The 72,089-nt window shown below is 32.6% G+C and overlaps 1 protein-coding gene across 1 annotated transcript; it reads right to left on the bottom strand.

Moving 5' to 3' along the window:
* Nucleotides 1-13,921: 13,921 nt before the first annotated feature.
* LOC131053237 (uncharacterized) lies at nucleotides 13,922-54,154 on the bottom strand. Its single transcript, XM_059209120.1, has 8 exons — nucleotides 53,933-54,154; nucleotides 53,739-53,834; nucleotides 53,028-53,324; nucleotides 51,963-52,099; nucleotides 14,667-14,763; nucleotides 14,465-14,533; nucleotides 14,319-14,368; nucleotides 13,922-14,195 (listed from the first exon to the last, which is right to left on the bottom strand). Exons 3-8 carry the CDS (start codon nucleotides 53,051-53,053, stop codon nucleotides 14,191-14,193), a joined length of 384 nt encoding a protein of 127 aa, XP_059065103.1. The 5' UTR covers nucleotides 53,054-53,324; nucleotides 53,739-53,834; nucleotides 53,933-54,154; the 3' UTR covers nucleotides 13,922-14,190.
* Between the last annotated feature and the right edge of the window lie 17,935 nt (nucleotides 54,155-72,089).

Here is a 72,089-nt window from a genome sequence, read left to right on the forward strand (position 1 = left end):
GGTGACTACTTCTATTGGGGAAAGCTTTTTACTCATCTTGGTTGTTTCTTTGTTTGATGCTATTTTTGCTTATGCTTGGTGGGATCTCCTATGTTGTTTCCCTATTTTCCTATATTCCTTCTACGCTAGCTTCTTTTGGCTACGAGATGTGGGTGCTTATTGGTTTCCTCATTTTTGGAGGAATTTTGTGATGGGTGTCCCCCTTTCCTATTTAAGGGCCTTAGTTTCATTACTAGGGATATGGCATCATATCCATCTTTGATAGGGATCTTTGTGTTTACACACCAGTCCTCCCTTTTGGGTATATTTTTAAGGTGGAGACTTCTCTATTAGGGAATGGTTAATTTTGTGGGGGTTTTCGTGGTGGTACATTATCTAGTGGAAGATGAAATTATTTTTGGAGTTGAATTCTTCTCTATTAGTTGAGGGCTAGCTATGGATGTGAGTTGAGAGCTAGGTACCCTAAGGGTGAATAACCAGTTAAGGCTATGCCTCCTTCTTGGCTACTCCTACGATGGTTTTTCACTTCTACTAGTGGATTCCATTTTTTCCTTAGGCATATGTATCTACCCCTACCTCCCCTTGTCGTCATGTGTGTCCTTTTGAGGTGTTATCCTCTCGGTCTAACTTTTGCAAGTCCATTAGGGATTTCCTTTGTGCTAAGATTCTAGAATAGATTTCCTTGAAGCAAGGTAGAGGTCCTAATCAAGGATAACATCCCTGTGCATGACAAACACTTGTACGCAAAAAAGGGTATCCAGTTACAAAAGAAAGTACTCAACAAGGGGAAAGGGGATCCTTAAGAAGGAGAAATGATTGAAAAATTATTATTGACCCCCAACATAGAGACACACCTAATTAGGCTATTTTGTTTCTAGCCAAGTGTGATTGCACATGCAATTATTTCTCCATGAATGAGGCTGAGCCCCCAAAAGGATAAGATGCTAGTGTTACATAGTAAGGAGCAACATAATAGGACTAAGGAGTGCTAAGGCCCTACATTCATATTTGGATTTAATTAGGGATTAATACCAAATGTTTTAGGAATTATCTAGCCTTATCATATAATTCGTGAACAAATTCCTTAAATATTATATAATAAGAAAGACATGGAGTATAAATACGATGAAAAAGACAAAAAGAGTTGTCATCTCTTGATTTATAGTTATACCTTGTTTTATAAAACAAGAAGTAACCTTTGAGTCATATTTAAGTCTCCAAAATATTATTTCTACTAGACAAGAAGATCTTTGTGGGAGGGGAAGGTTAGGCTTTTATGGAGGTATTAGTAAGGAAGGAGTAGGAAATCCTATGCCTTCTCTAGTTTATTGGGATAAGTATTCCATAAGGATTTGGATTCCTTGCTCCATACATCTAATATCACGTCCCTTATATCCTTGTTTATAAAACATGTCAAAGCTATATTTGTAGTTTGTTTGCAAATGTTGCATGGATGGACTTTCATTATAGACCTCATTTAGTTTTTTGTGTAAATACACATTGGAGAACCAATAGGATAAATAGATGGAGGAGTATATATCCTTGAAGGATAATTCTTATCTTTATTAGCATCATTCATGTTCACTTGAAAGGTAAGAGATTCCTTTTTATTTCAATGGTTGGGTTGGCAATAAGTATTTTCATCATCTAATGTTTCATTTCTTCATAATGTCATTTGGGTGACATATGATTAAGGAATTGTATAACATCAACTTTTCTCAAAATATGTTGATGTCTAAGATAAGCTCTAGGGAAATAATGAGGATCTGAGGTGATAGATGTGTTCAGATTTTTATTGTCCGTGTTTGAAGAGTGTCCCTCTTGCATTAAAGGAAACTTATGAGAAGAGGACTCATCATTACTCTTTATTTCTACATCTTGATTGGAGAAATCATTGATAGAAGTATTAATTATTTCTTCATGGATAAGGGAGACTCTAGAATAAGTACATGCATGATTCATTTCAACGTCGTTTATAGGAGGATTATCTAAGTTACCATCCACTAAAATTTTAATGTAATCCTAAATTTCAATAAAAACATTTAAGAATAACATCATATAAATATCCACAATAGAAATCAAATCTAAAAAATTCCAATAAAAATTATGAAAAGTGTGAGAAGCATTAGGTTCATCAAGATGAAATGTTGGGCAATGGGGTTTCACTAGCTTAAACATGCAATCTAAGAATCTTTCCTAAGATTACATTCATTGGAGTATAGTAAAGTAGGCCCAACTTCAATCTCTTAGGAGAGAAATTGGATCAACTATTTTATTTTTGAGTGAATGTAACTTGAAATGATTCAAGAATTACGTAGAATTCTGCGAAATTGATCATATTTAAGATAAACAGGAAGATGCAAAAAAAATCAACTCAAAAACATAGATCTATAAATGAGATGCAATGAGGAACCTATCAATAAAATATAGAACTAAAAGTGCTAGTCATATGTACGAGGTGTCCTTGACTAAGGATTTTTGTCTTTTCAAAGTTTGGAACTCTATGTATTTCTCTACACTTTAGAACTCTAGAACTCTCAACTATTAAATTTATAACTTGCCTATAGAAAAGAGGAGAAAAATGTTGTTCTCTATAGGAGTTTTCCAAAGTCAAACTCTAGGTAATAATTATATTTCACTACAATTATGGCTGACTAGATAAGAGATCTTTCTACTAGTAAGGTAGATTCCAAATCTAATCTGAAATGTTAAATTAGCAAGATCATACCTTAAGATTGATAGTGGTGGTGATGTAGTGCTCTTTAGATAAGCCCTCTAGGTGTTGATGCAATACATGATAAATCATAACAAAGGATAACATACTTGAAGATTGATTCTTATAGCTTGATGATCTTTGTACTCAAATCTACTCTTGAATGATGGAATTGAGTACTCGAATATGACTAAAGGATTGTGAAAAATGATCAAATGAATTATAAATGATACATTTATATAAGGTTGCAAGGGTATTTTCACTTTGAGGCCAACTTTGATAGGGATATGAATACATTTGGGATCATATCACAAATTTTGGGAGCCGACATTACAACACATTTGAAATTGAGCCCCTTTTGTAGGGGCTTTGGTGCTAGGTTTGCTAGTCCACCTATAAAAGAGAAAACTAGGGGTGTTTCAAAATTTCATATGGCCAAAATATTAGATCAGGCCACCTCATGAATTTATGATAACAATTTTTATGTGATAAGACCAAGATAGGATCAAAAAGACCATGAATGGGGCACACTAATGGAAGGTCTACAAAAGGAGTGTGAAATTGTAAGAGATACAATTTACAACACTATAAATATTTAATCTAATGATACCACAACTGTTGATGTTATAAAGATTGTGTCTTTCAAAGAAATAACAGGAAAACTAGGGGTTTCTCAACTCTTTATTAACTATCTAATAGACTATTTAAATATAAATTTGGTAAGATAAAATTGGCTAGACATTGAAGAAGTATGTCAAGTCCTACTTTCCCTATAAAGGATATGTTTTTATGTGAAGTGTAGTGGTTAAATAGTGTAGGATGTAAGAGCCCTTGCTTCCATAGAGTTTCTATTTGATAAGAAACTAGAGAGGTCCCAAGAATTCATGGACTAATTGACTAAGAAAAAAAAAATGAAAGTAATAATACAAAAGGATATGGTAGAGGTTGACTTCCATTTTAATAATACCACTCCTAGAGAGGCAAGGAAGATATTTGAAGAGAGTAGATGCCTATTTCAAAAAGGATTGTATATTTCCTTAGTGGTCACATTAGATACCATTAGAAGGCAATACATTGATGAAGATGTGCTAGCATTTGAGGAGGAATATAAATATTTATAGCTTGGATCTAGAATTAGCAAACAAATCAAAACATGATAAATATAGGAAAATACCTTTAGAACCAAGAAATCTTAGGCTACAAGGGGTAGTAATAAGCTTACATGAAACCTCATTTTAAGGATATTTGGTGATACCAACACCTTCAAGTTGCATCCATATTGGCAAGTACCACACTATTTAATAAAGATGCAACCATGAACCCACAAGTACATTTTTAGAATATTAAAAAACCATATAAAATTATTGTGTGAATGCAACAACAACATACATTCTCTACTTCCTACACCATAAAAATCATTATTGAATCTACTATCCCTAATCTAACCTGTTTTACACATAATTCCAAGATAGGGAAACATTCCTGATGAGAATTAAGGAGTTGATTGTTTTTTTTAAAGTAGGGAAGCTGGTAGGAATGCTAAGTAGCCTATCTTAGCCAATTTTCATGCTATATAGTTTGTAGTTTTTTATCATCATTTTATATATATTTTTGTACATATGTTAAAGACTTTGAGCTATGCACTTTGTAGGATGTAGTTTGTTATCTATTTAGAGTAGTGAAAATTGTGGCATATGCTAAAGACTTTGAGCTATGTGCATATAATAATTTATTTCAAGAATCAATTAGAGAGACTGTTCAAGACTTTGGTCTTACAAAGGTTTCCTAGTTATCATAAGTTTGTTGATACATCTTTGAGTCATCTTTTTGTTTGGCTAGAAATTATATTGATTATTATGGTTTAAATTAGTATATCATAATTTATGACTTGTGAAAGAGAAAATCCACTCTAATGTAAGAGAGTTGGATAAAAACTTATTGTAACACCTTGGAAAATAGTTGAGAAAGTAGAAGTTAGGAAGATACTACTTGTTAGATTGCAATAAGAAGGCAACCTCCCCTTTGCGGGTAGATATTTAATCTCATCACACTATGGTTGAAAGGAACATTTTATAATCATCGTCTAATTGTAAAAATTTTAACCAAAAGGAAGATGTTACCAAAGGAGTATTTATTTCATTTGTTCACATTACTTTTTATTATCTTTAATTTGTGGGAAATTTTATACATGGGGGTACCTTAAATAGTGAAGTTCCACTAGTCAAAAACTCAATTTTTGAAATCTGGGTGAGAAGAATACACTATTTTAAATATGAATGGATAATATCCTTTTCCAGAGAGGGCTTCCTATTTTAACAAGAGGAAATTATGATTAGATACAACTATAGGGAGAAATTGAGGTTTAAGTTAGGGATGATATTTCATCCTCTAGATACCAAAAATCATTTAATTTTTATTTGAATAAGATTAGTCTTGATACATCTATTGGACTAATTAAATTGAGACTCTTTCAAGTCCATATACATTGATCTAATTCTATTTAGAAAATTTGCAAAGTCTCTCATGTTATATATGTAGTCTTAGAAGACACTAGGCTTATCTACATAAAATAAAAGGGGTGTTGAAGTCCCCAACAAGCATCCAATGCCTATCTAGGTGGGACTCAATCAAGTGGGATATTTTTTCCCACATAAATTTTCTTGTTAATTTTTAGTTTGGAGCATAGATATTGAGCATACCCCAACTTACATTGGAGGAAAGAGTAGGGAAATAAATAGAAATGTTTTTATTACGTTAATCCATTCTAATACTCTTAAAAGATAGAGGGTTTCACATGACTTAACAACTCCCCCAAAGGGACCATCAATAGTGGTTTTACCAAATTTAGTTGAAGACCATAACTTTATCCAAAATTGATTCAACCAATTTAAATTCTTAAATAAGAGTAATAGTATGTTTATTATCTAAAGTACTACATTTGAGAAGGTTTTATTTGTGAGGGTTGTTTATCCCTCTTATATTGCATGATAAAAATTTCACTTTTTGATATTTTCGGTCCTAATATGTTATCAACGGTCTCCTCTGTGTTTCTCTATGTGACAACTAACCTTGCCTTGAGTCCTTTCCCACATCTACCCTTTTTTGTAGAACATTTTTCTGGTTTTTTCTCTATTGGCATCTTTTTGAACTATTCGATAATGGGGTGTCTTAGAGGAATTACCCAAATGTAGTATGATTTTCACTAAGTTTTGTGAGTAAAGAGGGATCTATTTTGCTTCCAAATTTAAACTACAATACTTCACTAATGTCATCTCTTTCTCAATATCCATGTTATTTTTAGCCTAGTCCTTACATATAGAGTATAGTTTCTTAGTAGTATTTTCCTTCCTCACTTGAGCTTTCAAAGTCTAAAATATACTTCGTTGGGTTATCTTTAGGAGTGTCCACAAACAATCTTATTAACCTATTTATTTTAATTTCATAATTGGATTTCACCATCTTCTAGTTTTATACAAAAGGGGACCTTACTAGTCCTAATATTCATAGCCATAGAGTTAGTCTTCTCATTATCATTTTTACTTAAATGTTTTAACACAAGAGGGGGCAAGAGAATATTGAATTCCTTCCCTTAAATGGAAATAAGCTAGAATTTCCCATTTCTTCTCTAAATTTAAGACTCTAGAGAGGATCATTTATATCCTCTTTATCCTTCTTATCTATGTTTATAGCTCCTTGGATTTTATATTTATCAACTAAGTGACCAAATTTGTTACAATTTTGGGAGAAGAAACCAAAGTTTTCATAAATGATGGATTGGCACCATTTCTCAAACATGTAGTTTAGGGCATTTTTTTGGGCTAATGGCTTATTCATTTTCATATTAATAAAGAGCCTTGCAAATATTTACCATGATTTTTTGAGGGTTTCCTTGCTAATACTAACTAAGACTCTAAAATATTTAGCAATAATTTAAAAAATATTAGGAATCCGATATTATATAGGGACCTTGGAGAGAAAAACCCATGTCACAATAATTCTTCCTAAGTCTGGAACTAGGTCAAACCCAAGTTTCCATTTACAAATGGAGGTATCATTATGGTTTCCTTTGTCAAAAACCCAAGGGCCTTCTAAGGGAACTTTAACTATATCTTCTTTAATATAAAATATGAATAAGAAAAGGACATCTACGAAGCAACTAAGAAATGTACTTCCTTTTAGTTTCCAAACACTAGAAGCCTTTATGAGTAACACACACACACCCTCTCACAAACATGAATTTCAAACCAATACTAACTATCTAAGGGATAACTAGAGAAATAATGATTAAGAAATTCTAAAACCATGGGAAAACCATCACAATGACAAAATAGATATAACAATGGTTAAATGAGCCTTTAACTATGACAACAACTACTAATGGTAAAAATAATTTCATGACATTAATAGAGAATTAAATACTTGATCATATATAGCATGGAACATAACTTATCATTTATTTATTTATATGGTATAAGGAAAGCTACATTACAATGAAATGATTACAACTCCATAATCAATCAACACAAACAAATTCCCAGTTACACATTCAAGAAAAGGGGTTTGATCTGCTATATTTATAAAGGATAAAATAACCTCTTTTATTCTACCAATGATAGTAGCTTCTTTCCTCTTTTATCAAATTTTTCTCCCTAGAAAATTGATTCCCTCTCAACATCATTCTACTCAAACTACCTTCCTTGAAACTAATTAGTTTGTCATTTGTCATATGTCTAACTTTTTTACTTTGCATTGTCTAGGCTGTGACCATGACCTCCTTCCACTCTCTTGAGCTATCTTCTAAAAATCAATCGTTCCTTGTATTTTTTATTTCCCGAGTCCCATCACCACTGTCCTCTAATCATTTTATTCCCCTCTTATCAAAACTCTCTATCACATCTATAACTCCCCTATCTTTGCTAAATACCCCACACTATTTTAATAAGTATCCCCAAAAAGTCAAACCAAGCGAAACTTGACCAAAATAGAATAAGAAAACAAGAAAATGAAAAAAGGTCTAACTAATGATCCTATATCAAGCCCATTAACATACTAAGTCAAAATTAGGTTGAAAAGAGAAGAACTTAATAATAAGGGTAATAGACTTACCCAAAGTACCTCGATCCATGAAGGAATTAGGAATACTGATGTCAATGGCTTATTTTAATACATTTACAAAATAGTACATAGAACTATTAATAAATATTATGATTTTACCAATAAGTTTGTCACCCCATGAGGTAGGGGCCACTCCATCAAAGAATGGTTTAGAACTAGACAAGTCCCCATGTTCCACTACAAAATCCTTTGACAGCTTTTCAGAAGGAACATTGAAGGACATTTTAACTTTGGGAACAACTTTGAAAACTATGGATTTTGAAGGAGTCATAACATCATAGTCTTTCTAGGTTAGGCTCATGTCCTAGGAAATATCCAAAGGCCCTTGCCTATGAGTACCATACTTTAAACTTTCCTTTGTCATATAAAATTTCAAAATTTATAGAACATAAAAAATTTCTATGTCTAATAGTATATCAGTGTTCATTCCTATTTAATTAATGAGTTTTAGTGCTTTTAATTTATCTATATTTAGTCATGAACACTACATTAATAAACTAACCAAAATACAAAGGCTATTTAGAACAAGAATAGATAAATATTGGAAAGTGAAAATGTTTAAAACTAATACCAATAGAGTAAATCACATGTTGGGTTGTGGAAACTTTTAAAATTCACTAATGAAAGAAAGAAAAGTGTATGGCTTTCAATAATGATTTGGTCACCTTGTTTACTAAAACAAGAAATAAATGACCAAGCTTCGCTTTCTAGGTTCATCCAAATGCTTGGAAACTTAAACAGATATTCTATATAATAATATAAAATTAGATATGTAGGGAATTCCATGAGACTAGATAAGGTTGTTATAATATACACACAACACAATTTTTATTTTTTTTAAATCTATAAACAAAAAAAATTAATATGAGAGAAATATTTGTTAACAGCCGTGGAAAAATAAATGAAGTAATCATGCTTGTTTATAGTAGACAAAATCAGTTGTATATTTTTCACTTGCACAATCTAAATTTGTTTTATTTTATTTCTTTTCTTGCAAATCTTACAACATGAACTCATTGTATATGCACAAGCACCTAGTTTAATTCAATTATTATTTTTTGATCTAGAAGTAATATTTGTATTGATTTATAATAATGTTTGTACATTCTCAAATAACACAAAATTTTCTTAAGATTAATATGGATGAACCGAAAACCTTACATAATCCTGAAATGAGCAGACAAGACTAAACATTGCATTTGGTTAAAAAAAATTCTGAACTAAGCCTAAGACAAAAAATAAAAAAAATACATACAAAATAAGATGATCAGTTCACCAATGGAAGGGTTTGATCCTCTTCTTATCATTCCTTTGTCACTAGATGCATAAAATTATGCATCCATTTTTTTTCATGGTGGGTTTGATATTAGTGGTTGTCTAAAAAAATGAGCAGCCTTGTACTAGGTGATGGTTTTGTAGGATTTTTAATGGACTTGAAGTTGGCTAGGATTGGGAACCAAACAATCAGCATGCCAATGTTGAGGAAACAAGGTATTTTAGTAAGGATGGGAATAGCCACACCTAGATGAGCCACCACTACCACCTCCTCAAAATAAACTAGGAAGTTAGACTTCACCATTTCTTGAACTAGCAGCAACAAGTTACTATATCGTTTGAATCTCCCAAGTCTAAGAATAAGATAATAAACCCTGGTAAAATATTTATTTTAACCTACCAAACAACCTTTTAAAGTATGAGATTAAAAGCCTCAACCCAAACAAAGAGCCCTTTCTTCTAAGATTGAAGACTTACATGTGATAGAGGATATGGGAAAGAAATTGAAGGTTACTATTGAGTCCAAATGTGCCCTTTGGAATGAAGATGAGAATAAAATGATGGCAAATTTTTTAATCAAGAATGTGGAAGCAATTGAAAAGTTGAAAGATAGGTATGATAAAAAGCTTAGGGAAGCAGAATAGAGGATCAATAAATGTGAGACCATCTTGTGCAATATTATGGAGTATATTCACAAAATTGTTAAATCCTGGACTGAAAATATGAGTACTATGGTCGCCAAGCTTGAAAAAATTTGCCAGGATAGGGTTTTTGTCAACCCGGACTAGGATAAATATTTGGGTACTAAGGATACTTTGGTTTTGAGCAAGAGAACTAGGGAAAGTGCATAGAAGAAGATTGCTAATCTGCCTTAGGACATATTAGAGTTGAAGGAAGTGGCCCAGAAGATGAAACTTTAACGAACTGGGGTTAGTGTTCTCCTGTTGGCATTTTACTGGCTTTTTAATGGGTTTGAGATGGGTTTATCTCTATTTTTCTACCAATCTTGTTGTCTTTCTGGTCTATTTTGTTTTGTTGTGATTTAATGATACATTATATGTAATTTTCTTTTAAAGTGTTTCAAGTTCCTTCAAAACCTATTTTTGCCTTAATCAAAAACATCCTTTTCAAGTTTGAATTCCTCATAAGCATCAAGTTAATGGCTTCCAATGTTAATTCGTTAGGTTCTAGGAACACTACTTTCAAGCATTGATCCATAATATGGTTGAGAAAAAATATTTGATGATAGGGAGTCACAAGATGGATAGTTTTATCCATATCTACTCTAGGACTTATCTTATGTAAGGCTAAAATATGAATTCCAAGAAACTTGTTACCTATTTTATTTATAACTATATTAGACTACATTTTTCATGAGCTAAGTTGAGCCATATTTTCCCATCAAGGTGAGTGCAATGTCAAGTATAAATGGAGATTGAGGTTATATAAAGACTCTACACATTTTTTATAGGTAAAAATCTTTGACATGTGATTGGACAGATAGTTAAACTATAGTGACAAGAAATGAGTCAATTGAGAGTCTTACATGAGCTACCACTTGGTCAATTTAGATGATGACCATTGCAAAAAGGAAAAATAAATATGAGGTAGAAGAAATTAATTTTGAAGGAAAAATAAGGGAAATGTGCACCTATCCACTTGATGGCGAAAAATACAAATAGTGTTCGTACATTCATAGCTCTACAAGTCAACCTTATTCAAGATGGGTTCATCTCCAGAGATTCCACCCCATTATAAACTTAGTTGGAGATAAGGTAAACCTCCAAGTTGTCTTCTTGAAATATATTGTTGGCAATGTTATTGTTTATCCTCTTAATGATTTATACAAATTTATCAAGCAGCACCTGAATCTGGCAACTAGGAGTGGATCTACAATGTATTGCATTTATCCCTATTATGGATTTCCCTTCAAATTTTGTGTCTATTATATACCTTTCTTCACAAAGTTTTAGGCCATGAAGAAAAGGATGGAACTCAGCCTCATTGTTGATGCTATTAACTAGAGGAAGAGAGAATGTGAAGAGTATATGTCCCTGCGAATCACACACAATACAACTAACTTTGAAAGGGCCTAGATTGCCTTGGGAAGACCTATCAAAATTTAGATAATTAACTAGTTATGGGAGGTTTCTAGGTTGCCCAAGAGTGCAAAGTACAAGAATCAATTCCACAAACCCATTAATAGGGAGTTTAGCTCAAATATTACATTCATAAAAATTTAGTTCATTTACACCTACAGACAAAGGCATTTCTTGTTAGATTTTCTTAAGACTTAACTATTAAGATGAAATTATTTTTCAAATTTTGACTACATGAAAACATATCTTAATAGAATCATCTAGAATTAAGTAAATATTATCGATATTATAAATAATAAACACTAATTAGAAATTTGGAAACAAATGTGTTGAATATATATGATTATTTATTTGGAGGGTATAAAATATTTGTTCCTACATTTTAATGTAATTTTATGAAGGGTATATTAAATTTAATTCTTGTATTTTTTTATTCAATTATTTAAAATAGAAAACTTATTATATGTTGCATTCCTTCATGCTTATAACCAAGGTGATTAACTTATGATAGCTATGATTATTTTTGGTACTAGATAAAGCTTTAGACATTGATCAAATTTATTAACATGCAGTTTGTAACCCTTAAACTTTTTGCAAAGTTGAATTCCTTCCATGTATTTCATAATAATTGTTGAGCTTACTACATGGTAAGATTTATTTTTACATAGTGTAGAACCCTATCAAACTTCTACTATAAGATTAATATTATCTTACATGTGAGAATTATAACTAGATTAATAGAATCTTATGTGAAAATTACGATACTAGTCAATTTATGAGAGACTAACCATCACATACCCTTAAATTTATAAAATAAAGAATGAAACAAACATAATAGAAATACAAAGAACACTCAAGATCCAACATAGAAAGATTAGACACATATATAGTGCATAAGATAGAAAATGCCAACCAGCAGTGAGAGTGAGAATCGAAGCTTATGGGTGAGAATAGAAACTAACCATAAGGAAACTTATCTATTAAAATAAAAATATATTTAATAAGAGAATGAGGATCTGTTTTAAAAAAAAGGAATATTTACACAAACACCTACTAGGTTAGAGTCCTCTTATTACAATCCTTTAACATTTTAACCTATTTAGAGCCATAAAAATTTTCACTTAGTTAGAATTTCTTATTTAATTTTATTTTTATAAGTTTTGTTTGTAGATGATTTTAGTATTTTCAATTGTGTTCATTTTTTTATTTTTTATAGATGATGTCTATTGAATCTTTTTCTTATGATCTTGTATGATCTTGAGATGTAGCACCCAAGCAAAGGAGAGTACATGTTGTCAACATATATATTATATCTAAGTTATTATAAGTGTGAAAAAAATACATCTTCATATGTACTACTTTATTTACTTCAAAATGTATCCTCATAGTAGCTCACATGCAAGAAAATAACCCCCTTTTGGTTTGCAACCAAATTGAGTATGTTACCCTTTAAGTATTGACTAATCTATAAGTTTTCTTAAATGCATGGAGGTTGATGGAAAATATTATCTTATTCAATAACATTCCTTCCTAACACCCTGAATATAGATTCAAACTTCCATTAAGACATTTATTACCCTGGCTCAAATTAGTTGGAAAAAAAATCACAAAAAACATTTAATATCAAATAGATCACTTTCCCAAACTTTTAAATCTGAATTTTAGAATACAGTTCTAGGTGACATTCTCTTTACTAACCATTATGAATTGACTAAAGGGTGTATTATTTAAAACTTCATGCTATATATCTATTTATAGAAATAATAAATCAAATTAATTGAATCATCAAGGTAAATATATGAATCTTGTACTTTCTTGCATCTTTTATAAATCAAAGCAATATTTTTTGCCATGTCCGCATTTAATCAATTAGCTTAGGATTATAGTGCATTATTGCATGCTATCTTTAGTTATTGCTCATCATCAATAAATTGGCCTAGAACCTACGATAGAAGTCATACCAAAAAATTTATAAGTGTGCTTTATTTTGAGAACTAATCTATAGATAAACATAAGAATTTGGTTTGTAATGTATAGGAATATTTATATATGGGAATAAAATATGATAATAGACATGGGATCATATATAATCAAGAACCAAATAAATATGCTCAATTTTACACAAGATTGTCTTTTCAAACCATATAATTGCATCAAACCAATTCTTCAAAATATACATAAAACTAAATTAAAAATAACATCAAAAAACTATTTTTAGCATTACAATACTAAACTTAATTACCTAAATTAATCATGTCTTGTAACACATTTATAATATCTTCATTTTTCCTTTTTAGAAGTACGAAAGGTTCAACCTAAAAACTATTGTACTTTTTTCATCCAAACTTTTAATCGTAAATCTAATAAGATATTTACATAATATAAAATTTAAAAAAACTAAAACATCAAGCAATGCCATTTGCAATCCTAGACTTAAATCTATACTTAAGAATTATTTTAATTTAATAATTTGAAATTCAATAAATAATGAGACAATACTCAAAAGGAGCAATGAACAACATATTAATATCCAAATCAAAAAACAAATAGGAATTTGCATTAATGCTTTCATGAGAACACAAATTTTCATAGTAGCATGCACCGTTAAGTTTCATTATATGTTTGGTCTACAAATGCAATATTCAAACGATCATGTCTTGAAAAAACATGGTAAGATTTCCCAATGATTTGACCATTCTAAACAAGTTTGTAAAATTAATAAACGAGTCATCTAATAGATTATTCTATATTATTAAGCAATACTAAATATCATTCCAATAATGTGATGAAATATGGAGAATCATCTAATCAATCACACTTGTTTACAGCATCGTGAACAATAAATCTAAGCATAACTGTGTAATAAACTATACCATAAAAGCTTCCTATATATAATTAATATGGAGCATTTATTCAGTGTGAACTTGCCACAGATGACCAAAGTCAAATAAAGGCGACGCTCCCTAGATGACTGGTATTTGTTTACCTTCATTCTACAGGCAACAGAATTACATTAGTAAATGCAAAAATCAAGTGAACAAAAGCAATTAGCTATTTGTCATCAAGGAAATATGTTTTAAAAGTAAAATTCAGAGAGGGGTCTTTTTTTAATGTACTTGTGTTCCCCTCAATGCCGGTTCTTGAGTCGTAAACTTTCTCCCGCTTGCTTTTGAAGATTAAAAACGTCAAAGATTTTAGTTGCGATTTTTTAAGCTTCATAACACTTGAATGAAATTTATTCATTTTGCAAAGTATGTTATACCTTGGAGTTACAGGAGGATAGGAAGGTTCAGTCCAATCTTGACTGCGACGTCTTTTTTTGGAATCATCTCTGAAAAAAATTGGAAATGAGTTCTTATGAATGTCACGTGTTATGCTACAAACACTATATATTTCAATTGTGACAATTTAGAAATTTTCAGAACAATATATAAAGGGTATTTTCTTTGCAAAACATCTTATACCTTGGAGTTTGGTCCGTAACAGTAGATGTACCATTTCCTGGAGGTTTTCCATCTAGAACTTCTTCATTTTGGTCGCTTGTTACAGATTGTTTCGTCCCTGCATATCAATAAAGATTTTTGTCTCAAATGCATACCTTTTATAAGCATATCTATCGCACCAGACTTTGTTCACCTTCTTCTGCTTACATAGTTAAAATCTAAACTTTTCATATGGAATGACTTAAATCACACACACTAAGCTTACATTTATAAGCTTAAAAGTGTTAAACACTTAGAATTGACTGACATTTGCTAGACTTAATATGTTGCTTAAGGTGTGTGGTCACACTAAGAATACACTTCTAGGTTTAAAAGTGTCAAACACTCAGAATTGACTAACATTCTCTAGATTTAATCTGTTGCTTAATATGTATTGTTGAAGACTGGCTATGCACAAACAATACATTAAATTCAAATATTACATTTATTTGAACAAGTATTAATGTTTAGTTCACTTGTGCCTTCGGACAAAGGCATTTGCTATATGGTTTCCCTAAGACTAAAATATTCAATTAGAAATTAGTTTCAATAAATTTCCATTTTCATTTTATATCAAACTACCAACAAACTATTAGTATATTGTTTCACTAACCAATGGTAAACAATTTTGGTTGAGATTTTGATTCCAACTTCCATGCACGTAGATGCAGGATTATATTCTATCACTCAAAGTTTTGCTAAATGAGATTTGGTATACTTACTTTATGACTAGTTTTCCAAAATTCAACACCTAAATAATATCGAATTAAGCGTACATCTATCATTTCAAAAGTATATCATATATCACGTTCCTTCTGCTGATGGCAACATCATCAAAATAGATAATTAGTATCACTATGTCGTGGCGATATTGAGGGTGGGTTTAGAATACATTTTCTAAAACCAAAATTAATAAGCAACATTTTTCTAGAAATCTTATCTATAGGAAACACCAAATACTTTGTAATGGACACTGTAGGTGTCTTGGTAGGACCATGCAATTCAATGCGTAGAAAATCTAAAATCCCTTTCTCCATCTAACACCCTATACCTACAATCTAATTTTTCCAAATGTAGGAAATTCCTTCCACCATAAAAGCCTTACTAAGAATAGATAACTATTAATAATTCAAGTGACCGTAACTTGCATTCCAGAATTTACTTAATACTCTTAGCTATTGTAGGTGCATGTACTTTTGTTGTTTAGGGATCGAACAACTTATACAATTCTTTTTTCGCCAATCCTAATGGTAATCACATACCTTGAAGATTACTTACCATACATTTGTTTCCTTAATAATTTAGAGAAATATTAGGATTGTTAGTTATGTCTCTTGTAGATAGTAGGTTTTATTCATGTAAAGTATATACTGAATATATTCAAATCTATAACTTAATCCATTGTTCAATGTAATTTAAATATTTTCATTTCTGTTTACGAAGTGAATAGTAAAATCATCAATTAAACAAATTTATTACTATTCTTTCTTTACAAAAAAATTCATTCTAATCTATGAGATTCATATAGTGTTGAAATACAATAGAGTCAAAATACCAAGTTATAGACTGAATAGAATGATTTTGTAATAGTAAAAAAGAAAAGTAATATTTTACTCTAAATAGACCGATTTCGTAATGACCCAATAGTAAAGTAATATTTTACTCCTTTCTCATCCTCCCCAGTGTCATTTTCATGAATCATGAACTATTTTGGTTACTTGAAATATTTGAATTTCACTTCTGACAAGCTTTCTTGGAGTGTCTTGTATCTTCACAATAGTAGCATATCTACTTGCATCTTTGCATTGGCTTATTTTCCTCTAAACATTCATTGAATGAACTAGAATACTTATTTTATTTTTCTCTTTTCTTAATTTATACAATCAATGCAATCTTTGTGATATTTGAAGTTGTTTCTAATTGTTATTTCCTTCAATCCTTTTATAAAAGAATTGGTGGCAAATTCTTAAAATCAATTTCTTGAGTCTATACAATTAGGTGTAAGAACTCACCCAAAAAAAATCAAATGATGGTGGAAAATTATTCATTATCAACATAACAAGATCTTGATTATCCACTAGCTTTTCAATGGCTATCAATTGATTGATAAAGGAATTTAAAGAAGATGGATATAATAGACCCTCATTCATACAACTTAGTGGAAAACAAAATATTTTTTTAGATACAAATATATGTTGAGTTGAAATACTTAATATTTTGTTTTGAGTTTCTTCAATAATGCTAGATCTATTTTGTCAAAGCCATGAAAACTAAACATGAGTCAAGGATTGCTCATCTGGAGAAAATTATGGAAGAACTTAAGGGAAACCTGAGGAACCTGATGGAAATAAGCAAAGAAGCCATGAGCAGAAGTGCAAAACGTCTGAAAAAGGTGAATGAGATAAACGTTGTTGTCCAAAAATCTCTAGCAATTAAGAAGGTTCCAGCCTCAACTGCCAAGCCAAAAAAGAAGAATCAAGATCCAAGTTCTCAGAGGGAAAACATCCAGGTCACAACTAGACCCTCTACAAGAACGAGAAGCAGAAACTAGGAAAGGAGTGCCACGAGATTCATAATGGAAGAGCTCGAGGAAATCAATAAGAATATTATACAGAAGAACTCAAAATTCATGCATTCTCTTGGTCAATTTTTTGTTGTTTGTGTTGCTGGTATCCCTATTAGGTTTGGTGTTGTGGGGTGATTCCCCTATTTTTTTGGCCATTTGGTTGTTTGTTTAGGATTGGTTCACTACTATTTGAATCTTTATTGTATGTATTTTGGTTTCGGGTCCTTGTAAAACCAATTTATCTTAATAAAAAATAATAGACAATTTTAGAAGCATTTAAAGCTTCTTAATACCTTTTGTCATATAACTCTAGATAACCTTTAGATTTTGGCACCCCTTTCACACAATTTTATCAAGATCATGATACACATAGATGGTGACTATTTTGTGACTTCATAGTCCATAAATGCATTCAAGCAGCATCAAAGCGTCATGCAAATGTTTTAGCATAAATCACTAGATTTAATAGATCAATCAAACTAATTAAATCCAAAGATCTATTGATTTTCGAACAAAAATAGTTTGCATAGATGTTTGAGGCTCCTAGATATAATGTCGCAGGTTTTAAAGAGAAAACACCTCACAATTTTAAAGAAATTAAATTCTAGTTAATTTATCTATGAGAGCTGCAATAAAATCATTCATTGGTACAATTTCTTACTCAGACATGTACACAATTAGATAAGATCAATCCCCTTTTTTCATATGATTTTACCAAAAATATGTATTACCATAAATTATTTGCATACCATTTTCTTACTCCATAGTTTTTTAACATTAGAAGGCCACATAAAAACTGAGAGCTTCCCTATACAATAAGAGTAGATGGACAAGTCACTAGTTAAAGATAAAGCTTCAAATATGAGCTAAATATAGAAAAGATAGTTACTAAAATCTCAAATAGTGTGGTAGCAATATCACGAAGCCTATCCTCATTGCCTCAACACATTTTATTGTTGACAATTGATGCATGAGCCTTACCACCATGCAAATCATTCACTCCAGTTTTGCATACTATTGGGAGCTCCTCATCTATCTATGCATGCTATTCACTATGTGTAGATTTATTTAACAATTAGTTTGCATGTAGTTGATTCTTAAATGCATGTATCGATTTCGTATTTCAAATGTATGAAGAAAAATATCCCATTTTATTATCTAGATTTACATAATGTAATGTCAATAAATGATAGCCCTTGTGCTGTTAAAAGAAACCTACAACAAATGGGAAATACCTCTACAACAAGCCATGATGTAATCTATTAGGAGAAGTTTGAGTGAACAAAATTATACTGATTGTTTGTGTTAAATATTTCTATGTGTTTCTATTTTTACCTCTTTTTTAGAAATAGCAATTAGTATTATAATTGGTATTTTATTTTGGGTTAAATATTTAGTTGGTGGAATTACAAAAAAATAAATCATGTCAAAATTCTAACTTTATGCTCATAACAAAGTTTGATGGAAATGAGTATGACTATTGGTGCATCAAAATGTGATATTTTTTAGAGGAAAAGATTTGTGGGAGATTATTGCATTAGGTTTTGTAGGGCTAGCTAATTGGAATTCTCTCCTAACCAATGATATATTAGGCAAGAAGAAATTCAAGAATAATAATTCCCAAGCCTTGTGTCATATTAAATTATCTCTTGATAAGATCTTAATTCCAAGAATTGTAGATGCATAGACAACTAAGGATGCCTAGAAGACTCTAAAAGATGCTTACTACGGTAGTGATAAAGTTAAAGTTTTCAAGATACAAACATTAAAGAGAGGTTTCAATATTTTGAAGATGCAAGAAGGTGAAAGAATAAATACCTATTGTGTTAGAATAAAATATGTGGTGAATAAGATGAATATAGTTGGGGAAATTATGAACAATGAGGTTTTGTTAAAAAAAAGGTGTTGAGAAATCCCATACTAAGGTTGAACTATGTTTCTATAATCATAGAAGAAAGTAAGAACTTTTATACCCTTCAGTTTGATCATCTAGTTGGATCTTGGATGTCTCGTGAAGAAAGATTGATATATTCATTAGGAGAATGTGATGACAAATATTTTTCCTACAAATTATAAATTATAAAGAATTAGAATTAATCAAGGCCAAGGTAGAGGTGAAAATTAGAATTATTCAACACACAATAGAGGATTAGGTGGTTCAAGAGGAATGGGTGGTTCTAGAGGAAAATGTAGACGCATATTTGATAAGAGAAATAACTAGTGTTAACATTGTAATAGGTATAGCAATTTTGGAAGAGATTGAAGATTAAAAGATGGTATTTAAGTACTCACTATAATCAAGAAGGTGATGAAAAACCTCTAGAACATTTATTTTTATCTTGTGATAGAGTTGAAAATAATATTAAAGATGTTTGGTATTTAGATTTTGGATGTTCTAACCCTATGCGAGGAAATGAGAAATTGTTCTAAAACATGGGGATAATTTCAAATCTAAGATCCAATTTCGTGATGACAAATCGTTGGAGGTTTCTACAAAAGGAGCTATAGAAGTACATGTAAAAGAAAGTATGAATACTATTAAATATTTATTATTAAATTAAGGTTGTAAACTTAGCTTTGTAGTCAATCTACCAGTTTGAAATAGTTTTGTGATCCATTTATGCAATAGGATACAAAATCTATTTGTATTAAGGCTTTGCATTTTTTTTGTTTATGTTGTAGTATAATTATTGTATATCATAATATAGTTCAATAATCAAAATAGGGTACTTTTCCTTCTTTCAATTTAATCTATGATTTATTTTTGCCATGTCTATTGATATTTAATAAGGGGTAGAAATCATTCATTTATGTTCTTGTTGTCATTCATTTTCTCAAACATGATTATTTGAGATTATCAGTTGGATAAAAGAACTATGGATTCATATTTGAATATTTAATTAGTATCAAATCTTGTTTGAAAAGTCAAATTGGGTTCAAGAATTTTTAGATCGAAAGGACTTGCGGCTACCAAAATGATATTAGGCTAAAAGGGAAGGAAAACATCAAAGTTATTACTTAATCTCCAATAAAAGAGTTGGATTTCCCGATTTGGATTTCTCGATTTAAATGAGATATTAACTCTTGAGATTTAAGATCATTGTAAAAAAATATTATAATAGGGTATTAGGAGAGTTGAAGATTCTAGCAAAGATTGTCGGAGAGCTGGTCATTGAGAATTCAAGGAGATTAAAAATAAAAATATTGTCAATTTATTATCATTTGAAAAAGGTAGATCATAGATGATAATCAAGCTCATTGGTTTTAAGAAGAATGATGATTGGACAAAGTTTTTAAGAAAATTGCTAAAAAGAGGTGAAGGGATCATAGACTTAAAGAAATATTGTTGGGAACAATTGTTGCAGCAAAAGAAGAGTCAACCACTTCTCCAAAAAAAAGTGCAAAGTACAAGATTTGTGATTTATAAATCAAAAAAGTAATGTCACAAACCAAGAAGATTATAGGATATGATACCTTGAAGCAAGAGACGAGAAAAAAAAGGCCTCCTAGTAAAAATTTTACCACTAGAGGAGACTGCAATCAAATAAAGGTGGAGATCTCCTAGTAGTTAAACAAAAGTTTAGTTAAAAAGAAGCCCTTGTTGATTTAAATAAACTAGCATAGAAGAAGGTCAAAGGAGGCTATTGAAGAAGGTAAATTAATAAAAAAATTTAAATGGCGTTCACTATTTATAAAAGAGATATGTGAGGACAAAAGGTGAGATTTATAATGTCACAACAAAATTCTCTGAGAGGTTTATGAAAGTTGCCAAGATACATTCACTTGGAGGAGATTGAAAGTTTGTTTGATTTCAAGAAAATAAAAAGTATTGCATATTTGTTATGACACAAGAATCACCAATCAAGGAAACCACCAAGTCATAAAAAGGATTGTGAGTTTGAATGAGTGTGAAGAATTTTCCTAATGACAATTAAGAATTTTATAGGTTTGAAGATATTAAATAAAAGTAGGAGAGGCATGCAAATTTATCAGAAGAAGCTAGATTGATGCAAAAGAGTTAAAAGGTCTATAAACAAAGTAATTTTTTCTCATTTATACTGTCAATGGAAAAAATATGTAAAAAACGTGAAGAAAGAAAATGCAAGTTTAATGTGTGAGAAATATTTTTTAAAAGATGAATTTGTGAAATTTTAAAGGGTCCAATTTAGAATTGATAGAAATTATAAAGAATTTGGGAAAGGATATCTATGAAAAATTCATGTGAAAATCATATTCTTCAAAAATAATTGAATAAAGTTAAAAAATTAAAGTGGATAATTAAAGGAAAATTTAAAGTTTTTTGATGAAGTAAAAAAGAAGAATGGAGATTTTCAAAAAAAAAAATGAAGTTCTTTAGGAAAGAAAATGATAGTATAAAGTTGAAGTCTTCAGTATGTGATATCCCATGTGGTACAAGTGATTTGTGTCCTCTATTTAATATGGATGATGTACCTAAAGTTTATTGAAGTGAATATGGTGAAGTTGAAGGCAAGGATATATGTGTATATCCAAATTTTGTAGTTGTGAGTTGTGATGTTTAAAACAAAGGATGTTTTTAAAATAACATTTGTTTGAAGATCACATATGAAATGGGATATAAAGGAAGGGGACTAGGAAATTATGTGAAAGGAATAAGAGTTCTCATTTAACCAATTATGAGACCAAAAAATGAAGTCCTTGGATATGGTAAGAGAAATTCTAATGGTGGTGCAATTTTTACAAGTTCACACAAATCAATAGAAAGAATATAGTGTATGCAATATTTGCATTGACATAGAGAAAGAAATAATGAAACTAAGTGTTGGGATCTTCATTGATGTTCAATTTGTGAGTTGAATAATTTTTGTGAAGAAAATGTTGAAATAGAGAGAGGAATGGATAATATATGAAAGGTTGTATTCAGATTGATTATAGATTGATTGATGGATCTAGTTGGAGAAAGGTAATAAATATGATTAAAAAATTATTTAACGCTAAGTGTTGGAATGTAAAAAGAGGTAGTGATAAATCAAGGTTTGGATGTTCGATTGAAGGCATTGATGATTTCTTGCTATGATTGACACAGTGAAAGGTGACATGAGTCTTCTCTCTGTTAAGAAAGGAAGAGAAAGACTTGTGATTGCTGAAGAAAGGAGACGATGAGTAAATAGATACTTTACATCTACAAGAATTGTCATGTGGTGAGTTGTATGGAAATGTTGCATAATGATCTAAAAAGCTTTTGATTTTATAAAATTAAGTTATCTTGTACAACAAGGTCATATCGAGTTGAAAAGATCGAGTTATCTTGTCGAAGAAGGTCAAATTATGAGTCTCAACATCAAAGAGGAGTAAATTAAGAAGTGATGCATGATCCTCACCACCATCCATTCCATTCATTCTAGTTTTGCATGTCATTGGGAGATACTCAACCAGTTGTACATGTCATTCAACAGGTGAAATTTTATTTCATAGTTAGTTTGCATGTAGTTGATTCTAAGATACACACATTGATTTTACATGTCAAATCTAGGAGTTTAAATACTCTAGTTTACTGCCTATAATTATAAAATTCAATCTTTACAAATGACATCCCTTGTGCTATTTAAAGAAGCCATAATGAATGAGAAATATCCCTATATCAAGGCATAATGTAATCTATTTAGAGAATTTTAAGTGAACAAAAAGAGATTTTGTGTTTTTCTTAAAATATTTCTTTGTTTTTATATTTTTTCCTCTATTTTCAAAAACAATATCTATTTCACCATGCATAAACACTCCTTGATTTAAATCAGTTGGTGCTAATAAAATAATATAATTTTTTTGAATTGAACAGTCATCTTGGACACTCTATGTAGTATGAGTTTCCATCACTTTTACAATGGACATCACATATGAATTGACTAGATAATAGATAAAATATTTGCATTAGACCTTCAAATCATCTTCTTTTGGAATATGGATTGTGCAATAAGCTAAAACTTTATCTTTGAGTCACATATCTTATTTGAATACACACTCTATGAGGTTATAAGAATTTGGTAGTTGTAAAACTAGCATAATGGAAGAAGGATAATTGTCAAATATAATAGTTGATAATTCTCTTATTGACATATATGGAAAATTTGGAAGCATAAAATACTAAAAATTGTTGAACAAAAATAAATGTTGTTTCATGGAATGAGATGTTTGCAAGATATGCAAAAACTAGATTTTGGAAAGATGCTCTCTAAATTTTTGAATTTATGAAAAATTTAAGAAAATATCCAAACATTATAACCTTTTCTTGTGTTCTAGGTGAAACCATTCATGTTTAGTGGATGAGGGTTCTACATATTTAAATCAAATGAGTAACCCTTATTTAATTATAGCTACAATTGACCACTATGTGCAAGGATGAGTTTCTACCCTAAACATTATCATTAAGATCCTAATTAAACTTGTGCTTGTGTGGATATTTTTCTTGGTGTGTGAGATCACATATCGATATAGGCTTTAGAGTATTTATCATGAGAATTTTTATTTGGATCCTAAAGATGTTGTGAGTTATGTTGCTCTCTCAAATATCTATACAGTAAATGTGGGAAGATGGTGTGAGGTTCAAATGTAAGGAGATTGATAAATGATAAATTAATTATAAGTGTTCTTGCATGTAGTTGGATTAAATGCCATAATTGGTGTGATTTTTATGAAGGGGTGGATCATATTCATAGACATGATATATCTTTGCAAATTTGAAGAAATTAGATTGGAAAATGAAGGCAATATTGTATTCCACATACTGAAGACATTTTTTTTGTGATGTGGAAAAGAAGGAAAAAGTGTTATTTTTTTGCCAGCATATTGAAAAGTTGGCAATTTCTTTTGGTTTATTAGTTGCGCAAGTAGGAAAACTTTAATAGTTTGTAAGAAACTTCAATATGTGTTGATTTCCACATTGCATTGTAAAATTTATCTCAAATATTGTTGAAAGGTAAATTGTTGAAAAGATGTAAATTGTTTCGATCAATTTAAATAGGAAAAATGTTCATATGGAGGTTATTGGCGATGCTAAATGTATTGATTAAAAAAAAGGACTCATACTATAAATGTGCATTATATCATACATATAGTAATAATGTAGGAAAAAGTTTTTATTTTGGATCTACAAAGAAAAAAACTATTTTTTTGGTTTTGGAAAAATGGTAATCTAGACTATAATTTTGTCTTCATAAAATTAGATGCATAGAGTATATATGCTAGGGTACTTTACGAAGACATTTTTTATAATAACATGAATGTTTAAATGCATTATTTTCATTAACCTAGATATGTATGAGATTAAATGTTGAAGGAGGTGGAGAAAGAGAACAATAGAAGGTTAGGAACACTTCAAGTAAATTGAAAGATGATTGATTAGCGGGAAATGTGAGAGGGGGGATCACAATTACTCTAACCATTTTATATGCTTCTTTTTTCCTTTTTTTTTTTCAGTTAATTGTCAAAATGAGACATCATCAGTCAATTTAAGGGGCAATCATGTATATAAGACATGGGAATGTAATTACTTGATTGACTAAATTGAAGCATCTAATCATAAATGATAGTGTGTAAAGGGTGTATGATTATATTCTTAGTTACTTGGAACAACATATAATTTGATAACCTTATACATAATCACCCCTCTACCAATTATGGTAGCATATAATGAGTGGACAATATTTGAATGTTGGTTATCTTTCATAAGTTAATTAATATGATAACTCTCTTCCACTCTAGTGATAACCCTTATTTCTATTTAACAATATTAGAAATTGTTTTTATTATAAATGTGATTCATGTTAAATATAGTGTGGTTTTTGAAGTCCCTTTCAAAGTTTTAGCTTTTATTCATATATAGAAAATAAGGTTTTACAGATATGACAACCCTAGTTCATTATCAAATTTCTCTAATAACACCATTTCTTGAATGAAAATTTCAGTATGGCAATAATATTAATAACCCTTTTTCTTCTTACATGCACACCACATTATGATTCATCAAAATGGGGGCCCAATATTTTCCTCTTTCTTTTTTTGGTCCATCCCTTTGTTTTATTTATTTTTCATATTTTTTCTTGTCCCTCTTCTTTTATTCTTGTCTTTTTATGTTTCATCATGTTTTTGAGGTTTGTCATTTGGGTATGTTACCTTCATTGGGCTTCATCCCTATCTCACTTTTCTTCTTCTCATGTGAGTTTATCCACCTTAGTTATTGAGGTTTCAATGTTCATCATGCCTTATTCATTAATCTCAACCATTGATAGTAAGTAATGTCTTGTTATTTTGACCTTCTCACCTAATGTGGCTTTTATAAGACACTCATTAATTGTATTTTAGTGCATTCTCATTTAGGGAATTTTTCATTTAATGCATTACTTTCATAGGTTTTAGCATCATTTCATCTGCATACATTCTCAACCCCCTCTGTATTTTTTATACAATGAAACCCTCATCTCTTAGATATTGTTTGTAGGATTTATCTGGTGTGTGATTATGGCGATTCCTTCTTCTTGGTATGTTTATTGATTCAAAATAAGTATGTGGGTGTTTCTTTATTATAGGCATACATGTTTTTTATTTATGAACATTATATTCTTGTTGGCTTGGTCACCCTTATTTTGATGCATGTTTTTCTTTATTCTTGTCTCATCAATTTTAGGTATGTCTCAAATGGCCTTCTTGTTCCAATGGTATTATGATATTCTAGTGTATTGTGTACTTATCTTGTGCCTCCATTCAAGCTCGATATTTCACATTGGGGCCATGCTTTTTTTATTTAATTTTTTTTGTGTTTTCATCTTCTTTTTTTTCCTTTGTCCTCTTTCCCTTGTTGTAAAATCATGTTTTTCTCCAATATACTAATTGAATATATTTTTAGTGGAATCATAATGCCTCATGAGATGTCAAGTGTCTTTTAGTCCTCTGCCTTCTTTGGAGGACTTTGTGGTATTCCTTGATCTTAGCTTGAGTATTAATTTAAATTTAAAAAATCTTCTTCGATCTCTATAATGGCACAATTATAATACATAAGAAATTAAGTGAATCTAGCCTAAATAACAAAATAACCTAGCATGATTGTTATCCTATGGAAGCATTGTCACTTCTACTAGCTAGGTTATGAAATAATTATAACTCATGTTTATAAAAGACATAAAACCTATAAAAGTGATGTACACCTACATTTCATATTTTCCTATGGTGAATTCTACTAAAATATAGTATTCTTTGTTGTCTTTAACTCCCTCTTGACAATTATTAGTGTCAATAATGACTACATATGGATAACATAAAAAAATGTGAATTAAAGGTGTGATATCCCTCACGCTGCTATTAGGATAGCCGAGGCAATTGAATAGTCCATCGATCGTTATATAACATCTTGCATCTATGTTTGATAGTTCTATTATACATAAAGAATTATTTTGAATTGTAATGATATGGGTTGAGTAATTAACTTTTATTGTCTTGGATTATGACTTAAGTTTTGAATATATTAAACCAAGAGAGACCCAAACCTTTACATAATTGCAACAAAAAATTACAAAAATAAGGGCTCACAAAAGGTGAGGACCCAAGAACAAAAGCCTACTACCAAAACGGGAACCCAACAGACTTCCACCACCACATACAATCCCAAAAACTATAACAACCAAACCATTGGTGTAAATTACGTTTCATAATTACACTTTACTTAAGTTGGCTTAGGGTAATGCATTTAATAATAGTTTGATATGAGACACTTAGGGAAGTGTGCACATTAAGAAGTTACTTGTAAGAAAAATTCCATCTTTGGTGGTTTTATCTTGTTGTTACATTCCACCTTTGATGGGTGATCAACCTCTTGTGGTATAATTTATTATTTCTCCTACCTACCCTACCTACCCTTGTTTCTAATTGGACCACATGTCATGATTATATTCTCACACATCCATATGGCATTGCCTTTATAATCAGGCTCATGTGCATTGTATGTAATAATCCAATTGATGGTATTTGGCATCATGATGAGAATAGTGTTTGTTCTTATCAAAATTTTGTCTCTCTTATTTGTGCTACTCATTGAGCTCTTGATCTTGGCTATTTTTGACAAATTCTTACATGGCATCAAATTCATTAGGGCTTCATTAAGTAGTCCTTTTGCAGAGAACTTGGATCTTTCATTTTTTGGATATAGGGAGAAGCACAATCTGGGGGCATCCTATGTCAATTTTGAGTATTAATTTTCCTATTTTTGGTGAAAGTCAATTTTGGGGCTTTGGAGGAAATTTTTTGCCTATTTGGCTATAGGGTATAAAATAAAAAATTCTATGAATTTAAGTTCAAAATATATATATTAATTATTTCACAGATTTTTTTTATTATTGTTTTAAAGTTCTTATCAAAAAAATAAAAATAAAATAAAATAAAGTTTTTAGGAGGTCCCATGACCACCCTCTCGTACTCTGTACCCTGCATTTCTTACAAGGTCATACTGTGTACAATCTCTACTTGCTCTATTTTTTTGGTGGCCCAGTCAGTGCCACTATCCACCTCCTCTAATGGCTTGCAACATACATTCCACCTCCCACCCTTCATCTGGGTCCAACACCTCCACAATATCCCCCAAGCGAACTTCTCAGCTAGGCACTATGCCATCTACCACTGATGCTAGCATGCAGTAACACCTTGTTCATGTGCATGGCATTTTCTATTGTCCCACTGTGTCACTTGACACATTCATTGACCACAACTACCAACTTGTCACCACCCTATGAACACGTGGCACAATATGATTCGATGACCAAAGCATAGGCACTGCCACATTTGGATGTGATCACTGCCATGTGGCCGCACAATCAACCCGCCACACAAGCATATAGACAACTACCTTAGTCAGACATGCCACCAGTTCGATCTACCACATCATCTATCTAACCAATAGTCGTACAGTCCATGTCATTACCACTTCATATTTGTATGGTGTCACGCAATATTTGATATTACCATGTGTTGCATTCTGGTTCATCAGTATGGACACGTCACTCCCATCCATACAGCCATGTAGGAAAGATATTTTGTCTATGATGGCCATATGGCTGCCAAATTTAAGCCACTAAAATGCTAACATCAGCACTATGTCAGCATATTTTTTGAAAATTTTTGACCCCTCTCCAATGAGCTTTTTGATTTTGCAGTCCAACTTTAGAGGCTCATATCTTGGTCATTTTGAGGCTTTTTGAGTGCAATTTTTTTTTTGGGGGCTAATTTTTCATGCTCTTCATAGTGGTGTGGTTATTTCTTGATTTTCATGGATAAAGTTTTTAGAAATTTTAGTTTTTCACAACTATACTAGTCCAATCCATAATTCTACAACTTATTGGGCTTTATTCGAGCTGATACGACCTACTTTTTAGGTGTCATATTTTGGAAAAGTGCATAATTTTTTGTCGACATTCACATGGTAGTATCATATTTTCACCATTTTGAGTTAAAATTGTACTTTCAGTATTTGGTCTACATTGACCTATTTGGTACTTGTAGTTTGATTGGATATTGGTTTAGATCCCTTGCATTATTGGTTTGAGTCTTGTATAGCATATTTGAGGTAATTGTAATTTGAAACTAGAAGCCCAATTTTCCCTTGTTTGCAAGTGGCTCGTTGTACTCACACTACATATAAAGTGTCAAATCATCATTTTGGGGGGGTTCTTTGATTCAGTGAATTTTGTCAGGTGCATTGTGTGATTATTCCTTTGTCTGTCTTGTGCTCTTTCATTTTAATGTTACGTGTTCACCTAAATTTTCACTTCTAACTCCACATAATTATGCATCATGGAAAATTATAGCATCGAGTAAGCTAAGGAAACCATGACTCATTCATTACATAAATGGAACAATCAGAACACCAACTGATCCTAAAGCTAATTCAAATGCTCAATTGGAATTGACTACTAATAATTATATGGCTCTTGGAACTTTGAGAAAGTATGTATCATATGACCTCATTTTTTACATTGATAAATGTACTACAGTCAAAGATGCTTGGATATCTATGAGAAATTGTATGGTCAAGTTGATGAGATTAGAGGCTACAAGATTGACAATGAACTCATATTGTTTGATCCCAAGTATTTTTATACAATTGAGGATTATGTCACGAAAGAAAATGAGCTAAGAGAAAATCTTAAGGATTGTACCATTGACAAGAAGGATGCTCAATTGGTTTACAACTTGTTGGACAAGATTATATTAGAGTATGCAACCTTTGTTTTTAGCTTTCACACCCAGTAGTTGAATCAAGGTACCTCATACAATCTACCATTACTTGATGCATTTACGGAGATGTTTATACATGAGCAATAAAATTTGAATAGGATGGGGATTCTAAAGTCTTCAAAGTCCCAAGCTTTGGTGGCTAATAAAAAGAATCAAAGGAATCAAGAAAAAGGTTCCAACAAGAAGAAAAAAATGTTTAAGCTAAGGCCACAACAAGAAGAGTAAAATCATCCTCTCTACAACATGGAAATTCTACATCCTCACCTAAGGGGAACTCATACAATGAGAATTTCTTTTGTGCATATTGCAAAAAGGAAGGACATGATGAACACCATTGTTAAAAGAAGGATACTGATGAATTGAAACATCTTCTTCAGAAGAATAGAATCAATTTGCCTTCTAGAATGTCTACTTTAGCTTCTTCTTCGAAAGAAAAGGAATTTGATAAAAGAAAGGATCACACTTTTGGGAAAAGTAAAAGATGAGCTCTTTGTACTATTACAAGTCATGATTCAGGAAGATGACTTCTAGATTTAGGAGATTCTCATCATATAGCACCTTCACAATCTATGTTCTCTTCATTTGAGCCTTGCAACATGCCACCAATTTGTATGTGAAATCATAGATATATGAATGTGATTGGGAAAGGATCTATTTCTATTGGGGATAACTCCTTCAATGATGTGTTCTGTGTACCTCATTTGACAAACAATCTTCTGTCCATCTATCAGATCACTCATGGGGAAACAAGGAAGACTGTGGAGTTCACACCTGATTCATTAATCATTAGAGACTTGGGGAGTCTAGAGCTATCATTTCTATTGGGGTGGTGGATCATGCATCTCGGTTGTCCTCCTTTTAATATTTTGGTCCTATTGATGAGGTTGACTCTTCACATGATGATCACACTCCTTGAATGGATTCTGATATTGAGGAGAATGTCGGTTACTTGAACTTGGGTGTTCTCACATATGAGCCCATTCTTGAAACTTGTATTTTATCTCCTCCTATTGATATCACATCTCTTATTGCACTTGATGATGTATATGTTGCTACAATTTTGCCTTCTTGTGATTCAGTGCAACAAGATATACCTTGTCTTCCAAATGTAGTTACTTCAGATGACTACTTGTCAAACATTGCAGGTTTGTTTGTGGAGTCCTACATTGAAAATTTTGGAGACATCATTGATAATCTTAATATTCTCTTTGATGGATATGATTCTTCTCCAGTTGTTGTGAGGGAACACTTAGACCCTCTTGTTCATTCTCTACATGATCATTCTTTTGAGGTTGACATGATTGTGGATACATATGTAAAACATTTTGAGGAGGTCTCTTTATCCTTAGAGGAGATATTTGAGTCTTTGGATCATGTTCTACATTTATCTCCACTAGATATTGGATTTATTTTTTCAGCAATGTGGCCTAGTACACATGATTTGGAGGGAGAAACTTTCAACATCGACATGTGGACACTTGAGCAACTTTCAAAGACTCCATACATCTTGATTTTTTTTCTTACATCTTCCCTTCATGATTGGGGAGACTTCATGGATACATCGTTGGTATTGTTTCTTCCTAAGGGGAGGAACAATGTTCAACAATCATGGAGCAACTTATTCATGTATATTTTACATTGAGAGCCAAGGGCTACTTGGTCTCTCTTCTTCTCTCTTATGGGGGGGACTTTTTCCTCACCTAGGGTATTGTCCTTCTCATTCTTCTTTGATATTTATTTTGTATTTTCATCTCTTTTGAGGGGGAGATTTTTCCCATTGGTATTTTCTCTCTTTTTCTATTTGTCAGAGATTGTGTTATATTCGTAAATAGGTACCTAACATGGCCTAGTAGTCGAGAGCCATCTTGCATTATTAGCTTCAGTCTTATATTCCCCTAAGTTTCACTTAGTAGGGGGGTGTTGGTTTAAATTATGTCTCATAATTACACTTTACTTAATCTGACTTAGGGTAATGCGGTTCATAATAGTTTGGATATGAGACACTTAGGGAAGTGTGCACATAGGGAAGTTACTTGTAGGAGAAATTTCACCTTTTTTGGTCTTATCTTGTTGTTACATTCCACCTTCTATGATTAATCCACCTCTTTCAGAGTACTTTATTATTTATCCTACCTAACCTCACCTACCCTTGTTTCCCATTGGTCCACGTGTCATGATTATGTACTCACACATCCATATGACCTTTCATTTATAAGAAGGCTCATCTACATTGTATGCAATAATCTAGTGGATGGTATTTTGCATCTTGATGAGAATATAATTTGTTATTATCAATATTTTGTTTCTCTTGTGTTGTGTTATTCATTGATCTCTTGAACTTGGCTATTTTTGACAAATTGTCACACAAAATCCAAGATAAAACAAAAAAAAAAATAGAACACTCTCCCACCAAAAGCATGAACCAATGGCTTACTTGGCGGGAGAGAACTCCAACTTTCTCTCCAGACAAATATCTCTACCTTTCTCCAAAATATTGAAACTTTTGCAAGAACCTTTCAAAGAGGAAATGGCCAGGGAGTCTGACATGGTTTTCACCTTTGACATAGAGGCTTCAAGGCTCACCATAGTGGAAGACTCTAAATTTCTTCTTTTATTGACACACTTCCTCACAATTTCTTCTTGAATATAATGAAGAGCAACAAAGTTATTCTCTATTATTTACTTATTCTGATCAAACATGCTCTCCACTTTCCTCTTCATTATGTCCTGATTTTCCTAGAATGCCTCCACCATCTCTACCAAGTCCTTCATGGATAATTTTCTCATTAATCTCCTTCACAAAGTTTCCAGTGCTTTTTATTTATTAATCATAGCAACAAATTTGTGTATCTCCATCCAAGCCCCCTATTCCTTCTCATCCTTAGCCCAACTTGAGGCTCTAGTAAGAGACAAAAACATTACCTCTAAAGAGAAATCAGTAAGAGTGAATATGGAACCAACAATAGTCCCTAAGCCTAAAACTAGAACTAGAAAAATTGCTCCCATTTCTCTACCTCCCAAGCCCAAATCATCAGCTAAGCCATCTAGTGATGTGTAGAAGAATAAATTAGTCTGATTTGTAGTTGTTGATGATGAAGAGACTAAATCAAATGAGGAAGTAAGAGAAGTGAAGGAAAAAGCTCCAACAAAACAAGGCCCATCAAGAAGCCCAAATCTAAGCTTGATAAGGCATTGAAGTTAGGAAAACTGCAAGGTAATTACACTATTGTTCCCACAATTACATTAGAGCAGATTATTAATTCAGTTGTTAAGGATGGAAATTTTAAACCACTTTCTGAATGGTATAAATTTTTTGATGAAAATGGGAAGATATCATTAGAAGAAGATGTAGTTGAATATATGAATGTATATAGTAAAGCCTTGATAGAGTTATCATCTATAATTCTAAAGGGTATGTATTACGACAAATAAAGATGATGAAAGACTAAAAGAGTATGTATTACTTAACTTATGTTCTTAAATTTATAAAGAAAAGATAGCCAGTATACTCAAGTTAGAAAAGAATAAATTTAGAAGCAAGCACAAAGATAATAAGATCATGGTCGGAAAAGTTCATGAGGTAGTATAGGAAACTGAGACAATTTTGAAGAATTTTTTTATAGAAAACCAATATGAAATGAATACAACAAAGGCACAAGATAACTCCAATCTAGAAGTGCAAGCACATAATAATACTTTTATTGGGGAAGTAAAGGATGTGGAGTCAGTCAAACTTGAAGAAGCTAGGGTTGAGGAAGTAGATAAGGATAAAATAGAGGATACAGGAATAACAACAAAAAATCCTCCGATCAATGATCAAAAGGCACCTACATAGAATGTTGAACTAGAAAAGGTGCAAGTCAAAATTGAAGTTGAATTTCAATCCAAAGGAAGAGACACTGTCGAGGAAACAAATTAAAAAAAGCAATATATGATCCTAAATTAATTCAAGGACTAGTCAATATTGCCTCCTTGGCTCCCATTCCAAAGCCTCAACTTTTATCTTTTGTGCAGGCAAAGGCTAGTGAGGATCTATTGAAATCTCATACCAAGGATAGTTTTCTATTAGCTATGGCATCGGTCATTTTGGAGAATCTTATACCATCATTCTAAAAGATCCCTCTAATACCTCACCTGGTAATGTGAAAAGTTTGATTGATTATGCAAATATTCACTTTGAATCTTTTGAGAAATCTACAACAAATAAAAATCAAAGTGAGTTTAATGGAAAGAGTCTTCACACCTTGAAGAAAACGATTTTGAAAGATAAATCCACATTGGCTAATTGTGTGAGAGTGTGCATGATGCATTAATTGAAGGCAATAACCTGTATAAATCATGTCTTTCATTGAATAAATTCACTGTTGATATTGAGAAACAACCTCAAGATATGAAGGATCATTTGGAAAACATATCTCAGTCAATTGATCCTATGACAAATTGTTTGAGCAATTATGAAAATCAGGTGATATCACTCCTGGAGAAAATCATGTTTGAATCATGATAAGGAAACAATAATAGATTAAATTGGAGAAATTAGGAGTCTCATTACTATTAAATTGGACACAATGTTTACTATTCTTTCAGATGCTCAGAATGCTCTCAAGGCAGATGAATCAAAAGACCTAAAAACTGCAAAAGCGTAGTCATACCTTTTCAGTGGATTTATAAGAGTTTTTGAGAATTTGCAAAAGGATTGGGTAAATAACTTGAACATATTGAAGAACTCCTATGCAGATGTCTTTAAGTTTTTATGAATTAGGTATGTATATATGTGTATGACATTCTTTGGCATGAAATTTTGGGTCCTGTTATCTTACCTTTGTTATTAATGTCAAAGGGGGAGTGTACAGGAGTGAAAAATGTTGATCTAAGGGAGAGTTCCTTAATTCTTTGATTCTTTGAATTTCGATGATTAGATTTTATTTTGCAATGTATATACTTTGGTTTTGATCTGACACAGTCATTTTTCACCAAGTGTTCCCATCAATGCCAAAGGGGGAGATTGTTGGCAAGAGACACTGCATACATGTTAAGATGTTACCATTTATGGTAGCCCAACTTAGATATTTCATCCAAACTATATGGATTCATCCTACCAGAAGTTTGAAGTCTAATTTTTCTTAAGTCTAGAAAGTGAAACACAGTGCTTGATAGAGTGTATAGTTTGGTGGTTAGCAGGTTACTTTCGTTGAGTATTGTCCTTTGTGGATTTTGGGGAAGGTTTATAGATATGTAATATGTCTTATTCCTAGATTGTGGCCTCTGGTGATGACTTTTGTTCAAGTTATGAGATCTGGCAATCATATTTTTGACAAGAACAATGCATATCAGTTGTAACATGTGATAATTCATTTTGTGGATCTTGTGGATTGATTTTAGTAATTTATTATGTGTTTGAGGATGATGAGATGTCATGTGGGAAGCCTGTGGAATTTTTGTTTTGGTCCACATATGCACTGGAGATGGAATTGAGTCGACTTGTGAGCATGTTTCATATTTTGTGTTGTGTTCTTGAAGCCGACATGGTGATGACCTAATCGGTGATGTAAATATATAAGACATGTTTATACGATCATTTTTGAGATCAACGAATATGTGCAAAGTGTGTATGAGTGATGTCATGCAACTCATGTGAATGATGAAGGTCAAAGCTCTGGTATAATATAGATTATTAGAACAAAGCATAGTTGTAGAGCAGTGTAAGAATATGTGTTTTATGCTTAAGAGGAACTATACTTAGACATTTGTTGATGTTATTTTATAGTTTGAAGTACATTATAATCTCTTACAAATATTTTTTAAGGAAATGAGCCTTCTGGGGTTATAGCCCTTATTTGTAAACTGAGCATTGAGCTCTAGGAAGTGTGTCTAAATGAATGTGCATTCTCCTTATGCAATATTTCTATACTTTTAACAAATTATGTTAATATTGTGGGTTTGAATCCCACCGTGGTTTTTCCCTTACCCGAGTTTCCACGTAAAAAACTTTGTGTTATGGTGTTGTTGATCTTTTCTTTGTTTTTCTGCACTTCACTTCTTTTCATATACATTAAGTTGTTTAAAAATCAGATTGTCAAAATCAGAAATTATAGAATATTGATTCACCCCCCCCTCTTAGTGTTCATTGATTCCAACAAGCCTAAGCCCTAGTTGTCAAGTACTCAATGTAACATATACCTCTATGAATTATATAAAACAATTAAAACTCATCACAAGATAATCCCTTAATAATAAGCCAATTCCAATGTTGATAGATGTGTCACTTGGCCACTTTCTTGGATTAATCAAAATTAAAGACGTCTCACAAGATGCTAACCACTCAAAGAAAATAGGAAATTACATTTTGATGTAATTAAATTTGACAAAATCCCTATCCAAACAATGATTTGTTTGCATTAACATGCTCTCTAGATCTCTACATCTTCTTGCCCTCTAAAAACTAAAATTTGTGAGACTATGGGGGATGTCATTTTTGGATGGGAGAACCTAGCTGGTCCCTTAGGACTTGCTCTCTAACCTAGGAAACCATGTTGCCTATGTTTCTATGAACATGACCTCCTCAAACTATGCTAAACCTGAAATGAAAAAAAGGTAGATTATGTCCTATCTAATAAAGGGATTGATTTTGATTTAAAAGAGAATGTGCACTTGTCTAAAGAAAAATCATTTTTTGGAGAGGATTCTCCCACCTCGTGGGTCAATAAACTCATTGGAAGGACTACTACCATGTAGGTTATTTCTGCCTCTTTGTTGGCAAAGATTTCATAGGAAAGAATATAGATTTCACTTCCTAACATCTTCATAAATCAAGCTACATTAGATCTTTCCTTAGCTCTTGTTGGTAAAAATTTTTTTAGGGATAACATAGATTTGGATAGATAATGGGCTTTTGGTATGTGGAATTTGATGGGTATTTTTTGGTAAGTGTTATGTTGGAAGGGCTATTTTATTTAAAATTTACAAATAGGGAGGATATGGTCACTATTCCATCAAAAGGTCCCTAGTTCTTTGAAAAGGGGAACAAGAATGTTCTCTCACTTTATAGATGGAATTTGGAGTGACCTAAAAATTGATCTAGGGAGAGTATCTTCATCTTGGATTAGATTACCAAGACTCTCTCTTGATTATTGGAGACCAAAAACTTTAAATAAAATTGTTAATTCTTTTAGATCTCTAGTCATGTTTGACAAGTTTACCCTTAAAAATACTCAACTTTTTAAAAAAATAAAATTAATGTGAGTGTAAAAATGAAACAATCCCTACCCTAATGTGTTAGTATGCACTCTAAGTTTGGAAATGGACTCCAACCAATTGTTTATGAAAATATAAGGTTATTTTATCAGAGCTAATTTAGGTATTGCCACCTAGTTGATAAATGTAGGATCCTAAAATCATAAATTTATTCCAATAAAGGAAAGTATGTTTTGGTAAACGTTGTTAACTATATGGCTAGTGAAGGGTGTTCTCTTTTTGGGGCTAATTCTCTTCCGCCCCAATAGAAGGTTACCACCCAAGCTACTATTACTACTCATACTAAAAAAAGGTTTGTTGTTGAGGAAGGTGATATTATGGACTAGTATCTCCCAAACCTAGGGAAGGATGGTTATAGATCTATTAATTGAGAGAAACCTATTTATTCCTCTATCTTGGTTGAACCTCCCTAAGAGAATCTGAAGGGTTTGTACTCTATGAATCTATACTTTATTAGTTAAATAATTACTCTCATTATTAATTATTTTTGGATCCTAGGGCTTTCCCCTCTTAGTGGGCCTATTAAACAAAACCTTAATGGAGTTGCTGATGTAGGGGCATCAGGATTCTCATAGCAATAAAAGTTATCATTTCTCGGTTCTAGGCTGGATAGGTGTGTTTTGAGTCTAATATGGTCATTTATGACTATTTGGGACCATATTGAACCATTTTTGAAAGTCTTAGGTTCATTTGTCAAAATTTGTAAAAGTTGCAAAAAGTTGTCATGTTGCTCACAAAAAGTTGTCAAGCAACTTTGGAAAAATTGTCAAAGGGTGTTTTTTTAAACAAAATTGTTAGTTGGATATTTGAAGAAGTTGATATGATGGAAATTTTATAAATAGAACCTTCCAACTTGAGTTTGGGGTTGGACAACTTATTGGTGGTGAATTTGATGAATGAAACTCTCACTATCAGTGCACTTCTGAGATTTTTGTTTGTTATTTTTCTTTGTATGGACTATACGGTCCACATTATGATTTAAATCCAATTTAGACTGGTTGGAATGTGAATAAATTTTCATTTTACTTTGGTCTCATCATTTCTATTGGGTATTTTGTAAGATATTGCATTTTTTCTTAGAAACTAGTCAAAACAATACCTAGGGTAACCAACAAGTGGAAATAAATGTATAAATTGACTTTCCACTGGTGAAAAATAACCAAAATGGGTGGAAAGTTCTTTCTATATTTATTAGAACATATCTCAAATTTGCAGGTGCTTAAATCGAGGTTTGCATGAGTTTCCAATTGATTGTAAGTTTGAATTTCTTGATAGATTAGACCGTCTACATATTTTTATGACAAGTTTGGATGTAAGAAGGCATACTGTTGGATTTTTGTGATTGAGGAGGGTATTGGGAGTGTCTATAAGACCCCATAGACATGTCCCAATGTGTATGTGAAATATTTTTTATGTTTGAAACCAAATTTGCAAGAATTGTCCTATGAATACAGTCATGATAGTGATAGTGCAACAGTTGAAGATTGAATGGTTTATCCAAGTATACAAGTGTTTAATTTTCATTTTCTTTTTTGGGAAATGGTCATAGAATGTCATAAAAACCTATTCAAATTTTTGATGATCAATTTTGGAAACCACATGTCAATATACCATGAGTTTCCTAAAGGAATGTAAATGGCAATGATTACCCCAACTAATTGATAGTTTTGATACTTAAAGATAAGTACAGATGCCAATCTAATAAGATGAGAGGGGGGGTGAATCATACAAACTTAATCCTCCATAAAAACATTAGATTCAACCTTGGTAACATATACTTTAGTAATATAACCAAAACTGCTAAACATGCAAACTCAAAAGCATATAAACATCATAACATTCATAACACCAGATTTAATGTGGAAACCCAAATAGGGAAAAACCACTGAGGGATTTCGGACCCACTAAGAAATATACTCTTCTATAGTATGCTCGGTTAAAAGAAAATCCTATTAAAGATTACAAACATATTGCTAGATGTGACCCGGTTAAGGGATTTCCCTCAGATATGTTAGGATCTTCACCTTGTTAGAAGTGACCTTGTTAAAGGATTTCAAACACTCAATCAGAATGTCACCTTGCTAGAGGGTTTTACAAATAAGACTATTAAGTCCACTCGGTTAAGAGATTTTCTGTCACTTCACAAAATAACAGTAATAAATATCTATCTGCAACTTCACATCTAAAATGCTAAAGCAGATTCTTATTTGCTCAATACAATATAGACATATAACTAATCTTGTCCATCTGCTGGGCTCTATACTTTGTTATTCAAAATAGATCTTCAAGCTTCTATGCTCGGTAATCACTATGTAGCATCCCTGTGCATACACTTGCCCGCATGCATTGTTTATCAACAATTTCCTATTTATAAACAATCCGATAACCACTTAATCTCCTTGATCACATTTCCCATGATCAATCATAGCCATCAGATCTTCAATATTGACTAGGTTCAATGTATCATTCGATCTGAAAAATGTTTTACCCTGCCTTGGAACTTGCATACATTTCTTGGAACTTGTGCTAGGATATTGCGGTTCAATCTGAGTTGTAGATCTTTTTGCCGATTTTCCTTTGCCATAGATTCTTTAACAAACTTCATTCACGGCATACTAATCATTTAATCAGTTCCAGCTCATCAGCTTCCTTCATTAAATAATGCTTTTATTCATTCAATGCATTTTGTTATTACTCAGTTGCAACTTGGTGAATACTAAACTTCACTCAGTAGACATTATGCCTTCATTAACCGATAGCGATAACCTTAGGGTTTACCGACTAGGTTCCTTAGGGTTTACCGACTAGGTTCTTTGCTCGGTAACATAGTATAGTATTAACCTTTCAATCAATAAAATATGTAAGATATCAAAATAATCTAATCATCATGATCTCATCATTGTCTAACTCGATAATAGTTTCCCATTGAATAACTTATTTCACCCCTTATCCATCATATTCTTTCTGTGTCTTTTACCGACTTCTTTATACTCATCAAAACATACTTCTTAAGCTATGGCAACATCATACTGAATCAGTAAATCAATTTCTTGACATCAATGACAAAATAATGATATTAAGACAATAAATATCCTTAATCAGTTATATCCATAAACATCAACAACCTTCTCAATATCCTTATTGAAATGCCAACAATCTCTCATTGTAATTGGAATGCCAACATTAATAACCAGTCATGTTTGAAGTCTTTGTTGTGTTCAATCATTAAATTCCACTCTATAAGTCACTTTTTTTATGAGGAGTAAGGTCCTCCAAGGTAGTAGCAAAGGTTTGTAAGCACTTTGTTATAGTTTGGTCTAGTTTCCAAAGGTTGTCACTCCTAGTTTCCATAAAACAAGAAAGTGTAAACCCCAAGTATTGTGCATTGTTGAAACCCTACATGAAGAAGTTGTTTATCATACTTTTGCCACATCATGAGGTCTATCCATAACATGGGAAAATTCATTTATAAAAATGTCCAAATGTTTTAAGGACTTTCCAAGGATAAGAGTTTAGAGGAAAGTCCATGAGTCAAAATATGTTCAAGTTGAAGAACCCCCTTTGCCATTTGCTTTGATAAGACCAAGAAGGTCCTTCTTTTGCATCAAATTGGTATTAGAGTAGGGAGATAAGTTGGTGAAAATAAGAGGATTAGAAAACAAGTAGAAGAGAAGAAAAGCCACCAAGATGCCTCCAAGGGTGAATGTGGAGAGAATAGTTAGAGAGGTGAGAGACTCTCTTGCCCAATAATTGAGACCCATGAGGGAAAGACTTGATGTAGGACTCACAATAGTTGAGACCAACTAGAGAAGAGGAGTTGCCACAGGAGATTTAAGATTTGAGTGACCAAGAAGAAGATGAAGTGGATGAAGAAAATACACCACAAGAAGAACATGAAGAAGAAAGAGATGTTGAAGAGTTGAGAATGGAGAGATTTTTAAAGGTAGTCAAGAATGATGGTTCCAAAGTGAATATGGAACTCCTAGTATATTTAGAAAGTCTAAATAGATAAGAAATATTTGATTGGATAGGAGAAATGGATAATTATTTTGATTTTGAGGAGATACCCGAGGGGAAATAGGTGAATTTGGAAAGAACAAAACTAAAGGGTCATGCATGCCTATGGTGGGATTATGCACAAGAAGAGAGGAAGAAGAAGGAAAAAAAAAAGATCACATCTTCGGATAGAATAGTATGAAAATTGAAGGGTAAATTCCTATCTAGTGATTGTGTCATTTAGTTGTATAGAAGGTTGAAAAATTTGAAACAAAAAGACATGGATGTAAAGACATACATAGAAGAGTTATACAAACTAAGCATTAGATCAGGTCACATGGAAGACAATGTTGACAAAGTAGCAAGGTATTTGAATGGGCTAAAGTATAGCCTATAAGATGAACTAGGTGTAACAAGTCCAAGAATAGTGGAAGAATTCTATCAATTAGCAATAAAGGCTGAAGAAAATTTGCAAAGAAAGGAAGAGAGATAGACAAGAGGTAGAGGAAGGACAAGCTTCAGAGGAAGAGGTACTTTTACTGATAGAGGGTAGTCACAAAGAGGTCAAGATGAATCAAATACCTCACAAGAACAATCAACAAATTCAAGAGGAGATTTTGGAGAAAGAAGATACAATTTTAGGGGCAAATTTGGGAGTACATGAGGAACAAGTGGTTTCACTAGAAAGTAACAAATGTAATAAATTTGTAGGTCAACAAGAATGGAAATTCCTTGAAGAGAAAACATCTACTTCTTTTAGGAGTGAAAGAAGGAACCAAATTGCATGAGGTGATGACACTGAAAGTGTGAATTATCCACCACAATGACAAAACCAAAAGTTGTATAGTCTTTTTTGATAAGGAGGACTTTGATCAAAGTGCATATGGAGAAGGAGTCACCCCAAAGCAAGTATCTATTTAGAACTACATGCAAATTTTAAGGTAAGTGCAGCAAGGTTGTCATTGATTCAGGTAGTATGGATAATTTAGTTGTTGTTGAAATGGTTGAAAAGTTAAAATTAAAGAGGTTTCCACATGCTACACCTTATAAGGTTTCATGGTTAAACAAAATACAACAAATGATGGTGAATGAGTAGTGTTGGGTTAAGTTATACATAGGTGGATACAAGGATAAGGTCTTGTGTGACATTATTCTAATGGATGTGTGCCTTATGCTTCTTGGTAGATTGTGGCAATATGATATAAATGCCAAGTATGATGGTAGGAAAAATACTTATCTGATAGAGAAATATCGACTCTCCTAAACTCTCATGCCCTTGAAGGATGAATACAAATATCAATAAATGGGATCAAGTGTTATGGTAATCAGTGAGAAGGAGTTCTTAAAGATAGTGTAAGTGGAAACCAAAGGTGGTACAATGATGATCAAACCTAGAGTTGTCATGATAGAAATAAGAATGGATGAGTTGCAAGATGTGTTGAAAGGGCGAGTGTTAGAAGCATCTAAAGAGACAAGAAAATATTTTGTTTTTGAAACTAAGAATTTGTGTGAGTGTTTATTTGTAGGTAATGTTATGATGATCAAGGAGGAGAAGCCAAATTTGTCTTGTGGAACCAAATGTAAAGAAAACAAAATCTAGGGATGTTGAGTTTAAAAGAACAATGAAAGAAAGCATGAGTTGATGCAATCTCATTACATGAAGAGGATGGATGAAGTAGGTATTACAAAGGTAGTAAAACAAAGTTATGGTATGTATTTTTTTAATTCCTATAGAGTTGAAACCATTGAGTCTGAAGGAAAGATAGGATAAATTCCTTTGAGTAAGGGAATACTTAATTCCATTCAAGATTTTGATGAGGTCATTAACCCTTATAAAATGAGGAAAAAATTTGATATGCAGTTTATAGCAACAAGTAAAGGTCTCAAGTATGGTATGAAATTACTTTTCTTACCTCATGAAGGAGAAGGTTAAGGAAAAAGAGAAGTAGAATACATTGAGTATCAAGGAATGCAAGAACCAAATGAGGATGATGACATGGAAATGAATACCATAGATTTACATGTGTAGAGAGTCCCATATGAAGCAACCATGGTGATAGAAGAATACAAATGGATGACAATCTCATTGGTAAAGATGAAGATCTCACCTAATAGCTGAATTGTTGGTTCCACAATGACCAAGTCCATACAAGAAAGGAAAGTTAAAAAAAAATGAAAATAAGAGAAGTTTTTAGAATGGAGATATAAAGGTAGTACCTTCTTCAGACCCGCACTCAAGTGGACTTGAGTTCCTTTTTCGCTTGGGTGTATGATATAGGGGCGTCATGTGTCTCATAGCAAAAAAAGTTGTCATTTATTGGTTATATGTTGGATAGATGTTTTTTGAGTCTAATAAGGTCATTTATGACCTTTTGGGACCATATTGAACCATTTTGGAAATTTTTTAGGTTCATTTGTCAAAAATTCTAAAAGTTGCAAAAAGTTGTCATGTTGCTCACAAAAAGTTGTCAAGCAACTTTGGAATATTTCTCAAAAAGGTGTTTCTATTAAAAAAATGGTTATGTAGATGGTTGAAGCAGTTGATATGATTGAAAATATATAAATGCAACCTTCCAAATCAATTTTGGGATTGGAGAACTTATCAGTGATAGATTTGATGAATGAAACGTTCATTCTTTAGCGCACTTCTCATATTTTTTATCTATTTTTTGCTTTTTATGGACTCTACGGTCCATATTGTGATCTAAAACCAATTGGGATTGGTTGGAATGTGAATATAATTTCTTTTTGTTTTGTTCTCATCAATTTTCATTGGGTATTTTGTAACATATTGCACTTTCTGTGAAAACTAATCAAAACCCTACCTAAGGTAACTTGAAAGTGGAAATAAATGTATAAGATGACTTTACACAATTGAAAAATCACCAAAATGGGTGGAAAGGTTTGTCTATATGTATTCTAACATATCTCAAATTTTCAAGTGCTGAAATGGAGGTTTGCATGAGTTTCCAAGTGATTGTAAGCTTGACTTTATTGATAGATCAAACTCTCTACACATTTCTATGGCATGTTTGGATGTAAAACGATATAGTGTTGGATTTTCATGATTGGAGAAAGTGTTGGGAGTGTGTAGAAGACCCCATTAACATGTCCCAATGTGTTTTTGACATTGTTGTGATGTTCAAAACCAAATTTTCAAGGACTGTCCTACGAACATAGTCATGATAGTGATAGTGCATCAATTGAAGATTGAAGAAATCAAAATCTAGAAGTGTTGAATGTTCATGTTATTTGTTGGGAAAGGGTCTTAGAAGTTCCTACAGACCTGGTCAATTATTTTATGATCAATTTTGGCAACCAAAACTCATTATACCATGGTTTTCATAAAGGAATGTGCATGGCAATGATTACCCCAGTTAGTAAGCAATCATGTTTGAAGTCTTTGTTGTGTGCAGACATTAAATTCCCCATGAAGTCACTTTTTTATGAGGAGTAAGGGCCTCTGAGTTAGTGACTGATTTTTAGAAGCAGTTTTCTATAGTTTTGTCTAGTTTCCAAACGTTGTCACTCCTAGTTTCCACAAAACAGGATGGTGCAAATGCCATGTATTGTACATTGTTGAAATCCTCCATGAAGAAGTTGTTTATGATCCTTTTCCCACATCATGAATTATGTCCATGACATGGGAAAATTAAATTACAACAATGTCTAAATGTTCTTAGGATTGTCCAATGATAAGGGTTTAGAGGAAACCCCATGAGTCAAACTATGTTCAAGTTGAAGAAGCCCCTTGTCATTAAATTTGATAAGACTAAGGAGGTTATTCCATTGCATCAATTTTAGATACTCTAGAAGATAGATCACCTACTTTGGGAACTGATACTCCTATTCAGGAATTGTAGAACTTCTAGAGGGAATTCCATACTCACAATAAAAAAATAATCATGGTGAAAGTGTTGCTAGGCATAAGCAATACAAATTCCTCACCCACTCACACTCAAGATAGTAAATAGATATTGGTTAATAATAGGAGTATAAGGAAAGTGAGGAATAGGAAAGCAAATATTGGATTAGAAAATAAATATGGTAGTCCTTCACATATAGAGACTAGATAGATAGATTCTAGTAAAAAAATTATTATGTGAAAAGAAGGAACCCTTGAAAAAAAATTTGGGTAAAGGAAACTGAGAAATAAAGATTTTATCTCTCAATAATAGACGGATAAATAGACCTCACAAACAACGCATTATGAAGTGTTTATCTTTTTACAATAAAATTGATATTATGATACTAGAAGAAACTATTATGTTAGATTTAATATTTTATCAATTTGTTGATAGGCTTTGGCCCAACGGTAATTATAGTTGTACATTGGTTGAAGGTGCTTTTTCTAGTGAAATTTCCATTATATGGAATCTTTCAATAGTTAGTGGAAAAATGATTGATAAATGTAAGAATAGTCTAATAATTACTTTTAACATAATTTCTAACTAGTCTCAATGAAATTATTCAAATGTGTATGCTCCTAATTCTTGAGTGACTAAGGAGGCTCTTTGGGATAAGTTAAAGTCATTGGTTAAATTTTATAAGACCTTCATTAGTTGATGGGAAGTGATTTTAATACCCACTATGGAACATTCTCTCACATCTTACCCTACTAGCCTTTTCCAAAACTAGTTCAGACCATAATCTACTTCTAATACAGTGGTATCTTATCCCTAAGAGAGACCCCTTCCTTTTTCTATTTGAAATAATGTGGATTCTTCATACACACTTTAAGGACCTGGTCAAGGCCTAGTGGAATAGCTCTATCTTTGACATACCCATGTTTAAAGTTTCCTCCAAGATAAAGATCATTATATCTAAAATTAAAGGTTGGAATAGATAGACTTTTGGTAATATTTTCCAAAAGAAGAAATGGTTGTTGATGAATCTTAAAGAGATGCAATAGCTAATGACTTCAGGGAATACCAAAATAAAAACTTTTTTAAAGAAGATATAGTTGAGAGAGGAGTGGGAAGGAGTCTTAAAAATGGAGGAGATCCATTATAAGAAAGAATCAATCATTTAGTGGATCCAAGAGGATGATTTCAACACTTGCTTATTTCACCAATCCACCCTAAAACATAGAAGAATAAATACAACAAGGAAAATTATAGATGCCATTGAAATACTTGGGAGGATGAAGAATAGAGTGGTCTTATTTTTGTCTACTATTCTCAATAGATGTACAGGGATATGATGGGAGCTATTGATCAGGAGGATGAGCTATTTGAAGTAATCTTGAATATTCTTTCTAATGAGGAAAATAACAAAATGAAGAGGTATGTCTTAGAAGAAGAGGATATATGTGTTATTTTCTCCTTTAACACCAATAAGACCTTAGTTCCTGAAGGGTTCCCCCATGCCTTCTTCCAAGAGTATTAGCATACTATCCAGGATGATGTGGTGGCGGCTATGATAGATTTCTTCAAAAAGGTAAGCTCCTAAAGAAGATCATTAGTACCTTTATTTACCTTATTCCTAATAAAAATCATGTGGAGAACTTTTTAGATTTTAGAACTATTAGCTTGTTTAATTTTTTCTATAAAATTATTTCCAAAGCAATTGTTTATCAACTTAATCATTTCTACTAGGGATTATTTTGATTAATTAGAAATGATATTTTCAAGGAAAATACTCGATGTTGTTCTTACTACCCATGGAATTTGATATTTTATGGATAATAATAAAAAAATAGGGATGGTTCTTAAATTTGATATTTCTAAAACACATGACCACATATATTAGATATTTTTGTTTGCTACCCTTATGAAGTTTGGTTTCAATCACATCATCATACATCTTTTCAAAAAATGTATTATAACTTTGAGATTATTAGTTTTTATCGATGGTTTTACCAAGGGTTTCTTCTATAGTGAAAGGGGTTAATGACAAGGGGACCCCTATCTCCATACATATTCATCATAGTTGTCGAGGTGTTGGGGAGACATATTAAAATAATTATTTTCAAAAATGAGCTTAAAGGGGTACATCTTGCCTCGTCTCTCTCCCTCACGTCCCACTGAAACTATTTGTGGATGATAATATCTTCTTTGGTATTTCCTTAGTTCTTGAAGCCAGACAATGCAAGATGATCCTAGTAACAAGTATGCTAGTATTTCAGACCAAAACAACAATTACAATAAAAGAATGTTATACTTATTCAACATTAATAAGATACTCCAAGAGAAAGCTATTATGATTTTAGATTGTCAAAATGATTCTCTCCTAGTGACCTACCTAGGTCTTCCAGTAGCCACTAGAAAGCTACCAGATAACTACTAGTTTGGGATAATAGAAAGGTTTTAGAGAAAAATTTCAAGATGGAAGGGATAATTGCTTAACCAAGAAAGTAAGTTTCATCTATTGAAAGCCACTCTTCAAAATATGCCACTTTTTACCTCTCACTATTTAAAATTATGGCTTTCATTGGTGAAAGTATTGAACAGATATAGAAAGGAGTTCATTTGGTATGGTCTAGAAGAGACGATAATATTTACTCTAGTAGAATGGGAGACTAAATGTGAACCTAAACCTATGGGAGGAAAGAACCTATGAATAATTAACCCTTCAATGAGGCCATTATTTCCAACATAGGTTGGAACCTTATCTCTTTAGATAATGATTGGATCAAGATTGTGCAAGTCAAGTATCCTATTGAAAAAAAATTCTTATTTTCCTCCCCTCGTAAAGGGTTGGCTATATAGAATAATATTATTAGCTATAAAAGATATTAAACTAGAGCTTGAGATGGAGAGTGGGTAATGGCTTATCCATAAGCCTCTAGGAGAATATATGTCTTGGTAAATTTGTATTATGTTCCTTCCCTTTGTTTAGAGATCTTATTGAACCTGTCACTCAATACTTTGGGGTTAAATTATTTGATTTTATTGAGTGGAGGGTATTAAGTCCTAGATGGAAGACTTTCCCTTATCACTTGCTCCCAAGATGGGAAATAAGAGATTAATTTCTTGAAGCTATAAGCGAGTACTTAGTTTTTGACCTCCAAAGAGGGGATGATGATATTTGATCCCCTAATCCAAAAGTTATCTTTTTGGTTTCCTTATCTTGCAGGATGAGAGAACATATTATCAAGCATAGGCATTTAAACTAGAGACTAGTTTGGATCAAAATATTATTCCTAAAATTGCTCATTTTTATGGGAAACTATTCATAACAAGATCCTCACTATACGAAATCTAGTTAAGAGGGGTTTTTAGCTCATTAAAAGATATATACTCTACCAACAAGAGGATGATTCGGTAGGCCACCTATTTATTCACTATGTATGTACAAGAGATATTTCAAATGAGGGGTTGATGGATTTGCATACCAGTTTGGTGCTCCCCAATAATACTAGAAGTTTGTTTGAATATTGGAAGAAAAAATCTCATTTTAGATGTCTGATGGTAAGGAAACTTTGAAATAAGATTCATCCCTTCCTCAATTATCATGTTTGGAAGGAGATAAATAATCAAATTTTAGAGAGGATTCAAAAAAAACATGAAGAGGTCTTCCAAATTGTGAAGAGTGTAGTTAAAGAAAGTGCCAACTTTATGAATCATGAAAATAAAACTCAAAATATTTCACTTTAAGAATTATTTGTTAGAAGGCGGTAGGGGATTACTTGTAGAATAGGAAAAATTAAAATTATTGATAATGTTTTAAGGAAAAACATGTGATGGAGGAAGTCTAGGGTAGACTAGGTTATACTAAATTTTGATGGTTACAGCAAAAGAAACACAAGGGTGGCAAACACTATAGGAATTATTATATATTCAATGAGAAAATTAATAGAGGGATATATTAAAAGTGTTTGGACCAAGACTAGCAATGAAGCCAAGGCCATTACCCTTTGGTGGGGTCTCAAAAGAATTTTCAATTATGGCTTCAATAAAGTCTTAAAGAAAGGAGACTAAAAATTAATTTTAATGTATTTAATTCAAAATTCAGTTCACTTTGAAAGTTAAAAATTACATGGAGGAAAAACAACATAATTCGGTGAATTTTAAATTGGGAGGCCATACATACATTTTGGGAAGGAAATAAAGTTGTTGATACCTTTTTCAATGAAGGAATTGAACTCAATGAGTGGAATTATTGGACCAATGAGAGGGACACCTTGGCCACATAAAAAAATGTATTAAGATATCAAGGGCTTGTTAATAATGCAGAGTAAGAAAATGCTTGTGTTAGAGACTATTGTGATTCTCTTATGGACTATCACTGGACATAATCAGCTGGGGTGTTGAAAGATAAATGATGTGATCCAGTTGAGCCATGATACTTTAAAAAGATATGTTATATATTTTATAAATGATTGTAGATGTGACATTTATTTCTTCCCCCATGGACTAGCATTAGATGATAATTTTACTCACACAAGGAAAGTGTATGAGTACACATGGAGAAGGATGGATGTCAATAATAAAAATTTATGGAGGGGAAAGGTTGCTACAGTTCATAAAAAGATTTAATAAAATTTTAATTACCTGATGTGGTGGTAGTAAAATAGTTTAGTTGGTGACTTTTAGCCTCTATTTTTTTTTAATTCTCTAGAAATATCTATCACTATATTTGCTTTCCTAGTTTTAAGTCTTGCTAGTGCTTTCTCTACTTCCTAGAAAAGAAGGATTATCACCATGAGAGGCTAGATATTATGGGCTGATTGTTCTTGATTTTCCTCTCTCAAGAAGAACACACAATATGGGATTTTTGATAGGGGCAAAATAACTCCTTTGTTCACAATTACGAACCTAGGGAGCGATGAAGATTTATGTTTATAATTTATGAATAGTTGGAATAATGATAGAGTTGTGGTTGGGGATGTTGAGATGATAGTGTCAAATGATCTTATTTTGTAGGTCATAGCGCTCAAGAGTGAAGGAGGAAAGGTTCCCCAATTAAGCCAAAAATAGTCTTATGAGGACTACATTGTATTGTTTCTACAAGAAGAATTACATCTAAACATGCACTAGAATGGATTTAGTAGGGAATATTTTTTGCCACCATGAGGAGCTATGAACTACCATCTCATTAAGTACTTCACCTTGGAAGGGACATTTTCTAAAGTTCATGGCTAGCACTTTTGCCTTCGAGGCATAAAAAATTAGCAAGTTAACCATTCTTTCTTTTCTCTTTGATTGGAAAATGTGCTACTAAGGGGGTTTATCCTCTATTGAATCAGGGTTTAATTTATGCTATTTACAGTTAATTTTTAGAAAGCGTTCCTATTTTTAACCCTATCCCTCCCTTAATTCTCCAATTGACCAAGGTCAATACCCTCCACCACCATGCAAGTCAAAAAAATGAATTTATTTTAAGGATGAAATGTCATCCTCTTCGCATGTCATTGTCCTCTACAAAGCCCTACTATGCTCTCCCAAAAAGGAAAAAACTAATCATATTACATTCATGTCTACTAGAGTAATTAAAAATACATCCAAGAAATTTTTTATATCATTTTGCATAATGGTAACTTTAAACCATGGGTGGGTAGGTAGGATGGAGAAGTAGGTTAAAATTTTGAATTTGAGCGCATCCACCAAATGCCCATGGGCTCCACTTGAGCCACCTAAATAGTCAATATTTAGTGTATGTTGCTTAAGCCTAACAAAAATCTTCTAGTCAACCTTGAAGAGTAAATCCTTTCCTTTGACGATCTATAATGCTTTATGGCTCCACAAAAAACATGCAAAGGCGTATGCTACCTTTATGATCTAGATGCATCATCTCTACATTAGATCAAAAGCTTACAAATCTTGTGTCAATTATTTTAACTAGGCAATGACCTACCTTCCGAAGTCACTCAATGACTTCTTTCTCCCTCTAATCTTTAACTACTTAGAAGGTTCTAATACCCTTGAGTAAATGAATATTATATTGTAGAATGGATTATTCTATAAGTCAAAGAGTGAAGGAATCAAATATATTATTTAGGAACACAATATAAATAACCTATAGCTTACGTGATATATATTATAATAATATATTAACTATATACAATAATAACAAATATAAAGTTAATTTATAAATTTTAAAACTAATATACATTAATCTTTATATTGAGATAAACTTGATATAAATAGTAATTATTAAAGAAAGAGAATGTTTAGTTCTATGTTTGAAGTTAAAAGTCAGTTGATGAACATGGTGATGTCAAAGAAATTTACAATCTATAGATTGTCTAGACACAAATATATAGGATCAAATTTAGAATACTTGTTTCTATTTTACATCCAATTGTCTTCACAAACTTGAGGTAAATTTTTGCCTATAAACTTTCTATGCCCAAGTGAATATATGTATGATAGTTTCTATGTTCTACCCTATGAGTTTCATGAAAACTAGATTGCTAGATATTAGTATTCTCTACAAAACTCTTAGGGTTTTTCTTTTAAGTTGGCGGTATTTAAAAATACCATAGAAAATAGTAATTTTAAGCGCATGCATAAATTCTAGAACAATTGCTAATAATTGCTAGGTGATTAAGATGTACTAGGATGAGTGTGATCAGATTCTTAGTTTGATATAAATATTGAACATAGATTCTAATGATGATAAGAGTAATGGTTTTGTTTTAGTACTCTTCTATGATAACTTGATTGTAGCATTAGTATAATTAAATGTTGTGAATGTCACTCCACAATATAAAGATCTGTGCAAAGTCAACCTAGTACCAAAGTGTAAGATGGGTTAATAAGTTGAATTCCTTATTTTCATTTTAAAATGACAAGGATAAAGATTGTGAAAATGAGGACAAAATCACACTCATCGTCATGACTTCAATCAAAAAAATCAAGTTGCATCTATATTTGATAGGATTGATTTGAAAAATGATTAAAATTAGATAGATAAGATAGTTAAACTAGGATTACATGCACATTATAACTTTAAGGTAAGTGGAAAATATAGGGGGAGGGTAACGCTAGACATATTTACCTATTAAACACTAAAAATGCATAATTTATTACTGCATAAATCCATTATGATTTTACTCAAAAAGATTTAAATATGTGCATTGAATATACACTTTTCACCTTGACATTATTTTATATTTTATAATAACAATATCTTCTATTAATTACTAAGAAATAACACTTCCAAAAAAAAGTAATTTTGTAATTCATGGATAAGAATGGTGAATAGAAAAGTTAGTCAAAATGAAAGTGGAAAATGTGAATGCAAAAGGAATACTTAAATACCTTCAAATTCCTTTTCCTTCTCACAGAGTCGTTTAAAAATACATACACTAATATGTACATGTAGTATACTGCGCAAACCCTCAATTTCTCGACGAACTTCTTCAAGATGGGTTTTGTCACTTCCAGATTTTATGAATCTTCAAACATCATTTTCCAAATAAAATATACAGACATGTTAGCCCTCAGTTTATCGTAAATGAAATTATAACCAAATAATTTAAAATAAAAATACATGCCTATTATAACAAGAATAAAGTAAAAAAACTAATTAAAATTTGAGAGATCTAAGTAGCTACCATTGTATATTTGCATTTTTACAAAATTAAGGCAGTTGCCAATTCAAACCACTGTAAAAAGGTAGCCTGGTTGATATTTTAAATGGACAAGCAACCTATAATGAAAGAACAGTGCTGGGACAAACCCAATAATTTTTTAATTTGTTATATCCTTTTTCATATATCAAAAGTTAGACGGCTAAAAGGAAAAACTTTGCGAGTTTTATTATAGTTTGAGTGGACAATCAAAGGTGACTCTTAGTTTGAAAGGCTGCCTCTAAAGTTCCTCCCTGTCACAGTAAATCGAAGACTGTTTGGTAAAGAACAAAGCAGGACACACGTTAGAAATAAAAACTTATTTAAATTATGTTAATTTGTGTGCACCAAAAGTTATTTATCAATTATAAAAATTAGAGATATTGGATTTCCATTGTTTATCATGAATATTATGATATGTTTTTGGATTTAATTGTCTATCTTTTTTGTATCAATGTTTCGAATCACATTCTATAATCTATCATTACAATGAAAGAACTGCTGAAAGAAAATATGATCATAGATCATGGACTGTAATAAAAAATGTTAATGCAAATAAAATACATGCAATTGAATTCAAAAATATATCACAACAATTATAAAAAACATAAAACCAAGTAAATTTTCTTTTAAGACAAGTTCAAAACCATTGTGTTATAAGAAAATGTTGAGAAAAGAATTTATAAACACTTCAATCAACCACAAACAATTTTAAAAGTCCAAAATAACAATAAAAAGTAAATCAACCAGGTACCTCATTACGAAGGCATTGTCCATCATTTTTAAATATCATATGAATAGATTCGTTTATTTTGGCCTGCGTGTTTGGCGTTTCGTGAGGTCGAAGAGGCCGAAGCTCCAACAGAACTTTGGCTAAATCGTTCATGGACTTGAGAACCCCCAGACACTCTTTCTCGTTATGTTTAACTGTATGCCACTTTTCTAAAACTGAGGCTACCAGTACGAAACCAACTGCCGCCCAATGACACTCTCCAATAGTTTCCAGCACGTCGACGGCTATATCCACATTATCTACACAAAAGTTCGAAATCTGTCCAATAAATCACGAAAGGAAACAAGTGAAAATTAGTTTCGAGTGATCTATTTATTAAAGAGTCTTCTCTGGCTATCCAAACGAAAAATGCATAGATAAGCTAGCTTAGCCACGGTAATGGTTAAAAAATAGCTAAGACTAATATGTCAATATTAAGCACTAACAGCATACAAATTAAGATTAATAAACACTTCAACATAAAATACGTATCATCGTAGGGAAATCTGCTGTAATCAAAACTAACACAAGATCAAACACTATGTGGAGGATGATTAGGACATAGAATGAAGAAGGAATTAAGAGTAGCAAGCCGATAAATAATCTTAATAATTGTTCTTAGAAACTGCTGGAAACTATTAATAAATTTGTATTAGAAAATAAATGCTTTTATGAGGTTTCCATTGTTTACACCTGCTTGACAACTGATCCGATCTTGTGTCCCCATTTTTCTAAGTCTTGAAGGCCCGTTTTCCATTCCTCGCCATTGTGCTTCTTTGACTCATTCTCCTGTAACATAAATAAATCTTTTTAATGTATGGCTCAAAAAGGAAAATGATAAAGAAAATTCAGAGGGAGAAAATTATAGAAAATAGACTGAGTCATACTGTATCCTTGTTTGCTTCGAATAAAACATGATCAATAGCCTCGATTATTCCGTTGAGATCGGAATCTAGCAAATCATCGTCAGTTTTGATCAGTCTACCAATGCATTGAAAGACCTCGGCCCGCGATGTCATTGTGCCTGTTGTCTACTGTAAAACTCACCAGCTTTTAGGAAATAAAAGAGGGAGATGAAAGAATGAAGTATGGAGGAGTCTTAGCCGAACGGCGCCCATTCATTTAGGAGTGGATGGGAAGCGTTGAACGCGTGAAAGGTCTGTGTACGAGCATTCATTATTATCGAGAAGGACACAACGTCCAAACTTATGTTACCCATGTGAAGACTCGGCCGAAAGTTTAATACCAACGACACTAGTTATTACATACCGACGAAAAGTGTTGTATATCCGTCCTACTCCATAAACGCGTTGTTCACTTCCCTAGTAAAGAGCGTTTGCCATCATTAGCTGTAGTCTAAGCATTACTAAGTTCATTAATCAATCAACTCTTACATTAATAGACCTCTCATAGAAACATGTAATGAGGTTTTGTTGGAACACACAAAAAGTGAGTAGCCACATGCTCCATATGGTGGAAGAAAAGAAGACATAGATAATTATTAAAAAAATGAGGTTTTGTAGTTCATTTTTTGTTTATTTTTAATCAAAAATAATGGATAGAGAAGACGAAAAAAATATGGAAGAAAGGGGATAAATATTATAAGTTTATGTATCTTTAATAAAATATTATCATTTAAATTATTATAGTTGATAGTTAAAATAATTCAAAAATGTAATCTATAAGTTTGTTAGAAGGAGGGACGAATGTGGAAAAAAATGCACTTCTCCGTAACATTAAAACTCAAATCGAAAACCTTAATATTATTTTTTCAAACCCTTAGATCATGGGACACTTTAATGGCATTCACCTTAAGGGCATGAAAATTAGTATAATCACATGAAGAACCTTTAACAACTTTGTATGTAAATGACAAATGGTTAAAATACTTCCCTCTTACACTATAATTTTAGGTGCCTAGCCATTGATTTTAAAAGGATCAATTGAACCAATTAGATTTGAAAGGTATTTAGTGAGCTCAATGGTACTGATAAAAGCAAGGGATCCATCTTCCATGTATGTGTTATGATGTGGTGTGACCTTATTTAGAAAGTTAGTATGTTTTTAATAAGATCGTAAAGTAGAAAACAAATAGAATGTAGTCTCATATCATTGAAGAATAAAGATAGTACATTGGTAATGATCTATAACTACACACTATGTGACTACATGTCATTTCAAAATAAAATACTTATATATAAATTCACTAAACTCATTTTATTGTTGATCACAAACCATACAATATTTAAAATAAAATAAAACTATACTTTTCAGATAATCTGATAATCTGATTTTTTTAATATCATATAGATTTATACTTAAAATATTAGTACAAATATAACGGGGTTAATTCTAACCATGAGGTACATGGCGCTATCATTTTATTGACTACAACATACGCTATTAAATTTGATGAGAGATATCTGCGAATTCACGGGTGTCGCGTGTGGAAATCATCCAGTCTATGAGGTAGGTCATTCACATATTATTCCAACGGGGAAGCCCATTTTCATACATAAAGTCTAGATGCTTCCTCTTACGCTCAAAATTCCACCAGATATACACAAATCGACATTTAAATGTATGGTGTGAACAGAAACTTTGAATTAGTGCAAGAGAATTGACTCCAAATAATGGGGGACGAGCAACATGTGGTATCTGACAAATACTTGACACTTACTTGTCCAATTGCTATGGTAATAGTGGGGGGCGAGGAACATGTGGTATCTGGGAAATACATTGGAACATTTAAGTTCGGCTGGACAGAGAATACCACATGTTTCTCGCCCTCCACTATTACAAATAGCAATTAGACAAGTGAGCGTCGACGAGGTCATAGAAACGTCGTCAGGTGACTGTCTATGATGTCATATAAGACTTACAGTTTGAATCTGATTTGCTCTCATTAGGTAATTCAATGTACTTGTTCACACAATGCATTTAAATGTAAGGTGGGAAGTCCAATCCTCTCGCTTTGATCGAATTTTGAGCTTTAAGTGGAAGCATCTAGACTTTACGTGTGAAAATGGGCTTCAAGTTTGGAATAAGATTTACTACCTACCTCACAGACTGGACGATTCCCACGAGGCACTCGAGGCTGCTTAGATGTGTTTCATCACATTAAATAGAGTATGACAGTTATATTTATGATTTTCTTTGAAAAAAATAATAGCGTTATGATCACTTGGTTAGAATTAATTGTATTGCTAGTCAAAGTTGGCTGTGTCTATTTTGGATTCAAAACGGACTTTTCGTACATCTTGTTAGCGACAGGTTAGTCAATCGCAGTCATTAATTGCAAAATCAATGATGTAAAATGTGTGACTAACACACATGTTATTCAATCTCTACTGTCGTTTTGGAGCCAGAATAGATGCGTCTGTCAAAGTTTTAGCATAAATTCAGTACGATTTGAGAAAACATGTTTAAAATAGTTGTTTATTGAATAATATTATTTTTTTTCAGTTATTGTTATGAAAAGTATTATATACGATGGTGTTTCGTTGTTTTATCTTAGCAATGATGTATAAGTAGACAATATTTAGCTGTACAACATAATCAATCTACTATTCTTATTGCTTAATGACATGACACCACGCTCTAATTTTCTTCCACTTTCCAACCCTATCCAAGTCATATTGACCAACAAAATAGGATAATGGCATGTCATAACACATAAGCAATGAACATGGCTCTCTTGATTATATTCCTACCATTGACCTTGCTAAAGAAAACATTGTCCAATGTAATAACCATATTTTGATCAGCATCCTTTACTTGTCTAGTATTTGGATCGAAATGATCCACCATTGCAAGTACAAAATCTAGATCGTGAGCTGTGATTGGAAAGGAAGCATATTTGTGCAACTCTGATTTGATCAAGTTTTTCAAGCATGACAGAGCTTTCTCAATTCGATCAATGAACTCCTACATATTGACATGACCAATTTATGTATCCTTGATCTCCTTGATATTGGAATCTACTGAGCTTTCTGGGTACGTATTCAAGTATTTATCATACTTGTACTTCATCTTCTTTGTTGATGGTTTGGTCGTTGAGGATTCCAATTGACTTGAGGAAGGCTTTGATTTGTCGACGAAGTCGATAACCTCTCCTGGAGAACATAAGGTACGAAAAGGACCATTTTTGTAGGGTTGCCTCAAGATTTTAGCCGCACTGAAATCGAGGACAATAAACCTCAATAGGAAGTGTGATAGAACCAATATTAGGACAATAAAATCCATCAAATAACTTCAAGAACTCATTAGTATCATCGTAGATTGGTTGATGGAAATGTAAAGTATAAAGATATTCTTCAGTGATGACATTAACCATGCAAGTGGGATCAATAAGACACCACGAAAAGGTTTGCCTTGGATCTTCGCAACTATGTATAAAGGGCCATTAGGTGCTCTAATAGTCTCACTAGGGTCAAATGTGATACATGGATCCTTCAATGTTTCTTGTTTCTCTACCATATTAACCACATGTGGAGTTGTGAAAGTTAAGTCAGAAGGAGAGAAAGAAGTATGTTCAGTCTCAATCATGTTAGAGGTATGAGAGGGTAAAAGATCAGTGAAAATCTTAAGATTTTGATTAGGAGGAGCTACTGATTTGTTTCCCTTATCATTCACACCTTTCACAGATATAGTATTATTATCAATCAAGTGTTGAGTCTTACATTTTAATGTAAAAAAAAAATAGTATTATGAGAAGGTTGATGATAAAATTGACAAAAAGAACTATTATCAAAGTGAGGTGAAGTTGCCTTAGAGGGGCCAACTGGTTTTATTGGAGGAAGTTTGATAACATTTCTTTGTAACAACTAAGACATGCTGCTATTCAAAGATTCATTCAAAGGAGTAAATTCTCTCTCTTTTGAAAAATTTATAACTTCGCAAAAGGTTGTTGAGCACTCTCATCCTTATCACTCACAACCATAGGAGTAGATTGCTCCATTTGACTCACAATCAATTGATAATTGTGAAGTGTTGTGCACAACTGTGAAAAGGAAGTAAACTAAGAAAATAGAAGTTTTTCCCTGATGTATTTTTGCAAATTAGAAATGAAAATTCTTTGTGTATCGTTACCAGGCACTAGAAAAGAAATTTGAGAACACAAATGCTTGTATCTACTAGTGAAATTAGTCACTTTTTCTTTAACACCTTATTTATAGTGCATTAAATCAGTCAAAGTGATTTTGGGACCCATGTTCTTTAGAAATTGTTGAATAAAAGCATTTGCTAATTGTTGAAAAGAAGTAATAGAATAAGAAGGCAAAGAGTAATACCATTATAAAGCCTTATCTCTTAATGTTCTACCAAACAATTTGGCAAGCAATCTTTGATCGTAAGCAAAGTCAGTACATAAAGTTTGGAATGTTTTGACATGTGTTAAAGGATCACCTTTTACATTATAGAGTTCCAATTGAGGGACTTCAACATGTTTAGCATTGACAACTTTAACAATATCAAGAGAAAGTGGGCTCACAACATCAAACGTGGGCACACTAAACATGGATTGACTCATAGAAGCAATTTGTTGTTGCAATGAAGACATAGGTTGAGCAAGGTTAGTGTATTATCACAAATTGTACACCCTTGCCAGGGTGGTATAATTTCACACTTAGGTTAGCACCCGCCTTAGTGTGTCTTGCATCTTGCATTTCTAATTTCCCTTTAAGCATTCAATTAATTAATTTAATTAAATCTAAAGTATTATTGCATCACTTCACACATTATAAAATTGGGACCTTTACCCTAAGTGTGCCCCTTTTTATTTTATTCCTCCAATAAATCATTTAATCATAAACCCTAATTATGTCCTATTTCAACCTTTAAGACCTGATATCGCTTCTCAAAACACCTCAAAATTAGCTGTAACTTTGGGATTCGCTCTAACATCATCATATCTAACGGCCCTGCAAATTGTTGAAAAGTTGGTCGGATTGTGGCGGGAGTGCACATGGTCTTTAACCTTTTTCCCAAAATTTCGAGAGCACAATTTTGTGATATTATAATGCTTAACCCCAAAATATTGGTGGAAAATTCAATTCCTAGGTCGACCTCAAGGTAGAATTAAGTCTAAAGTAATATCTAAGGTTTCATACATAAGAGCTCTCTTTCTTCATTTGAAGGCAACTAAGAACTATCTATCAATTGATCTAAGAATCTAAGAATAGGTTTTTGGAGCACAAGGAGACTTCTATGTAGTGAAAGAGAAGCCTATGTGGAGTCTTCAACAAAATTCAAAAATATTCATAAAGCCTTTGTGAATAATTCATCATCAATTAGGAGCCTTGAAGACATTGAAGAATAATAAGAGATCTAGTGGCAATATCTCTCCCTTGGGGATTGGTATAATTTCATGTTATTTTCATATCTTTGTATGAGCTTCTTTACATCAATTTTCATATTTCCATTCATGTTTTAGATCATTTAGCATATTTGGTTTGAATAATTGTTATTTACATGCAAATTTACATTTAGGATTTACTCTCATGCGTAGGGTAGCTCTAGTTTCTTTCATTTTAGGATCTTGCACACACACAAGGTTCTAACACACACATTTTTAGTACATTATTGACTATTTGTGGAGGTGGAAATTATTTGAAATTTGGAAGAATTGATTATGTGTTGCATTGATGTTTTGTCATTGATGTCAACACTAGTTGTTTGGATGCTCTACCGACACCCTTCTGGTCTCGGTAGGTTGAGCAGTTTCTAGTTGGTTTGGATCCGGCATGATCCGGTAGGCTCCAATATGATTTGGTTATGAAATTGGCTTATTCATGATACTCATGATTATATTCAGTCATTTGGTTTTGGTCTAGCGATCGGATGCTATCTTGTTTGCTTGGAAGCTTCGTTTTTGGTTCCGGTGAGGGTTTTCTTAGACAGTTCAATAATGGGAAGACAACTTGGAGGGGGGTGAATCAGTTGTCACAGATTACCGGAACCATTATGAATTTAAAATTTAATACCGAAACCCAAAATATTAATATAGGAATAGAAGTTGAACCAATTAAGCATAAATAATAATCACAGAATAAAATCCATCCACATAACACCAAGATTTATACATGGAAAACCCTGCAAAGGGAAAAACCATGATGGGAAGCCTACCCACAGTCAGATAATAATTTTGCATTAAGTATGTGAATTACAATTGAGGGGCCTCCACTTGCAGGAAGGCCAACAACCTATAGCGCATTGTTCAACACAAAAGGAGCCTCACTGACTACATAGAAATCTAGACCACAATCTGGAGAAGTGTTGAACTGCAAAAGATAACATCTCCTATGCCTGAGTACAGTTTTGGTTAAGCTCAATATCAGAGGACTAAATCCTCTTACATACACCAAATTCGATCTTCAATGATTGACCAAATCCTCTGCCTGAGTGATATTATATTATTTGAATATTATATCCCTTGACCATGACCTGTAACAATAACCATCATGATCTACAATGAGATCTTACATCTATATATACAACCCCTTGACTATAAACAATCTAGTCAGCCATCAGACAATAAACCAATTACATAATTACAAACCATTTCGGCCTTAGATGAAACAAATAATATCCAACACCTAAGACATCCCGAAAATACATCAAGAGGTCCAATCCACAAGTTACATCAAAGTTGGTCTATATCCTAGATCAATCAGGACCCAATATAGGTCCACACACTTCAGCAATGATCTCCATCCTCCAAGTATCGAACATGATTACCATCAGTATCATGAAACTACACCAAAAGCTACACCAACACCACTTAAGAAATTCATCAAAGATCTTCATCAAAAGCTCTACTGGTGAAACCCTCGTCGGGACTAGAAACCAAGCTTCTAAGCAAGAATGATAGCATCCAATCACTAGACCAAAACCAACTGACCAAATATGAGCATGAGTATCATGAATAAGACAATTTCATAACCAAACTATACCGGAGCCTACCGGATCATGTTGGATCCAGATCAACCAGAAACCACTCAACCTACCGGGACCAGAAGGGTGTTGATAAAGCATCCAAACAACTAGTGTTGACATCAATGAAAAAAAAACAATGCAACACATAATCAATTCCACCAAATGGACAACAATCTCCCCCTTTTGCATTGATGGAAACACTAGATGTGGAAAACATCTAAGTACCAAGAAATGCCAAAACAAGTCTTCCCCAATGGAAGACAACCAACAATCTCCCAAATACAGCTCTGAATGTCAATATCTCTCCCCTTTGACTTTTTATTTTTCTTTCTTTATGTTTTTCACATAAATATCACTCCCCTTTTGACATCAATGCTAAAAATCTCATAAAAATATCAAAGCAAAAATGTAAACCATTGAATCACAAAGCTGACTACTCCTCCTGAGCAGTAGCATCCCACATCAGTGCCGAAATGAATAGTATCTATGATAGTGCATGTCGGATTGATGCCAAACCACATCAATCAAGTCTCTACCAGAGGGGTAGAAACTCCCAATCTATCTCTCAGGTACTCAAATGATTCCTTGGGAAAAGGTTTACTGAAAATATCTATAATCTACTCTTTAGTGTTCACATAAATCAGTCTAACTTCATTTGCTTCCACCTTTTCCTTCAAAAAGTTATACTTTATAGATATCTTCTTTGTTTTAGAGTGAAATACCAAATTCTTTGATATATCAATAGCAGCAGAGTTATCACAATGAATAACTACCAGTGCATCACAATCCACCTTTATATCCTTCAAAATTTGCTTCATCCAAAGAACTTGTCTACAGTTAGTAGCAGCAACAACATACTCAGCTTTAGCAGTAGATAAATAAGTACATGATTGTTTCTTCTTGATCTATGAAATCAACTTCTTTCCAAGAAAGAAAGCTCCACCGGAAGTACTTTTCTGGTCATCAACATCTCTAGCCCAATCAACATCTCTATATGCACATAAAGTAAAGTTATCATCCTTAGGGTACCACAAACCATATTCTGATGTACCTTGCAAATATCTAAAAAATCCTTTTCACCACAATCTCATGATTTTCTCTAGGTTCACTCTAAAATCTTGAAAAAATACAAACAACATTCATAATGTCAGGCCTAGTCTGAGTCAAATAAAACAGACCTCCAATCATAGATTTGTATCTTGTAGGATTTACCGGTGTAGAAACATCTTTTCTTGTCAATTCCTCACTTGTAACCATAGGAGTACTTACCGGTTTAGAATCTCTCATACCAAATTTCTTCAACAATTCCTTATCATATTTTGTTTAACAGATGAAAATACCTTTGTCACTCTGAGTAATCTACAAACCTAAGAAAAATTTCATCTCACCAATAATAGACATCTCAAATTCTTTCTCCATCTTCTTAGAAAATTCTGTGCATAACTTATCTTCACCTCCAAAAATAATGTCATCAACAAATACTTCAATAATCAGTATATCATCATGAGTGAGCTTATAATATAAATTAGTGTCAACACTTTTAGATGCTTGACCAGTCCCAAAGACACTGAGAGGGAGGGGGTGAATCAGTGTCTAACCTGTAAACAAAAGATTTAAACTTGTTTGCAACTTTATAACCCAAATTAATATACCGATAAGCAAATAATAATGCAGGTTAGAGAAACAAAAGTATAACCATCAATGTACACCATAACAAAGATATTTTTGGCGAGGAAACCCGCTAAGCGAAAAACCTCGGTGGGATTTGTGACCCATAATATTTACTCACTGGCCAATATGAATAAATATTACTTATACAATATAGGCGCCTGCACATGCAGGAAGGCCAACAACCTAGAACTCACTACTCAAAAACAAAAATGGAGTCACACTAACTATAATTGGATGGTTAAATCCAATGACAATGTACTACTCAAAATAGCATCTGCAATGCTGGATTCAGTACCGGTTTAAGCTCTGTCTGTTACCTCTACCATAAACCTTTCTTCGCTCTGCTCTCCTCTTATTTTCTCATAAAATAATTACATCATAATGCATATACAGTTATTCGCTCTCATATACCACTTGCATTCATTACCTAATTACATTTTCTTGCTTACAAAATTACCTACAAGATCTCATTCATGTATGAGTCTTTACAATATATCATGTCAGCTATACAAATAATATTATAATACAAAACAATATAATTTACATGGTGGCTAGGAGTGCCGGTAAGATCTTTTGTCGGTGTAGGTTGGATGCCAGTGAGAATAGATTTGTAGTGCATGTCGTTGCCAGTAGATGATGTTTGTTGTCGGTGTAACCTGTGAACCATGTTACCAGTTGGTTGCCATCAATGACAACATCAACTATTTTCATCTAAGTGTATAATGCCAACAATCTCCCCCTTTGGCATTGATGGCAACACTCATGAGAAAAATCCAAAAGCTGATATCCAAAAATGAAGTCCAAAACTGATCCAAGAATAGGAGTGCTCCCTCTAAGAAAATGATCCCTTATGTACATTTTTCTCCCACATTACTCCCCCTTTGACATCAATGACAAAGGTTGTCAAAAAGAATCAAAGAATTCAAAATTCTACCTCAAAGCCTGTAACCGGTTATGTACAATCTAAAAGATATCTGCTAAAATCAAATTAAAACTTTGCATAAATTTATCTCTTTTCTTCCTCTGCTTCATCATAGCAACACCACTTTCAATGGTTTTGGTATTACCAAATATTTCTTATGTTGGTTCTGATGGAGGACTATTTTAGCATATGAATCTAAGATGTGAGAATCCACCTCATATCCCATTTCAATAATCCAGACAATTATGGGTCTAACTGCCTCCATCCAGATTTCATCTATTTTTAGTACAAAGCATATATGTTTATCATATTTATCAACAATGCTTTGGGGAATCCTTTCCTTTTGTCTCATTTTATCTTGGAAATTATTGAAGTAGTCTTTCACCAACTTATCACCATCAGATCCCATACTAGTAATTGCCTCCTTTATCTATTTTCCAACTGAAGTATCATAGGCAAAATCCTTATGTCCTATACCGGGAATCTCTTTTGAAAAGTAAAACATTAAACACATTATCAGACCTCCAAATTTGAAGGTTCCTTTCCTATCAGCTTTTATTATGTGCAAATTATCTATTAGCTCATCCTTTAACCATTCACAAATATCAATTTCAACATTGTTTAATATAATCTCATGTGCACTATGAATGCAGGAACTAGCTATAGAATTCAACCTATTAGTATGACCAACTTTATAGCCAATGACCATGCTAGAAAATTTAACATTTTTATCCTTTATATCATTGACCCTAAGTGATCGGTTATCAAATGTAGCTCCAGTTAAGCTCATAACATCTTTTTTAGGGATTTTCTTCTTCTTATTAGGTCTAGAACCAGTGGAGGGCAAACCAGTAACAACCCTAATAGCTTCCTTGGTAATCTTAAATACTGAGTCCAACCACATAAATTCACCGTGAACCCTGCTAAGGACATAGTGGATGGCTTCATCTGAGAATTCTAGCATATGGAGGATATCTATGAAACCTAAATTCTCAACTACCTTGTGTTCCGGTTTCACTACCCCATTCTTGTCAGTTATTACATTCATGTACATGTTCATCAAATCTTCAGACCCTAAACTTTCTATGTAACAATGTATGTATGCCCTAGGGTCTTCAGCAAATGCAACTCCCTTCGGGATTCTAGAAAATGCACCAATAGAGTCATTCAGTTTTTCTATCTTACGAATGATCTTGAAAATGGGTCTAGGTCATTTTATGTTCTCCACAATGTTAGGATTTGCTACAAATTAGACAACAGAAGATGAAGATGCAATTGTGAAAGATAAATACCTTTTAATTAAGAAATCCTTGAATGCTCTGAAAGACCTTTGCTGCTTCGCCTTTAGAATGCCTTTACTCAATTTCTCTCTCTTCGAATTCTTGGATGCTTGGTGAATTAAAATGAGAAGTTACTGAACCTTTATAACCAAAAATCAACTTACAACTGCAATAAATGCTTCATCGGTGAAGTGAAAACTCCACATATTTGCCGGTAAAGAATAAATATAACTTCTTACCACCAACCGAGGTTAAATGCATGATTTTGAATTCGTTGCCTTACCTCTAAGGATTATTCCTTAGTTAGATGAAGAATCTCTTGCCGGTGTAGGATTACCCTGTTCTATCAGTGCAGAGACAGATTCATTACTTCTCTAATCTTTCTTCCTAATCCATTGTTTAGAAAATTCTTGCTTGATTTTAGTCACCTTTTCTTTGCCTTTGTTATTGGATCCTTTATTGTTTGCCGACACAGTCTTACTTCTACAAAATTTTGCAATATGCCCAATCTTGTTACATGCATAACAAGTTACATTGTTTCTCTGAATAGCCTTTCCATAACCTTGACCAGTTTGAGTTTTGCATTGATTAGATAATCTCCAAATCTACCACAAACATAGTATTTCACATTCATTCTGCAATTGTCTGAGTTATGACCATTTTTATTGCATTTGGAACATTGACTGGTGGGTAAGTTTGTACTCTGATTATTCCTAAATCTGCATTGATTTTCTCTATGACCAAATTTGTTGCAATTAAAACATTTCCCATTGAATTTAAAAGCATTAGGTTGCCTTACCGGTTTGTAGTGATCATGATTGTTTGCAGTCCCAGAAATTTCTCCATGTTCAAATCAAAGTCCATATGTTTCTCCATCAGGTTTCTGACTTTTCAGCATATCATCAAGATTATCTAAAATTTTCTTGAATTTGTCTTTGTATTCTTTTGCAGTGACCAACTCACTTTCCAAAGTGCTAACTTGTCTCATAAGTTCCTCTTTGTCATGTTGCATGTGAATCAAATCTATTTTAAGCATATCATTTTCATAACTAAGCCTTTGAGATTCATCTGATCTTTCATTAGTCTTCTAGCCAAATCATCCTCATTCCTCTTTCTATCTTCAATATCCTTGCATAGTCTCATGGTTAAATCTTGTATCTCATTCTTCATGTTACTATTCTCTTGTCTCAATTTCTCTGCAATATCTCTAAGAGTTTCTTTTTCTTCATCATCTTGATTTTGCAATTGCACATGTAATTCTTTTCTCTTATTTTTGCTATAACCAGGTTATCTTGAAGTGCTTTCATGAATTCTCGACCAGTTCTGAGTTCATCTTCTAGTTTGATATTTTTCAACTTTTCTGCATCAAAATCTTCAAGAGCTCCTTCCAATTGTTGTCTCAAACTTTCCATCGACACCGGTTTTAGAATCTTCGACAAGCTGTTAGGCTTCTGTAAATAGAGGAGTAGGCTCTGATACCAATTGTTAGATAATTGTTCAGTCCCAAAGATACTAAGAAGGGGGGGTGAATCAATGTCTAACCAATAAAAAATAGATTTAAACTTGTTTGCAACTTTATAAACCAGATTAATATACCAGTAAGCAAATAATAATGCAGTAAAGAGAAACAAAAGTATAACCATCAATGGACACCATAACACAGATATTTTTGGCGAGGAAACCCGGTAAGGGAAAAACCTTGGTGGGATTTGTGACCCATAATATTTACTCACTAGCCAATATGAATAAATATTACTTATACAATAAGGGCCTGCACATGTAGGAATGCCAATAGCCTAGAGCTCACTGCTCAACAACAAAAATGGAGTCACACTAACTACAATTGGATGGTTAAATCCAATGACAATGTACTACTCAAAATAGCATTTGCAATGCTGGATTTAGTACCGGTTTAAGCTTTGTCAGATACCTCTGCCATAAACCTTGCTTCGCTCTGCTCTTCTCTTATTCGCTCATAAAATAATTACAGCATAATGCATATACAGTTATTCGCTCTCATATACCACTTGCATTCATTACCTAATTACTTTTTCTTGCTTACAAAAATAACCTACAAGATCTCATACATATATGAGTCTTTACAATACATCATGTCGGCTATACAAATAATATTATAATATAAAACAATATAATTTCCATGACGGCTAGGAGTGTCGGTAAGATCTTATGTCAGTGTAGGTTGGATGCTGGTGAGAATATATTTGTAGTGCTTGTCAGTACCAGCAGATGATGTTTGTTGTCGGTATAACCTATGAACCATGTTACTAGTTGGTTGCCATCAATGACAACATCAACTATTCTCATCTGAGTGTATAATGCCAACAAGCACTGCCCCTAGTAAAACCAAGCTTCAAAAGAATTTTGCATACGAAGCTCTAGGTGCTTGTTTCAATCCATATAAAGATTTCTTTAACCTACAAACCATTAGGTTGCTCAATATAAACTTCCTCATCAAGATCCCATTGAAAAATGCACATTTAACATCCATCTGATAAACCTTTTTTTTTTATAAGCAACATAGTCAAGAAACAATCTTACAGCTTCAATCCTAGCTACAGGTGAAAAGGTCTCTCCATAATCAATTCATTCCTTTGAAGAATATCATTTACAAACCAATCTAGCCTTATCCCCTATAACTTGACCATCCTCATTCAATTTATTCCTAAAAACTCATTTAATTTTAATAACATTTTTATTTTTAGGTCGGGGAACCAAGGTCCATGTGTTCTCAATCTGATCTAATTCTTCTTCCATAAATTTCAACCAACATTCATCTTTACATTCCTCATTTACTGATACCTGTTCAACTTATGAAATTAAATATACCTCATTAGTTTTTAGTCTTCTTCTTGTCATCACTCCATTTCTCTTATCCCCAATGATTTGATCTTCTGCATTATTCAATGTCACATACCTAGGAATCTTCTGACTTTTTGTTCCTCTTCCCTGTTCTTTAGTTATTGTAGAATTCTCTGATACTGCCATAGTAACTGGTTCAACACTCTATTCTGGTAAAGGTGCTACCAGTTCAGATATAATCATTTCTACTGCCGATTCCTTCTCATAAACTCTGATTTGACTTCTGTTCAGTTCATCTACTTTGACATTAGCACTCTCCACAATTCTCTGCAATCTCTTATTATAACATCTATATGTTTTTCTTTCATTAGAATAACCAAGAAATATGCCTTTGTCACATCTAGGATCAAATTTTCCAATGATATCATCTCTCTTGATATAACATTTACTACCAAAGATTCTGAAATACTTAACTATAGGTGTGTTGCCAACCCATAACTCATAAGGCATCTTACTGGTTTCTCCTTTGATATGTACTCTGTTGAATGTATAAACCATTGTGGTCACTGCTTCTCTCTAGTAGATATGAGGTAGACTATCTTCCATTGTTATTGTTCTAGCAACATCCAAGATAGTTTTGATCTTCCTTTCCACAACTCCATTCTGCTGAGGTCTCTGGGGAGCAGAAAATTGTCTTCTTATACCATTCTTCTCACAAAATTTATTAAACTCACTAGATGTGAATTATCCACCATGATCGAACCTCAAACCTTTAATCTTCAAGCCTGTCTCAATTTCCACTTTAGCCTTAAAGATTTTAAAGTTTTCAAATGCTAACCCACATCATTCTAGAATAATCATCAATGATTAGCAGGCCCACACAAATCAGTATGAATAAGATCAAGAACATCATTTGATTTATCTTGTATACTCCTAAAAGAGGTTCTAACCTGTTTACCCATTTGACATTCTTTACATACTGAATTCTAGGGCTTCATAATCTTAGGTATATCCCTAACTCCCTTAGTTGAACTAATCTTCACAATGCAATCAAATTTCACATGACACAACCTTTTATGCCATAGACAACTCTCATCAATCTATGTAATCAAACATGTGTTCTCACCAGAGTTCAAATGAAATATAACCTTTTGTCTATGTATCTGTTGCAATCTCCAAACCAAATCTGTTAATGATTTTGAATTTTCCATCCTTGAATTTTAATTGAAAACCCTTATCTACCAATTGTCCTACACTTAAAAGATTATGCCTCGAACCTTCAACATAATAAACATTATCAGTATTAATCTTACCATCCAATGACATAGTTCCTTTTCCTTTGATCATACATGCTTTGTCATCTCCAAATCTAACTAGACCACCAATTCTTGAAAAGAAAGAAACTTCCCTTTATCACCGGTCATATGATGTGAACAACCACTATCAATTACCCATTCATCCTTGTCTTCAATTTTAGCAGCAAGTGCCTTATCTTCAGCTACACTCCCTTCTAGTGTCAGATCATCTTCCTTGATAGCTAGGAACACCCATTCCTTCCCATTGTCAGAACCACTAGAAACATATTTTGTCGGTTCATCATTAGAATCAGTGATGCCTTCCTCATCTGCTATGTAGCATGATTTGTCTTTGTTTTTCCTGTACTTATGCTTGTTTTGATATCCAGGATTAGTTTTAAATGATCTTCTAACTCTTTTTTCAACTATTGAATTCCTTTCAGGACATATAGATGCAAAATGACCAATCTTATTACATGCAAAACATTTAAAAGGTACTTTTCCTTCATACTTACTTCCTACCAGTCCTTCAGGTACTCTTCTAGAAAATTGTGCTTCAAGTTGCTCAAACTCATCATCTTCTCTCTTCATATCTTATAATTCCTTTACATACAAATCTTTCTACTCTTTCTTACCAGTTGTAGATGTAGATGCATGAAAAGCAGCTTCAGTTTTCATAGCTCTAGAAGGTCCAAATTGTTCAACCTAAAAAAGAAGATAGTTTCCCAACCAAGGTATCTTTGTTGACATATGTATTATCCATTGTTCTCAACTCATTAATAGTTGTAGCCTTCATTTTGTATGCCGATGGTAGGGCTCTCATGACTTTAGAAAAAATTTCATCTTCGCTCATAGTTCCACCACAACATTGAATTTTCATAACAATCTCATTTACCCTTTCCATGAATGTAGTAATCCTTTCATCTTCTTCCAGCATCAAGTTTTCATATCTCACTTGGTAACCATCAAGTTTAGAAATCTTCACTATAGGGTCACCTTCATTAAGAGTCTCCAACTTATCCCATATAGCCTTTCTAGATGATTTATCAGTTAATCCCATTATTTGTTGATCAGAAAGTGCACACAAGAGGGATTCTCTTGTTCTACAATCATCCTAAAGCTCCTTGTCCAGGTTTGTCGGAGGAGGATTGCCAGATCTCGGATTATAAGGTGTGACACCATTCTATGTGATCTCCCAAATCTCCTTGCCAAGACATCTCAGATGAGTCTCCATATGAATCTTCCATACTATGTAATTTATTCCATCAAGCCTCGGAATATCTCTTCGAAAGATAGCTCTTGAAGAACTAGATGAACTTGAACTGTTAGATGCCATAGGATCTTCCTCAAGCGGTTAAGCTTTCTACAAAGAGGACCAAATCTTTGATATCAATTGTTAGACAATTCTATAACTAGAAGACAACTGAGAGGGGGGGGTGAAACAGTTGTCATAGATTATTGAAACCATTATGACTTAAAACTTTAATACCAGAACCCAAAAAATTAATATTGGAATAATAATTAAACCAATTAAGCATAAACAATAATCATAGAATAAAAGACATCCACATAGCACCAATATTTATACGTGGAAAAGCCTATAAAGGGAAAAAATATGGTGAGAAGCCTACCCACAGTCAGTTAATACTTCTACAGTAAGTATGTGAATTGCAATTGAGGGGCCTGCACTTATAGGAAGGCCAATAGCTTAGGGTGCACTTCTCATCACAAAAGGAGCCTCACTGACTACATAGAAATCTAGACTACAATTATGAGAAGTGTTGGACTATAAAAGATAGCATCTCCTATGCCTGAGTACAATTTCGGTTAAGCTCAATACCAAATGACTAAATCCTCTTACATACAACCAATTTGATCTTTAATGATTGACCAACTCCTCTGCCTAAGTGATATTACATTATCCGCATATTACATCCCTTGACCATGACCTGTAACAATAACCATGATGATCTACAATGAGATCTTACATCTTTATATACAAACCCTCGACCATAAACTATCAGGTCGGCCATCAAACTATAAACTAATTACATAATTACAAACCATGTCGGCCTTAGACTAAACAAATAATATCCAGCACCTAAGACATCCCAAAAATACATTGAGAGGTCCAATCCACACATTACATCAAAGTCAATCCATAACCTAGATCAACCGGGACCCAATATAGGTCCACATGTTTCAGCAATTATTTGCATCCGCCAAGTCCCAAACATGATCACCAACAGCATCCTAAAACTCAACTAGAAGCTGCACCAACACCACTTAAGCAATTCATCACAGATCTTCATCAAAATCTCTACTGGTGAAACCCTCACTAGAACCAGAAACCAAGCTTCTAAGAAAGCATGATAGCATCTGACCACTAGAACAAAACAAACTTACCAAATATGAGCATAAGTATCAGGAACAAGCCAATTCCATCACCAAACTATACCGAAGCCTACCGGATCATGCCGGATCTAGATCAACCAGAAACCACTCAACCTACCGGGACCAAAAGGGCATCGGTAAAGAATCCAAATACCTAGTATTGGCATCAATGACAAAAAATCAATGCAACACATAATCAGATCCACCAAATGGCCAACAATTTTCACTGGCAGGGATTTTGGTGAATATATTTGATGAATTGCATAAGTGGTGTTAGTACAGTTTCTGGTGGAGTTTCGGGATGTTGCTGGTGTTCATGTTCGAGACTTAGTAGATGGAGATTATTTCTTTAGAGTGTGGACTTATATTGGGTCCTAGTTGATCTAGGTTATGTACCAACTTAATGTAACGTGTGGATTGGACCGCTCGATGTGTTTATGGGATGTCTTATGTGTTAGATATTATTTGTTTGGTCTAAGGGCGACATGTTTTGTAATTATGTAATTGGTTTATTGTCTGATGGCTGACCTGATTGTTTATGGTCGAGGGTTTGTATATATGCTGTAAGATCTCATTGTAGATCATATGATGGAGATGTAGGTTATGGGATATGGATATCTAATGTGTGAATAATGTAATATCATTTAGACAGAGGATTTGGTCAATCATTTGATGTGGAATTGGGTTTATGTAAGAGGATTTAATCCTTCAGTATAGAGCTTAACCA

Source organism: Cryptomeria japonica, chromosome 7 (genome assembly GCF_030272615.1).
Source record: "Cryptomeria japonica chromosome 7, Sugi_1.0, whole genome shotgun sequence".
NCBI lineage: Eukaryota > Viridiplantae > Streptophyta > Pinopsida > Cupressales > Cupressaceae > Cryptomeria > Cryptomeria japonica.

What these genes read in the sequence shown, in the direction of transcription:
- LOC131053237 (XM_059209120.1), bottom strand. Translation starts at nt 53,053, where the DNA reads ATGATGGACAATGCCTTCGTAATGAG. An exon ending in GACAATGCCTTCGTAATGAG is followed by an intron (nt 52,100 to 53,027) that starts GTACCTGGTTGA and finishes TGATGTTTGAAG; the next exon opens with ATTCATAAAATCTGGAAGTG. An exon ending in GAAGGAAAAGGAATTTGAAG is followed by an intron (nt 14,764 to 51,962) that starts GTATTTAAGTAT and finishes ATTGATATGCAG; the next exon opens with GGACGAAACAATCTGTAACA.